General features: G+C 40.6%; 1 protein-coding gene and 1 long non-coding RNA gene across 2 annotated transcripts; both read right to left on the bottom strand.

The window, feature by feature from the left end:
* Nucleotides 1–31,105: 31,105 nt before the first annotated feature.
* Nucleotides 31,106–32,772, bottom strand: LOC125897436 (uncharacterized). Its single transcript, XR_007450427.1, has 4 exons — nucleotides 32,390–32,772; nucleotides 32,171–32,283; nucleotides 31,645–31,757; nucleotides 31,106–31,561 (listed from the first exon to the last, which is right to left on the bottom strand). It is a non-coding gene; the product is annotated as an uncharacterized LOC125897436 (long non-coding RNA).
* A 1,180-nt stretch (nucleotides 32,773–33,952) lies between these two features.
* LOC125897400 (prostaglandin E2 receptor EP2 subtype-like) lies at nucleotides 33,953–59,765 on the bottom strand. The gene is made up of 2 exons (XM_049590720.1): nucleotides 58,564–59,765; nucleotides 33,953–38,764 (listed from the first exon to the last, which is right to left on the bottom strand). Exons 1-2 carry the CDS (start codon nucleotides 59,344–59,346, stop codon nucleotides 38,507–38,509), a joined length of 1,041 nt encoding a protein of 346 aa, XP_049446677.1. The 5' UTR covers nucleotides 59,347–59,765; the 3' UTR covers nucleotides 33,953–38,506.
* Between the last annotated feature and the right edge of the window lie 12,324 nt (nucleotides 59,766–72,089).

The following is a 72,089-nucleotide window of genomic DNA, read 5'->3' as shown; positions in this document are numbered from 1 at the left end:
GATATACAGTAATGTGAATATAATTTGGCTTCAGGTCGCTCAGTGTCCAGATTGCCAGGGAAAGCAGGCTAGAGTCAGTATAACCCAACAGAGGTAATAAAAATAATAATACATTTTATTTATAATCAGGGTCCTGCCGCCCATAGGGCAGGTTAGGCAAATGCTGTAGGGCCAGCATGCCAGATAGCTCCAGGGAGTGAGGTGGGTTTTTGTTTTTGTTTTTGTTTTTTCTTCCCCATTCTATTCGAAAAATTAGACAAGAATACACTACAAAACAACAACAGTACATGTAGCCATACGTCTTTAAATAATAATGAAATAATATTTCTAATTTAAATTTCTGCCTGCTTGGCATCCTTCTGCCTTTCTGGCAGGCAGCATCAATTTCGCCACGGTCCCTAACCGCGCCCCCCCTCCCTCCTCCCCCCGCTACCTGCCGTCTTCTGTAATGTGATGCTCCTGAGTGACAAACTGACAGTCGGGTGCCATCGTCATGAAGAGGCAAAAGCCCTCTGGGGCGCAGTACAAAAAAAAGAAAAGAAGAGGAGGAGAGACGTGAACGAGACCGAGGTAATGATGTGATGTGATGAAACACAACGTAAGTTACTTAAGCACTTGCAAGCTAACGTCAGCTCATTAGCCGCTAATGATTAGCGGTTAGGCTACTACTCCGTAACGTCAATGTTACTGCGACATCATTAGCCACTTGTTTTAGAAATACTTTAAGCATTCAGCTAGAGTTAATGTTGCTCCCATCTTAGAGAAAGTTGGAAAGAAAGACAAAGTGTTTGGGGGAATGAATAAGCAACATAATTGAATATACTGGCCTATCTTTTATTTAAATGTTTAGTGTGCTGCTGCACAAACCACTCACTGTTTGCCAACCAGGCATATATTCATATACTGTATATTTATGTTTTCCAATTTTCAGATTTGTGCAATTTGTGATGTTACAGTTGCATTTTTTATATTTTTGGCTGTTTGCTGTGTTTAAAATGTCATTAGATCAAGGCAGGCTGTAATGTTAGGTGCTATTATGGTTATGCCATGATGGTTTCACAATCAACAGCTATTTGATTAATATATTGTAAAAGCCCAGTTTGTCACGTATACGTATCTCCTCTTTTTAGATGCACTTCTGAAGTATTTGTCCCCCACCTCTGCAAATCCTGGGCCTACTAATGTAACTGCAGCCACCTCATCCACCTCAGCACCAAGTGATGCAACTTCAAGTGCATCTCCCTCCCACACATAAACTGCCAGTGGAGAAATAAGATCACATTTTCTGATCCCCTATGTAGACTGTTAAGAGATTAACAAGCTTTTTTATTTATTGTGAACTGTAAGTTAATATAACTTAAGTAATGTTCATGTTAATTGCAATGCAACATTTGTTTAATAATTAATAAAATCCAGACATTTTTTCAAGAAGTTTTTGAAGTGTTTTTCAGTAGTTTTTGAAAACCAAGGTTTGAACCGAACTGTGAGTCTGGGGGGCGCCAGCAAATAACTTGCCTAGGGTGCCAAATTTTTAAAACAGTCAGTGGATTGTGGTGCCCTCAAGTTGTCAGGGAGGGCATTTCACAGACGTGGGGCAGCAGCACAGAAGGCCCTATCTCCCATGGTCCAGAGTCTGTTTTTTTGTGCAATGAAATGTTCCATGCTAAGCCAAATGTGCTTACATACCAGCTCTTTCCTATACAGATGTCTAATTGTTATTTAACCCTTTCAGGTAACATAGCCATTTAAGCTGGTCGGCATGGACCTTATCAAACTCACTGTAACAGAGGGTGGTAATCAATACATTTGTGCAATGGTAGATTATTTCACAAAGTGGGCAGAGGCCTACCCTCTGAAGAGTAAGTCTGCAGAGGAGGTCACCAGTTGTATTCTTGATTTTGTATACAATCAGAGACTGCTTACAGACCAGGGGACAGAGTTCAAAAATTAGGAAGAAGATTCATGAGAAATATTTATTTCTTAGCAAGCCATACTGTGAATGCTGATTTGTGATTTGTTTTCTGCAAAATAAATTTAAGGTGAATGCCATATGTGAGGCCCTGGGTATTCAGAGGTGTTTTAATTCTCCTCATCACCTACAAACAAATGACTTAGTTGAGAAACTTAATGGCACCATCTAGAGGTAAGTCACATGAGTTACCAGGTATCATACACTGACTCAGCATGACTGGTATAGACTAAAATAATGGCATACAAATGTCTGCTGTTATGTTAAGTAATGTGCATATTTTCAGGTCTCTCAACAAACTTGCATGAAAGAACCCCCAAAAATGGGATAAATACCTTCAGGCAATGTTTGGCATATAAACCAAACAGCAGCTCACAATTCAGCACAGTCTATATTACCTGCTGTTTGGCAGGGAGGCCAGACACCCATCTGAAGTGCCTAAGGAATATGAGGTAAGTGGCTATGTTTGTCTTGGACTTGAGGGGTTGGGGTCATATAGCTCACAATATAACACTTGGCATTTTTGTACTTAGGTGACAAGAAAGTGAGGAGCACCTCATGATGAGGGAGGAAGTATTTGAAGGACTCAAAAATCAAACAGCCGTCTACCAAAGGGTCAGACAAAATGTCCTTCAATGTCATGAGAAGATCACGAAAAAGAAAGCTCCACAGAGGATGGGAGGACAACTTTAAAGTTGGTGAGGTTGTCCTTAAAAAAAACAACAACAAGGGAACAGCAACGCAGAGGAGGTAAAATGGAAAGCAACATTCTGGGTCCATTCACCATCACAGACATTAAAGGGAAAATTGTCTACCTTGCAAGCCCCACAACCAAAACAGTGGCCAATATAGACCAGCTTATACATTTCAAAGAGCCAGAGGAGAGGATCCCTGCAAAGATACAAAAAGTTAGCATCTCTCCTCTGGCTAGCCCCACACCTCAGCTCCTCCACCCGTCATCATACCATCAGCTCCCCTGGACCCTTACAAGCCACATTACCAGGAGCAAGTCAACCCATCCATAGTAATGGTATGTCATATTTCAATGTAATCTCATGTTTAATAATGCTGTATAGGCCTATTATTTTAAATGACTGAGATGTTCTGAATTTCCTGTTGCCCAAGACATATGGACAACGAAAAAAGGCGAGGTCCTTTGGTTGAAAGGACCTACTCACAGCAGAGGACACACCCTTGACCTGGTCATAACCTATGGTCTGTCCACTGGTGTATCCTCTGTTGTTGACCTGGCTGTGTCTGACCACTGCTGTGTGTATTTTAACATCACCAGTTTTAGCCATCAGGAGGCCCCGGTGAGAACGGTGAGGAATTGCTACCTAACTTGTGAAGTGGCTGCAAATTTTATCGTGATTTTACAGAGCACTCCTGCTGAAATTTTACCTGCACACTGTGATTTTATTGTGGACAATTTTAACAGTAAATTGAAGTCAACACTTGACTCAGTGGCTCCACTTTTAACAAAAAAACATAAAAACAAAACCTACACCCCTGTGGGGAAATGACAATATCAAAAAGTTAAAAAGAAAATGCAGGAGTGCAGAGAGGAGATGGAGAAAAACCAAATTGACAGTTCACTTTGAAATATTACATGATCAACTCAAATCCTACAATAAAACAGTCAAACAGGCAAGAATATCCCACTTTTCAAAACTCATTACAGATCATAAAAACAACCCTGAATTCCTTTTCTCCACCTTCGATCTTTTTTTAATAAATCATCCAAGACATCAACAGACACCCTCTGCGAGGACTTTGCAGACCACATCAGAAGTAAAATCAATGATATCAGAGCCAGTCTTTTATCCCAGCAGACTGTAATTTTTAACACACCTCAGCAGTTGCTTTTACCTGAGGAAACACTGGAGAGTTTTGCCCTGGTTGATGCAAGGACACTTGGTCGAGTTTTCTCCCAGGTAAAGAGATCCAATTCCCACATAACTTTTAAAAACATTTTATGGATTCTTTGAGGAACAGATTTTAAATATAGTAAATTACTCTCTTCAGATGGGTGTCTTCCTCGCTGCCTTCAAAACGGCAGTAGTGAAGCCCCTTCTGAAGAAGAGTAATTTAGATCCCAACATTTTTAATAATTACCAACCTGTATCCAACTTAACATTTTTATGTAAATTTTTAGAAAAACTGGTTTTTAACCAAGTAACTGACTTTTTAAATAGAAACAATATTTTAGACAAGTATCACAGTACCAAGACAGCCCTTTTAAAGATTTTAAATTATATCAGGTTTAATGCAGATTCACAAAAACTTGTCTTGGTACTACTGGATCTAAGCGATAGATACAGTAGATCACCACATTTTATTAAATAGACTCAGAAACCTGGTGGGCCTCTCTGGTACTGTTTTTAACTGGTTCAGCTCTTATCTCACAGATTGTTGTTTCTTTGTAAGTATGGATACATGTTCCTCCAGGACACATGAAATTAGGTGTGGGGTGCCCCAAGGGTCAATTTTAGGTCCAGTTCTTTTTTAATCTATCCATGCTTCCCATTGGGGACCTCATCAGGAGGCATGGCATCATCTTCCACAGTTATGCAGATGATACAAAGCTGTACATCGCCGTGTCTCCTGATGACACAGGGCCAATTTATACCCTTTTTAACTGCATTTTAAATATCAAGTCATGGATGGCAGTGAATTTCCTACAGCTCAACCAGGACAAAACAGAGGTTTTAATTATTGGTCCTGAAGGCAAGAGAGAGAAACTTTTACCAAAAACTACAAATTTTTAAATTTTCACAATGTGTAAAGAACCTGGATGTCATTTTTGACTCTGAGCTTAGTTTTATTCCACACATTTAAATCTAACAAAGATAGGTTTTTATCATCTTAAAGGGGTAGTGCACCCAAAAATGAAAATTCAACCATTATCTACTCACCCACATGCCGATGGAGGCCCTGGTGAAGTTTTAGAGTCCTCACATCCCTTGCGGAGATCGGCGGGGGGAGCGGCCAGCACACCTAATGGCAGACAGCGCCCCAGACTAACGTCCAAGAACACAAAATCGAATCCACAAAGTATCTCCATACTGCTCATCCATAGTGATCCAAGTGTGCTGAAGCCCCGACATAAAAAGTTGTTTCGAAAAACGTCATATGAACTCTGTTTTTAGCCTCACTGTAGACTGTAGCTCTGACTGCTTCTCTGTGCTGAGACCAGCGAAAGCATGAGCTTTGCTCACCCATGTTTACATCACGTGACACGTGCACTGCAGGGAGAGACAACGGTAACCACAGAGCTAAAAGATAATTTCTACTACGGTCTTTTAGCAAAGGACAGCCCAACATGTCTGAAGACTTTGAAATTGAGGAGGAACAGCATTTCTTTGTTGAGCCGTATTTGTTTGAGCCCAAGTATACGGATGCAACAACGTTGTTGACACACGCCAGTGACGTTGGCTCATGAGCTGCGGCAGCTGCTTCATCCAGTAGCCTGAGTTCCGTCCGTATACTTGGGCTCAAACAAATATGGCTCAACAAAGAAATGCTGTTCCTCCTCAATTTCAAAGTCTTCAGACATGTTTTATTCCACACATAAAAATATAACAAAGTGACGTTGGGAGAATCTCACGCGAATTCGCCTCAAAAGTTCAATATTTTCAACTCAAGTGATGAGGCGTTGGACGCGAATTTGGCATCTATCGCGCCGCGCTAGATGCCTCTATCGCATCCATTGCGTCCATCACATCTTTGCATTGACTTTGTATGTAATCTTGATGCGCAGATTTGCGAATTCGCGTTTGGTGTGAATGCAGCTTCAGGCTAACACGGAGGTGCTGATGCATGCTTTTATCTCTTGACATTTAGATTATTTTAATGCCCTGCTCTCTGGTCTCCAATCTACAATTACTTCAAAACTCAGCCGCACGACTGCTGACGAAGACTAGAGGGCTGGGGCACATTACACCAGTTTTGAAATCGCTGCATTGGCTCCCCATGTGTTTCAGGATCGATTTTAAGGTTCTTTTATTAGTTTTTAAATATCTTAACGGTCTTGGGCCATCTTACTTATCTGACCTGCTTTTATCGTATCAACCCTCGCAGATCCTGAGGTCCTCCGGCACAGGCCTTAATACAAGTACAAGTCATTGATTCATTTTAAATGACAGGAATTTGGAATAGTATGTCAAGGGGAATGAGAAAGGTATGGATAATAATAGGTTACTATTATAGGCTGCCATCTATAAAAGCTAAAATGATTACTTTCAGCTCAATGTCATATGGGACACATTGATCGGGACTGTCTGCAAGGACAGACATTGTACTCTTGTAATAAGTACACTTTAATCAATGCCATCCATTCAACAATATTTACAACTTTAAAATCTTTTACAATAAAGTATGCTGTCTGTAACAGGCCTGTACCCAAAGGACAGACAGGCTCTATTTGTAGATCCTTTCGGAGCCACACCCAATTAGCTAAAACATTGTAGGGATGCGAGGTAAGGTAACTACAGGATTTTTTCTTGTGCGTTTCATTTCTTAAATAGTAGAAATGGTTGCTGATGTGCTAGTTACAAACTAAACTAAATATTTTGAATGATATTCTTTCCTTTACGGCTTTTAATGTGGAAAAAGAAAACATGAGCCTAAACTTATCAAGATGGTCCTGTGAAACAATCCCACATCCCCGTCAGCAGGATTCCACATCCTGTGGAGTGCTGGTCTGCAAAGTAAGATTGTGTACCCCAGTAAGCATTTGATCATTTTTGCAAAAACCACAATAACACTGCCCTGTATTTTAAGGTTGCAGAGCTGGTGCTTGAAGGCAGCAGCATACAATTTGCTGTACATGAGGACCAGAGCATTTGAGCGGAGCGGAGCTGGAGCGGAGCGGAGCGGAGCGGGGAGCGGATGGATTTTGTGTTGAGCGAGGAGCGGCTATTTTTTTTAAAGGCGGAGCAGAGCCTTATCTCTCGCTCTAATTTTGCTCCAGTCGCTCATGCCCCACCCAGAATGCATCTTTGCACCTGTGCACACCCACACTATTTTCTTTCAAAACTATGGAGTTTACTGTGTACTTCAGAAAAGAAACTGAGAAGAGAAGCAGCGGTACCTTGGAGAACGGTCCCTAACTGCAGGGAGAGGCGAGAGGGCTTCCCCGGAGGCCGGCCGCTTAACCTGGTCCGTCTCCTCTACACTTTGACTTATTTCCACCCTGCCGACAGTGGTACCGTGTAGAATGGTCCCTAACTGCGGGGACGAGTTATTTAATTTGATGATAGTGAGAGAGTATGTTAAATTGGGAATGCAGGAATGCGCAAAATATTTATCTAAGGAATACCAGATGAAGATTAAGATAACTAAATCTCCTATTCGACATCAGCTCCACTGCCCAGCGGGTAATAGTCTAGTAGGAAGGGGGGATCCCCATGGTCACGGTGGATTTCTAAATGAAACCTATATTTTTGGAATCGTGAAGGTCTGTAGATAATGAATTTTGATGTTCCTATCGCGAAAAAGGGTAGTCCTCGGAATTCCGGCAGAATTTCGAATTCCCTCAATTGGAATATATGGAAAAAATTAATAATCAAATTTATCCACAACTTTTGAACCATATATTGTACAGAGACAAATAAACCATCTTTTTTGCATAGATTAAGCATGAGGAATCAATTAAAATGGTTATTTTAATGATTTAAAATGTATGTCTATGCATAATTGGCTTTTCTTTGCAAAATTTAGCAGAAAAAATATGAAAAAAGCTATGACCTATAGGAAATCTTCCCAATTTGTCGGTATTTGGTGAGAAACATCAGGTTTTTAATAGCTATAGAAAACTGCCCAGCACTCTAAGCTTTCATTTGACTGGTTACATGTTGCGGTAACTAAAAAAATAAAGTCTGGTAGACTGTTAGAGCTATGTATACTCCCACATTTGTGATAGACAGGTCAAAATGAGGGATAACCATAACTCTTGAATCATACATCATACATATATAAATGAACCAATTTTTTAATGTAATTTTTTATTTTACAAATTGATTATGGTGTTCTCTTGATGACTGAAGTAGTTTTTATGTATTTAGTCCAAATAGCATTTCTATGGGCTGAAATATGTGCCACCAGAAACTGAATTTGAATCATTTATATTTGAATTTGAATTTCTAAACTTGAATAATTGCATTGAAAAACTGAGTCTGAATCACATAATTTGAAATTGAATCATTTATATTTGAATTTGAATTTCTAAACTTGAATAATTGCATTGAAAAACTGAATTTGAATCACATAATTTGAAATTGTATTGTTAATTTGAATCATTGCATTGAAAAACTGAATCTGAATAGTATCATTTGAAATTGAATTTATATCTTAACATTCAGTTCTCACAATTCAATTTTTGTCTCATCCCTTCTCAGTTCGACCACTGGCCGGGGAGCATAGGTAGCGTCAGACCTGTTAAAACGTGAACGGGCAACCTTCAAGTGCAAAGTTAGTCCACTAAACAAGCTTTTTTCCCACAAAGACTGCCTCATATCGTTAGGATAAATGTCAGAGAACATATAGAAAACGACATGTAAACGTGTTGTCTTACCTTACCGGTGTGGTGCCATGTTTGTTTACCATTTGTGGTGCCATGTTTGTTTACCATGTTAGGCTAACTGCTAACATGCTAACTATTATTTTTATGTCACTAGTCACTTGAAACAAATTTAGGACGATAGGAGACAGGTTGAAATAAACCGAAATTTCCCTTTAATGAAAGCTGTTGTCTTGTATTTTTTTTCCTCTGAAAATATGAACCTTGTAGTCAAAAATAGTTTATTCAGCCTGTGTAGTTGAGGGGACAGGTCAAACTGATATGATGCTGATTTACAGGAGAATTCATATCAAATGGAGGATAAACCATGAACATAAACTACAGATCACCTGTAAAGCATTTTAATAAATGAATCTATCATAATTAAAACAACTGGAGACTGAAAGCAAACTGATAGCCTATATGGGTCTGATCACCTTTTTAATGAATTGACATCATTCCAGACAGGATGAAAGTGTGTCTGTGACTTCCTGTACAGGCTGAAGGCTGCTGGAAACTGTCGGGAAACTGTCCGACTTCACCGCAGCTTTTTGTCACCGCCCCCCGCTGCGGCCGCCTGCTCTCGTCTACTTTTCAGGCGAGGCGCAGTTCATCTCGAACAAGCCTATTGTCTATGGTCTATGGATCAAGGCAAGCACTTCTTCCTACGTGCTCAAAAACGTAGGTGCTGATTGTGTATCTGCGCTCGATTGCTCTTCCTTCATCCTTAACACAGTGTCACAGTAAACTGAAATTGAATTGTGAGAACTGAATGTTAAGATATATAGAAATAAATTCAATTTCAAATGATACTATTCAGATTCAGTTTTTCAATGCAATGATTCAAATTAACAATACAATTTCAAATTATGTGATTCAAATTCAGTTTTTCAATGCAATTATTCAAGTTTAGAAATTCAAATTCAAATATAAATGATTCAAATTCAGTTTCTGGGGGCACATATTTCAGCCCATAGAAATGCTATTTTAATTGATTCCTCATGCTTAATCTATGCAAAAAAGATGATTTATTTGTCTCTGTACAATATATGGTTCAAAAGTTGTGGATAAATTTGATTATTAATTTTTTCCATATATTCCAATTGACGGAATTCGAAATTCTGCCGGAATTCCGAGGACTAACCTTTTTCGCGATGGGAACATCAAAATTCATTATCTACAGACCTTCACGATTCCAAAAATATAGGTTTCATTTAGAAATCCACCGTGACCATGGGGACCCCCCCTTCCTACTAGACTATAACCTGTGAGGGGAGTTCGTTGCCTCCCTTCTTAGCAGCAAATTATGCAGACGTTTCTCCTGGGGCCCCGAACTGTCACTTTGCAACTCCCGGACTTGGGCGGATCTGATAAGGCGGTCTTCTTAGTTGTAAAACAGACTGATTACTTTATTTCAAAAGAAACTTAATGCTTCTTATTATACCAGATCATATACTTTGATATATACTTTGACATGTTACGCGCAATAGGTACTCTTCTCCTTATGGTCAAAATCGGTTCTTAATATCCAATTAAAATGAATACAATTAAAAACAACTTATAGTTGCAACATATAATGAAAAACAAATGAGGAAGCACATATTCATGCAAACAACTCCAAACACGTACTATTGATAAAATGTATAATTTCACTTCCAACAGACATTTCAATTCTGTCACACAGAAACATTTGGTAAGAGAGTCGAGGGCGTGATTTCCTGGGGTGACAGCAAGGGACAGGATGTGGTGGAAAAAAGAAGCATTGTCTCACGACAACTAGTGGGTCGTTCATTACCGTGTTTTGACCCAAGGCTGGATACTTTAAGATGGCATCTGAAACTTGAGGGATCCCAAGTGACTTTTTACCTCCTTTTGGCCTAAGGATGGCTGAAAGAAGTTTTTGTCCAGTCTGGGGTAATACAGGGGTGAGTCCTCAACAACTGACCCCCGGTGGTCTGGTGGGTCTTGTTCATTGATAATACTGGTTCAAGGGAAGTCCAGAGAGGCTGTTCCTCTACAACAGCATTAACTCCATACGGATGGAAATGGCAAGGAGACTGATGGATGATTCTGGTAAGCTACAATAAATAGTATATCATCCTCGGCAAAACATTTTCACATACTTAAACCCACTGTGAAATGGGAATATCTGTAAATAGACAACCTCACAGAATTGTGCAGAATCTGTGGGGAAGAATCTGTGGAGGTACCTGTAGATCAATTGGTAGGAAGCCTTTAAAGTTCTTTCAACTTTCAACTTTCAACTTTCAACTTTATTGTCCCCAAAGGGAAATTTGCTTTGCAGGTAGGTAAAAACAAACACATAAAAACATAGAGAGCACATTCACACAAGTTTTGACACGACACTGAAGGGTAAGTACACAAATACCCTGGGGGGGCGACTGAGAGTAGAGTGTAGAGTGCATCATAACTGTTCATTTGTACATGGAGAGCTCACTAAAACAAAAAACAAAGATCTTATTTATCTTCTTTCTTTCAGATTAAGTGCACGGTGTGCTCTCTGTGGTTCTACCTGAGGTGTGGTGGTGATCTTGGTATAGTGGGCTGCAGCATGGGCATAGCTCAATGTTGTATGTAACACATAAATTCAAACAGACTAAGAAAGATTAAAAATTGTATTGCGAAACTTGACTGATGGAAATTCATAGGAAAAGCAACTTGCTTCCCTCCTGTTGTCAACAAATTCCATCACAACAAATGAGGTACAAAACGTGAGTGGCTAATCATACATGATGCGTTTTCTTTAACAAAACTTCACAGATGACTCGGGTGTGTTTGGTTTTGACACTGTAGGAAACATTGAACAAAGAGGCAGTTACGAGGACAGCTACGTATTATCTTCCTGAAAACAGCTGTTGTTACTATGACAACCACAAACACGGCTGAAAGTCACCAGTTAACAGAGTAAGTAAATCAGAAACACTGGCTCCTAGGCCATGACAAACTCGGGAAGAGACACAATTAAGGGTGTTAAATCAAAAGATATTTATGATTAAAAAGTAAATAACTAATAAAATACTGCATATGGAGTGTGGCTAATCAGTAAGTCAGTGATGTAGATGTGAGTGAGTGGAAAATGTGTAAGGTGTTGTAAAGCGAAATAAAAGAAAACCAAACAAAGACCAAAATGTGCTGACGCTTAAGGGGATGAGTTCAAATGAAGAGAGAGAGCAACACTGAAGCTGGGCTTTAGTTCTCAAGCAGCACTCAGCCCAGGTGCTCCATATTAGCACTACACTCCCGTGTTCGCCTTCAAGGAAAAAAAGGAAAACAGTTAGTGGTGATCCACAACCAACTTAGCAGCTCAGGGGTCGTCACAATGCTCTTCTTTCTTTTTCCCACAGTCACAGTCATAAATCACAAAAGCAGGCAAATGATCACAGATATCATCTACCATCAATCCACTCAATACGCTGTTTTTCATATAATCAGTAAATATATTATCAATTAGAGTGGCACAGCGATTCTTTGTTATTCTGCTAGGTTTGGTGATCAGCAGATATAAAGTCATACTCATACAGATGGTTTCATTTGTTTACATAAATTTTATGAAATAACACAGTAATGAGCATAGCTGCACAAGAAAAATATGAGACATGACCTATATATGTCCTATACCTTAAATAAAATCTGTTCCTGATATTCTGTTTACCTGCCTTTTGTTACATGAAAACCAACTTGTCCTACCTGTGCCCCATTTCCATCAGCTGAATCACTGAACTGTCTGTACCTTCCCTCAGCCCAGTGATGCTGACCTCAGACTGTTCAAAGACATTGAATATCATCTCTGCCACTGATGCTTAGCGGGTAGTCCACCCCCTGTAAATAATCCAGAATATGAGTATACATATTTCTGTTTCTAACATAAATTTGCCAGGAGTAATAAGTAGTAAAGCAGATGAGTGAAGACTCCCATTTGTGTGCTGTAATCTCCACTCTTCCTTTCGACCACAACACATACCACCTCATTTCACACTCCTCACTGAAGTGTACAGCCAGAAGGAACACAGCATTTATCTGCTGCGCTATATTCTCACATGACTGCTTCTCTGCTTGTATCGTGACACTGGGGCCGCATTTCCCTCTTAAAATAGTTTTGCACTCGTCAACTAATTGAGCCAAAAGTTGACATTACTCCTCTGTCTAGTTAGGTTTTGAGGTTTGTTTGTTTGCTTCCATTGTCATTTGTTCTCTGGTTTATGGTAGGCTAGCAATCACAGATGTTGGTATTGATTGAGTCAGGCATGGTGTGCTGTTGTGTTAAGAAGAAATTTTGAAAAGAAACTGGGTGTGAAAGCCCTATGGAGTGGACAACATTCCACCACTGGCCCGAATCAACCACAAAATTTACTATTACTACAATCGCATCTATGGTATTTTTTATCATAAGACATGCAACACAGGGAACACATACTAACCTTACTAAGTGGCACAAACAGATTGACAGAGATCTTTCTACATTCATAGTCACAAGCAGTCTTCACTGAACAAAAATTTATACACAACACTTTTAGCTTTGTTGAAGTTACAGATCTAACTTTTTTTTTGCACTCAGTAGATATATTTTTCTGAAAATTTGGTGGCAAAATTTGTTTAAACGCAACGTTAGTGAGCACTTCTCCTTTTCCAAGATGATCCATCCAGACAGGTGTGACATATCAAGATGTTGATTAAGCAGCATCATTATTCCACTCACATGACATGCAGGACAATTAATGATGGGCAAATGTGTTTGTGTGTGTGTGTGTGTGTGTGTGTGCGTGCGTGGTGTTATATCAACACGTGTGGTTCTGGACATGAGCAGCTGCACATTTAACAGCCACACATCACCGACAGTCCGCTGAACAACGCAACGGGTTGTGAATGAAATAAACTTAATTACAACACGACAGTCTTGCACAAAATATCATTAACGTTACTCTTTGTAGTCACGTAGGCATGTGAATTACAGCGTTTCATTGCAAAGAATGCATGTAAGGGGTACACTTGCGCTGTTTCTCCACCATCTTGTTCAAATGAGCCAGACGTAGGGGGTGGGTATTTATACGTCAGGGCCTCAACCTGAAAAAGACGTCCTGTTAGGAACTTCTCGTTAGTGTTGCTTTCATCAATGAAAAGTATGACTAAATATCATCATCAACGAACCTTTATCACGTGATGAAAACGAGATGAGACGCAACGTAAATGGTGGTCATGTGACGATAACTATAATTAAATATATAATGCAATATTGTTGACGAATAAAAACGAGACTAAATGTGGTTTACAAAATAAAACCTCTGCTAAAATGTCTCTTCATTTTCATTGACCAAAACGAGACGAGACGAAATAACGTTATAATGTTTAGTCGCGTTATTATTATTTTGCAGTATTTCTGTTTCCTAGGCTGTGCATCGCACTGCGCAGACGGATTTCAGCCGTGACGATATACAGTACAACATCACTCGCTCTCGTGTGATATTGCTTTTATACAACAGTTCAACAACAGCTTAAACAACAATGCTGAGTAAGGAAATGTTAACAAAAGGTAAAAAACCAGTTCCCCCAGTCTGTTGCCAGGCAACATGGCACACACACCAGAACTCACAAGCTGCTTTGTATTTACATTGATCTGCAACTGTGTAACTTCGTCCAGTTCGGCTAATGAAACGTTGGCAAACCTGGATGTTGGCACGGCCGGATTCAGCTTCCACTCTCCCTCATCCTCATCAGTACCTCATCAGATGATCATTGATAATTCCTGACCATGTTCGCTTCATTTTTGCTCCTCTCCAGTTTGTCGAGCTCAGCTGATGTTACACAAACACACCTGGAGGTCTGTACAGAAGAGTCCTGGCTTTCCTTTTCCTCGTCCTCTCCTGACGACCACTCATAATTTAATTCAAATGTAATTTTGGGGAAACTATCCATCTTCTTGGTGTAACTTTATAGTGTCAGTTTGTGTCAATGTAGCGAGTGCGACAGCTGGTTAATTAACGGCTGTATTTATATTTATAACACCTGTGAGCGGAGTGATTTTACTGTTACATGTCCCAGTGATGTTATACTCTATATCAGCACTCATGGAATGCCTCTCGTCCAATCAAATTACTGGGTCGGAACTAACTGTTGTATAAATAAATATATATTTAGTTGTAACTGGAAGCTAATTTAGAAGAGAAAATTTTGGTTTGATTATACTATACTAGGTACTTATACTATATTGACTGGATATAATAGAATTGCATTACTAAAAAGAGACTAAAATACAGTTTTCATTGACTAAAACTAGACTAAAATGTCATCAGTTTTCGTCGACTAAAACGAGACGAAAATAGTCATGGATTATTCTGACTAAAATAAGACTAAAATGCTCAGACTTTTAGTTGACTGAAACCTGACTAGACAAAAAAGAGTATGAATGTGACTAAAACTAATAAAAACTAAAATGACAGTTTAACACAAAGACCAGACTAAAACTAAAATTAAAACAGGCCACCAAAAACAACACTACCTCTCGTGTTACCTCATCGCACCTAACAGATCCCTCCTAACTCCTAACGCTAACTCATTACTGGCGGGAATAAGAGATATGAGACGGCCTTAAAGATGGCGGTTCAAGTAAGGAGTTCATTCATTCATTCATTCATCTTCTAACCGCTTCATCCTCTTGAGGGTCGCGGGGGGGCTGGAGCCTATCCCAGCTGACATCGGGCGAGAGGCAGGGTTCACCCTGGACAGGTCGCCAGACTATCGCAGGGCTGACACATAGAGACAGACAACCATTCACGCTCACATTCACACCTATGGACAATTTAGAGTTATCAATTAACCTAGTCCCCAATCTGCATGTCTTTGGACTGTGGAGGAAGCCGGAGTGCCCGGAGAGAACCCACGCTGACACGGGGAGAACATGCAAACTCCGCACAGAAGGGCTCCCACGCCCGGGATCGAACCGGCAACCCTCTTGCTGTGAGGCGAGAGTGCTAACCACCACACCACCGTGCCGCCCCGAGTTAGGAGTTAGCAGTATAAAATTAAGAGACTTGAGATGGACCCTATGACAACAAGAATTATCAACCTTACTGTGAGAAGCCTTGTGTAAAAATGACAAGCCATCTGAAGCAGAAGCATTCTGATGAGATAATTTAACAGAGAGCTCGCTGATTATAGAAACCATTTGCATTTCAATTTGAGATGCAAGCAACACAGGATCATTCCAAACAGCTTATGCCTGTGGACCGATGTGGTCTATTTAAAATTTCTACTCATCCTTGACCTGGGGGAGGTTCTAATGAGAACTGTGAGCTTCACAGTTTGACCTTTACCCTCACAAACGGGGGAAACTTCTAAGGGGACTATGGACCTCAAGAATTCTACAACAGATCTTAAATGAGATTTGCTGGAAGTGAGGGCAGATTCAATCACCGGCAATTGGAGCACAATGCATGCCGGTTAGTTTTGTGTCCAACTTCATCCCGACTTGCTCTGATGTATTACAAAAGTGGACGGCGATAAAATCGCGGCTGCAGTTTTCAGAGCCAGGCGCTGCAGTTCCTCTCCACCGACTGCAAGACTCAGGGCATGACAGGAAACGCCTGGCTCTCACCTGATCTAACAGCTGATTGGTTTAGATGTTGTCTCAACAATATGACGTGTCATATAAACTCTCTATTTTTGTTGAATGGGAGAGTTTAATTTTATTTGTCAGATTTGAAGGTTTAGTCTGTTAACAGAAAACGTGTGGCTGATAGTGATGTTTAATTGAGATTTATATCACAGATCATAAACTGCACATAGTCTTTTGTATATTAACACTGAATTGTTTTAATTATTTAAGTATTTAGCAGCACAAAGACTTCTGGTAAGTGGGATGTGAGGATTTTTAGTGGAGGACACACCAGGTGAATAGGGTTAAAATTATAACTAACAGATACCACCATGATTGGCTGTTAATTGAGACAACAAACACCACCTTTAAATCAAAATATTCAGTGTAATTACAATATTTAACACTGCAGGCTATTAGTCTCATGCTGTGCAATAAAGGTTTAATCTGTTAACAAACATTATTATTATTATAGGTCTATCAAACAAGCAATTACATAGTGTTTTACAAGGCGCACATAAAAAGAACAAAAGATAAAATTCGATTCCAAATGCACTTCATGTAGGCCTATGTATAATTACAAACAAATATAAATAAATCAATAAATGAAGACCATAAAGGAAACCTAATTGCAACATGATGACAATGTTTGTCAGCCAGAGAGGTGTAATATGTTTAGTCCAAGAATCCCATAGTTTGTAAAGCAAAAGGAAGCCCATTAAAAGAATAATACAATTGTAGTCACAATTGTTACTTTTCCTCCCTGTGTGTAGCCAATTCATGTGGACTGTTGATTAAGTAGTTGATTTTCTTACATTTAAAGTCATATGACAATATGACTTTCAAGGCCTACAGTCTGCTCAATTTTTCTCTTATTCTCTCCTTTAGTTATGATAAACAAACTTGTGACCACTGTGTTAAGTACTTATGTTGTTTTAGAAAACCTACTTTGTATGACTTCAAAACGTTGAACTTCAAAAGTACCACCAGTTAATTGCTACAAAGTTTGTTTTTCAGTGTGTTAAATTTGTTAGAATAAATATTAAATATCACAAACAACATCTCATACACCCATTAAGATGATTAACACAATGGAATTTATGTGCAATGTAGTCATTATTCTCTGGCTACATAACATGCAACAGTAACTGCTAGGTATAATTATTATTCACACTGAGTCAGAGTTCAGTTCAGATACATTTATTGGTTATTGCTTGAACAATTGCTGTAAAGCAGAAGGAACTTATTCTTGAATTACATCATCAGCAAAATAATCAAAACACAGAGCAATCATTGCGGTGGGGCACAATCTGTTCAATTGTCATGGGTTCCCACACAAGAAATCTGCTTCATTTTACACAGGTGTGTGATAGTTTATTGCTATATTGGGTTAGATTGGGTATATAAGACACCTGCAGAATCTGGTTTTGACCAGCAACCATGGATAGAGTCATAGTTACCCTCAAAGACAACAAAGGTACTGTCAAACTATGCATAAGCAGAGAAACTGCTGACAAACTGGCAACTGGTAAGTAAAAAGAAATATATGGGGGCATCAGTAGCATGGTGGATAGTGCCTTTTTTTTTTTTAAATAACCAATACGCCTCTGACATCCTGGAACATATAAGAGCTGCAGGAGACTTTCAAGGTAAATTCTCTTTTGATTGCGCTAAACATGAATATTTAAATGCATGTGAATAATTCTTTGCAATTTTCTGGCTTTCTTTCTCTACAGTAAACCCACAATCTATCAGTCCTGTCACCCAACTGCCTGCCCCCCCCCCCCCCCCCCCCTCCCCCACTCCTAAATCTCCAACATACACTCAGAGTCACACTCCCCAGCCCAGAGTTTCCACCACCCCCGGTCTCATTCAAACCCAGCCAGAAGCTACATTCACCCGATGCCCCACTACTGAAACAGACATTTTACCACAGTCATCCTCTTCAGGCCGGCTTGCTCCCATTTCCATCCTCAATGCCACGAATCCCAGACAGGTACAGTGACTTTTGGTTTGTAATCTAAATATTGGAATAAAGTGTGTCATTTTTTTAACCACTTGTGCTTCTCTTAATTTAACTGAATTTTTTTCCTTTTTACAGCAAATGGATGAAATATTTAGTGGCTCCGGGGTGGAGAGTGAAACCACCAGGCACCATCATTTCCATACCACTCTTTCCAAGTCAAACTCCATCTGAACTCATCAACTCCTGAACAGCGTGACACAGACAACCAACAGACAACACATCCTTCTGCCAAAAAAAAAAAAGCCAAAACTAAATCATCATTTCAGGACACTGACAAGTCCCATGCTGAACGGAGGACAGCTGCTTTGGAGTCACTTGTGAGGCCAGAATTGGCAAGGTGGAGGAGACTGAAGGAGAGAAGAAGAGAATATGCGGACATGTATGGGACAAGTACTTACCCAATTAAAAGATATTGGAAAGCAGCAGGAACAAATAATTGACTTAAAAGAAAGCAATGCCAAATAAAAATGTTGAATGAGATTTATGTGTCTGTTTTTTTGATATGTTGGGAAGATCTGAAAAAATGTTTGTAAACTAAAACACTCCAAAAAAAGAAGAAGAGGTTGGCTCATTCAAATTCACAACCATGAAATGACTGCTTCTGGGGACCAAAAATACTCTGCTGCTGATTTCACCTGGGTTCTTAGCACCCAGCCATGAGCTGCTACTTGGAAGCACAGCAGAAGTCTTGATGATGTAGAGGCACTTCAGTCAAAGGGTTACTAACTTAATGCCTTAGAACATTGTGACATTTGTAGTATTTGATCTCGATGATAAACTTGGCATTTGATCTGAAGTGCCTCACATCGCCCTATGGCATACTGCTCACCAGCTCACAAAAACTTGTAAAAAGAAGACTGAAGAAAAGGGGATGAATGTATAGGTGTATCCTATTTTTAAATGAGTGCACAAATCCTGTCTCTGTAATGAGATGCATTTTGGTTGTTGGGCTGTGGTGGGTGTACATCATCAATGTCCTCTCCGACTTGAAGAAGACTTTGCTTTGCTTTTTTTTTTGCCTGCGGCCTCGTGCCTATGACCGAATCACAGCCATGACGATATACAGTACAACATCACTCCCTCTCGTGTGATATTGCTTGATTATACCACTACTACTGCAGGTAAAACAAAACAACAATACAGTACCAGTACTTTGTGCCAGCTACTCAGCTACAGGATGTAATTGTTGTGATGTGCAGCTTCTTGGGTACATCTCTAGAGGGAGCTCAGCTCTCATATATCTTTAAAGCCCACAGAGCAGCACACTGACTTTACAATCATCTCAGCTAGAAACAGATTGTGTGATAATGCATATAGAATCCAGTTATGTAAGTTAAGTACTGCCTCAGCTGATTCATCATTCCAATCACAATAAAATATACAGCAGCGCTGAAGTGAGAGGCTCATCTGCAGTATGTTAAAAATCAGTGTGTGTGTGTGTGTGTGTGTGTGTGTGTGTGTGTGTAATATAAAGTGTATAATATATAATCAGTCGACCCACAGACGCAACAACCAGGATTCTTCTCAACACTACATGCCTTAAAGTCTGTAAGATGAAGCTCACAGCTAATGTTATAAGACCTTAGCATTAGCTTGCTGCTAACATTGGCATCTGATTTAAGATGTTTCCAAGTATTAATGTGATGTAGGTGACATGGTTTGACAAAATTTACCAGTATTTTAAGAATTACAATTTTTAAATTTTTACTGTCAATTTGAAAGACAATGGGACAGTCCAGACACCATCTCCCACAACCACCAGCTCCATCCCACCAGCATCACCTCCACCACCTCAGCAGGGGCCTGCCACCCACCTCAACTGCCCACACCTATGGCCCCCTCCTCCCCACTACTCTCACTATCCAGAAGAGGGATGTCAACAGGCTCTTTAAGAGGCGGAACCCCCGCAAAGTAGCTGGACCAGGCTCTCGCTGCGGTCGGAAAGTCCCTCCTATCGTCTATTCCTAATCACTATTCCTTGACCTCGGTTGGAAACGTCATGAGGTCAAGGAAAGATGAGTAGGAGAATTCATAAGGACTTAGGAAAAGAAAACCGCAGAGCTGAGAAAATCCAACCGCACTTACGATGGGCTACGTCATCATGCGACGGCGGATGTCAGTGACGTAGGTTGACTGTGGTGAAACTACAGTTTAGATTAGATGGACTACAAAAAGCGTATCTCAGATACTCTGCCCCGTGCCTACTTACCATGTTGCTTCATGCAGGCTATATAAACGTGGACAGCACAGTGAAAAATATGACTTAATTACCAACGTCTGAATTGAATTAAAAAAGATAGATAGGCGGTCACAAAACTGAAACGCTGAAAATGGCTGCTCACACTCACCCTCCTGAATCATTGTGATTATATATGAGAAATGTTCAAGTGTATGCAAGAGAGGCAAATATGTTAGGCTTACAAATCTACTACTGTACATTCTTAAGTTGCAAACATGTTGAATTAAAAACATCATCTAAATAAAAACATTTCATATCCCTTTTTCTTGAAAAACAAACTTCTGTGTTAATATGCCAATCAATCATCATCATCTGTCATTTGCTTACAATAGTTTAAAAACGACCACAAAACTCAGTAAACACCTTGAAATGCTGAAATGATTATTTTTTATACAGGGTAGAGATGTGGGAGGCTTTATTCTAAAGTGTTTGGGTGAAATTCATTTGCGTAATAGTCTAAAAGGGGCTGCCTCCCGCTGAAGAGGTGCTCCAGCCGCACACGTGCCCGTATGAGTGCAGAGATGTCAGCATCTGTGACTGAAGACAATTAATGATATTGCTTAAAGCTGGCGATTCAACAACACTCAAATAGTGACATGATTAATGCACACTGAGTAAATCTTACACCACAATATTAACTTGAATTGGGTAATGTTACAACAGTAGTGTGACGTTTATAGTTCGCATGGGTTTAACATATTGTTGAGAGTTTGGAACATATAACGATACGTATATTATCAAGTTATGGCATGAGATGGGCAAAGCTTCATGTAATGGTGACATACATGGTGATCTCCGTGACTTTTCAGTCATGTTGAGAGCCAGTTGTTCTTTTTCTTTACCTTTCGTCACTTCTTTCGTTCTTCCTCTTCTCCTGCTTCTTCGGGTTTATTCGTTTGTCTCCGTGAACGGTCGGTCGCTTTAAATATTGCTCCCGCAAAGCATTGTGGGATTAAATTATCTCCTTTCCTATCGCTTAGGAAGGTCCGATGTATCCTATGCTAAAGGAGATCTGAAAGGAAGCACTGAACCTCCTTTCCTTAGTGTTTAGAGAATTCGAACAGCTCTTATCATGGCGGCCACTAAAATACTTCCAGGTCATTTCACTCAGCTAGGAACCTTCCTAAGCAAAAAAGACTTTCCAACCACAGCCTCTGTCTCTCCGTCCACCTTGAAGCACTGCGCCGACCTGCTGTCTCTGGTGTTCACCCACATCTTCAACACCTCATCATTCCCGTCCCCAAAAAGCCAAGGACCACAGGACTCAATGACTACAGACCCATCGCCCTGACCTCTGTGGTAATGAAGTCCTTTGAGCGTCTTGTGCTGTCACACCTCAAGGCCATCACTGACCCTCTCCTGGACCTCCTGCAGTTCGCCTACAAAGCCAACAGGTCTGTAGATGACGCTGTCAACATGGCCCTCCACTTCACCCTCCAGCATCTGGACTCCCCAGGAACCTACGCCAGGATCCTGTTTGTGGACTTCAGTTCTGCCTTCAATACAATCATCCTGGCTCTGCTACAGGACAAGCTCTCCCAGCTGAGTGTGCCTGACTCCACCTGCAGGTGGATCACTGACTTCCTGTCTGACAGGAGGCAGCACGTGAAGCTGGGGAGACATGTCTCTGACACCTGGACTATCAACATTGGATCCCCCCAAAGCTGTGTTCTTTCTCCTCTGCTCTTCTACCTGTACACCAACAGCTGCACCTCCAGTCATCAGTCCGTCAAGCTCCTGAAGTTCATGGACGACACCACCCTCATTGGTCTCACCTCTCACGGGGATGAGTCCGCCTACAGGTGGGAGATTGACCAGCTGGTGACCTGGTGCAGGCTGAACAACCTGGAGCCCAACGCTCTTAAGACCGTGTGGAGTCATTCTGCTTCATGGGGACCACCATCACCCAGGACCTCAAGTGGGAGCTGAACATCAGGTTCTGCGACAACTCGCAGCATTCACAGACAAACACTTGTCTTTATCTGGATACATTTTCCCCACAAATACAACATGCTAACGTTATTAGCACAAGCCTATGGCATTTTACATTGTCTAAATTAGGGACAATGACAACATTTAACGGCACACAGTTTGGCTCCATAACAACTCACAAGGTTCACCGACAAAACAACTGTCCTGTACTAAACACGTTTTTTTTAAACAAATACAACATGCTAACGTTATTAGCACAAGCCTATGGCATTTTACATTATATACATTAGCCTAGCGGCCGGCGATTTTTCCCTCTTCTCAGATGAAACCTGGATAAATCCCTAAGTATAAATACCTGAAGGATAAATCAAACACAAGACTTAAAATGTTATTCTAGTGGAGGCTTTACTGTCTTCACAATTAATTGTTTCTTATCTGTGAAATTAAAGTAGCCTAAATAAAAACTTTGTTTCCACTGAGGTAATTGGTGTCAGAATACAGCAACAGACCGGAGGTCTACGTCACCACGACGCGTAGTTACAATTCTGGGGAGGTGCACGTCAGGCTACGTCGTGGGTTACGGTGTAGACTCCAAATCGACATGGAGCCTATGCCGTAACCTACGCGTCAATTCAACGCAGAACCATATTACGTGTAAGGCTTCATATCAGGGCAGCACAGGCGCAAACCACGGTGAGATGAGCGAAAGGGGTCACTATATTTCATTTTAAGCAATTACATATTTTCTGCCATTAAATCTAATGGTACAAACTGTATATGTGCGTCATTTTAAATATTAAATAACTCATCCTTATCATCATAACTGATGAGGACCGAAACGGGATGTTTTGGTGACCCCTCTGGTTCTGGTGCCATACACCATGATGAGTGTAATGGTGGCGCTGTTGGAGAGTGAAACAGAGATAGAGAGTCAAGAACGCAGGCTGAATCTATGGAGGACAAAGGTCCAGATCCAACACATCTGGAATAAGGTGAGAGAGCGAGAGAGAGCGAGAGAGCAAGAGAGAGAGAGAGAGAGAGAGAGCATGGAGGAGGACAAATGTAAGGGAGAAAAAGATGGAATCAACAGCCACAGTGTGCCAATGCGTCTTTGCTGCCTACTTACTTCTCATTTCAGTGTTGTCAATGCAAGTATAAAACAAATGTGTGTTTTAACCAGCACTAGTGCTCCCAAACAATACCTCCTGTTTCCTTGGCACAAAAATGTATTCAGCTCATATATGGATCATGTCCATACTGACATGGAGGAAGAAATAATGCATCAGCCTGAAGTGCAGAGGTGAATCTGGAAGATTGATGCATTTCTCATTAGATAACTCATGCCCTAAAATAAGCTCAGTGTCAGGAGCTGCAGAAGTTTATATTTCTACCCACGTAGCCTCTGTCAGAGTGCATGATAATGGCCTGTATGTGTACAACAGCAGCTTGGATCACTGCCTCTGCTCTTCTTGCTTCAAGTAGTGTGTAAACCGAAGCTGTCCAGCAGCCTTGAGTCAAAGTGATGCGTAAATACTGGTCTGGGATCTGGGAGCAAACGTGGTCATCTCAAGCCAAGTTCTCATCACATCCTGTTAAGGAGCCTGGGAAAATATGGCAAGGACAGTGCTGTGGTCAGCATCACTAATTAGTCTGCTTGCAAGGCACCAGACCCTTAACTAGTAGCATCCTTTGTGGCAGCCGTTGGTCTGACCTCTCTATGTACATTAATGCATATGTATAGGTCCTGTTTTCGCATGTGTGTAGTTCAGGCCTGTGCGCTTGTAAATTAACAACAGAGTAAGAAAAAAAATAAATAAAAAATAATCCCCCTAGAGAGTGAAGTATGCCTGCTCATAACATCACAGACGCAATTGCAAACAGCTTGTGTAAAAGGAGCTTGAATGTCAAAAATGTAAACAATATTGCTATATTAGGGCATTTGTGACATTGACCTCATTACTGGAGGAAGGTCTGCTGCTCCTGACAAGCAGAAGAGTGGTGGAACTGAGAAGCTCCTGCTCCTGTAGGATCATGAAACAAGTTTACATGCATAAAAAAGTTCCCGTTTTTGCCATTATTCTGAAAAAGATAATATTCCTCCTGAGCTATTTACATAGCTAATGACGATGAATATTCCACCAATGTTCACATTTACCAGCCATGCATATTTTGGTTTGTGTTCACACCAGACCTATTTTTTTTTTCCACTAGCGACGCGTTTACATACAAAGTCAATGCAAACGGGCGATTGAGAGTATATTCGCCCGGGAGAAAAATCGCTCAGGTTCCAAGCGACAACGACAGAGCAATTTTTCGCTCGTCACTTGAGATGAGAAATCTCATCTGGAGCAGTATTTCGCTGGGTCCTGTCGCTTGCAGCTCAATGCAAACAGAGTTATTTGCATTATAAAAACCGTTGTGGCGGCTCTAGGACAAGTACACATTGATCACTTCCATAAAATAAAACGAGAAATTGGAGAAGATTGAAAAAAATGTTAAAATTAAATTAGGGAACTGATCACAGATGTATTGTCTTGTGTGTTTTTACATCTATTGTTGCTTTTAATTTGCAGCTATACTTTTAATGAAGCTGACATGTCATGACAGTCAAGCACCCCCCCCCCCGAAATTCCCTGATCGCTTCAATGACGTCAAAGCGAAAAAGCGAGTCTGTTGATTTCTGCCACATTGACAAGTGACTGCAACTGAGCGATATCAAAGGGGTGAACCAAGCGACAGCGAAAAAAAAAAAAAAACCGCACACACACGTCCGGTGTGAACACACCTTTATCGTGTCAACTTATGGAAAAGTGGAATGGCTGTCACTTGTGCTATTTCTTTTAGGTCTTACACCAGTGGCAGACTTGCTTGACCATGCAAATAGTCTCCCTCTTGAAAAAGGTCATCATTGTGTTATTTGTGCATATCCAAAAACCTGTTATGTCCTAGTCTTTCACAATTTTTTAAAAGTTGGTGTGTTTGTCCTTCTGACCAGAAATGGGCTTCTCTTTTGGGCATACATCACTGCCCCAGTACTGTGAACTGGTCTGTTTGTTTATGTAGTGTATCCATGGCAACACACAAAGCTGACCATAAAACAGACAGGAGGCCAAGTGGTGCAAACTGTAGTTGAAATTATATGCATATAAACACACACATACTCAGTAACATACTCAGAATATAATAAAATAAAATATGCCACCCAAAACCACATGTTGCCACTGCAGTTGGTGCACATTAGAGATCTTTGTCTCAAAGTGTTGCCTGAAATGGGTGTGTTTAAGACCCAGTTGCAGCACAGCAGACACACAGGTACAGATGGTAATGACTTTAATGTAGTTTGCACAGGCACAGGGAAATGCAGAGGAAATGTCCAGCAGGTGAAAATCCACGCAGCATACACACTGAAACCAGTGTGGCAAAACAACAAGAATCTCTGTTCAACAGGGAGTCACAGGTTGGATCAAAGAAACTCGCACTGTTGCGACAAGGCAGGAAATCTCCACATAGCCACAGGAACAGACAGACAGAAATGAGGAGGGCAAAAGCAGTCGGGGACAAAAGGCTGAGGAAATTACCAGGATTCAGGCAAGGTTGGCAACAGGAAGTAGTGCTGGAGAGTCTTGCATGCAAAGAAGCGAAGAACAATCTGGCAGTGAGTGTGTGGAGAGCAGGAGTCTTTGTACTGAGTCAGTCTGACTGAAAGCAGGTGAGTGGAGCTGCCTTGATGAGATGGGTGTGGCTGGCAGTCAGAGTGGAGCAGAGGTGGGGTGAATGGAAAAGTACTGCATGAGGTGAGCAGAGGAGCAGAACTGTGACAGTTGCCACTACTGTAAATGTCAACAATAAAACTGATGAGTACAATATTAAAACTGATAGAAATGATGGCCTGGGGAGCCCAGTAGCTTAGTAGGTAGGACAGGCACCCTGTGCACAAAGGCATGCCATGGCTTGAATTCCAGCTGTCATCCTCTCTCCCTCCTCCCTTCACACTTCAAAACTATCCTGACATTAAAGGCAAAAATGCACCAAAAAGTAATCTTTAAAAAAAAAAAAAATGATGGCCCACACTTTGAAACTTGGATTCAGGCAGATCGCCTACATATTTGCTTGTGTTATTTTGTTAGCCACAATGTAGCCTAATTGTAGTTAACTGAATCCATTGCTAATTGTATGCTTACTTTGTGTGTCAAAGTAGATCTTTCTCATAGTGTCTGTGTGTGTGTGTCTGCTAAATCGGCCTAAATGTAATATAGCCTAATTGTTTTTGCCTTGCAGAGGGGAGGAAACACGACTCTGGGATGCTTGCTGATTCCAACCTGTTAAGTGTCCTGGAGGAGCATGCCGTTTCTCCAGGTGGTCAGCGCATGTGTGTGTATGGGGACCCTGCATACCCACTGCGTGTGCACCTTCAGGCTCCATTCCGCCATGGCCAGCTCACGCCACAAATGCAGGCTTTCAACAAGGCTATGAATGAAGTCAGGGTGTCCATGGAATGCTTATTTGGGGACATAGCCAACTTTTTCAAATTCATGGATTTCAAAAAGAACTTGAAGATCAAGTTGAGCAGTGTGGGTAAATGTTATGTAGTATCTCCTCTCTCTCTACTCTTCTAAGGAATGCATTAACATGTTTGTATGGAAATCAAACCTCACAATTTTTTGGCCTTGACCCTCCACACATTCAGGAGTACTTTTCATAAAATAGGTGGTGGGAGGTGATTCATTTTTCATTTTCTTCTTTTGATTTGTAATGTTATACACAAGGCTATTCCAGAGAGAATAGTCTTCACATTGGTAATGGGCATAATAAACATTATTATTTGTATTCTGGATGTGTATGCTTGCTATGTGTGTTCATTGTTTACAAGAACTGAATAGAAAAAATGTCTTATAAGTCCCGATATGAATCATACTTTTTTATTCACACATATTCAGTTTACAAAAATCCACAGCTGGTATTCATTTAAGGAAAATAATATTGACAGCTGGTATTCACTTAAAAAATTATATGCACAGCTGGTATTTGGGTCAAAAAAATGTTTCAAAATAAATAATATTCACAGAGGTAGTTTATTCAGTTTACAAACGAATGCTTCAAAATAATATTCACAGCTGGTAAAAAATGATGTAACAAATAATATTTCAAGAAATCTAGAATTAGTCCTTTTTTGAGGCTCTCTATGAGGGCAAGCATAATTTGCCCTTGTTGCTGCTGCTACTGCAACATCATGGCCTGTTGTTGCTGGAGAAGTGATATCATTTCGTTATGTTGTTTGTTGGCGTCCTTGGGCTCTTCTCTCTTGGCCTTCCAGTTCCAGTCTCTTGAGTTCTATTTCCTTCTCTCTCTGTGTTCTCTCTGCCTCCCCTTTCTCTCTTAAATGTGCAATTGTATCATTCCCACTTCTCCTTTTCCTTTAACCCTCACACTCTTCTTCTCCATCTTCACTTACCCTTCTTTTTGTTTGTCCCATCCTCTCCATTGCCTTCTTCCTCACTTCCTCTGCTTTGGCCCGGTCTGCCTCTATCTTTTTCATGCTGTCCTCACCCCCTCTGTTCTCCTCTGCTGCTTGTTCTTTCTCAGTTATTTCTTCGATGAGCAGTTCCAATTCTGTTACATCTTTTGAGGTCCCACTGCTCATCTCATCTTTTTGGTTATCAGATTTGAATTTTCCTTATAGGGCAGCGAACTTCTCCCTCACTGCCATCTGGGAAACCTTAAAGTGGAGCTCCTGGCAGCTGTTAAGGGACTCTGCCACCCTGTTCCACATCTTGCCTCTCTCTACACTGCCTTTCTTATGTTTGAATGGCTCTGTCACTAATATTTCCTGGCACAAGAAGATGTTGTGGGCCTCCGTCCACTCCACTGGGGGTCTGCAGAATAACAACATGAACATCAAAGTTGTTAGCAAAGTAGTTAGTTCAGTGTGAACTGTAATTGTAACTGTGACCTACTGTGTGCATTTATTTGTCCCACTCCCACTGGCCAAAGATGCAGATGACATAGCTTCAAGGGAAATGGGAAACTGTTAACATTAGATTAGATTATTCAAATGTATTGTCATTACGCCAAGTACAGGTACAGAGCATAACGAAAAGAAATGTGCAGAAATGTTTATAAACTTAATTTGAACAATTCAATTAAAAAAAGATCTAAAATTTGACAACTTAAGCACACGTTTAATCAGAGTGTGAAGTAATGGAATTAAGACTAATGTACATAGTATTTATAGGGTATACTGAGAAATTATATACCATTTGCAATGCAAGGATGAGAGGAGAATATAGCCTATAACAGAAAATATTTCACTATGGTTTTTATACAGTGAAATATACATAATATCCTGCGTCTGTGGGAAAGGATCGCTGAAACATGTAATATATAGTGTGTCACTATCAATTGTAGAACACGTTTCATTTCAGAAATATAATGAAAACCATTTAATTCACTCACCTGAACCACGCGTTGTAGCGACTACTTGAGAGGCTTCGTTTTCTCGTAGTGAGTCAGCGGGCTACGGCAGGCAACACCGGCACTATGGCTTAAGTCTCGATCATTGGAGTGCAGATCTATTTCCGGGAGCCGTAGCTGTGGCAAAATCCGCCACTGCTTAGAGTCCTATTGTCTGTGTCTTCCTACATTAGATACTACATCAGGAAGTTCCCCTCTGTATCACCTCTGACAGCTACTCTTATTTTTGCACCATTGTTTGCGTTATTAGGGGGAAAGGTTGGCTGACAAGCTGAGAATTTCCCCGACAGTGTTAGATGCTCATGTCGCATGAAATGAAGGAAGCACAATAAGCTGTTGATTTGTTGCAGAGCATGTGGATGCAAATAGCAGTCCTACTCCAGTTCCTCATTACCTAACCTGTGACCTTTTATTGTTTATATGCTCCTGGTGAGAAAGTTAACCATCTGCTTTTTCCTGTTTTGGCTATATGGCCAAGTTTGGGTTTTACAGGCTTATAAAAGCAGCACTGCGCTGTGGGAAACCAGGGAGAGGCCAGTGCCGATGTTAAAGCTCCGATCTGCTTTAGTGTATATTTCCAAATTTCATCCAAGTCAAATATAACTTTGGATTATAGCTTCCTTGCATATGACATCATATATTGGTGTTCTTTTCTGATGGAGGGCAGTCAACTGGAGCAGATTCTAAGGCAACGACTACCAACAGAGCACAGACGCTAAAATTTGTGCTCTTTACGCTGTTCCAATCAATCAAATTGAGATAAAACAAGTGTTAGTTTTGAATATGGAAAATAGTAAGTAAAGGAGAAAAGTAAAAAAAAAAAAAAAAAACAAAGCTTATCCATCTTAAGTCTGGAGGAGCAGAGTCAAAATAACAGTGTTGAGTTAAACATGTTTTGAAATGGTATTGCCATACAATGTGCCATGAAAACTTCTCCATGTTTTTTAGCCATGACCCCAACCTGATCTTACTCCCAACTTGTCAGATATCGACATTTGGTCAGTGGCCCTCAGCTTAAGACACTGACGCACCAAGGCATCCTTTAGAAGCAGTATAACACACACAAGGCAGAGTCATTTTTTACATCAAAAGGTTTTTTTAACCAACAAACGTGGGTGTTTTGCTTTTTAAGCAAGAAAAGCAATTGTGTGTTTTGTTTTTTTTTGTTACCAATCAACGTATCCTCATTGTCATGAATCTGGGGTCCGTTTCAGAAAGGAGGTTCAACAAACTCTGAGCCTAACCCTGAACTCTGAGTTGAATAACTCTGAGATGGGAAACTCTGGGTTACGTGTTTCAGAACGGCTGATTTCAATCAGTTCAATCAACACAGAGTATGTTCACTCTGAGTTAAGCGCATGCACCACGACTTTCAAAAGCCATCATCAATGGAGACCCGATACTATGATTCACCATGGCAACAGGTGACAAAAAAAGGTCGCCATATTTTACGCTGGTAGAGTTGGAAATTTTAATGCGCTCATACAGCGAATTTGAAGAAATCTTTAGAAAAAGGAGTAACACGGCTGCAGCTACAAAGGAGAGGGAGTCGGCATGGGAGAAAATTGCTGCTCGAGTCAATGCGTAAGTTTAAATGTATTTTATTCATGTGTGTAATCACATAATCCTATTAGGTGAAAACTGGTGGGATGGTATTAAAGCTAAAATTTATTTCACTTAGATGCAATCCCACGGGTGAAAAAAGAACGTGGAAGCAGCTCAAAATGAAATATAAAAACATCGTTCAAACAGATGAGACTTCAGCATAGTAGTCTCATGGGGTTACCTGATTTGAATCATGTTTACCAGTAAATATCATTCAGTGGCTGTTTCAGTGTGCATTATCCCCAACATAATGCTGTTTTCACACACATAAATGTCCTCTCACCTGTATCCTGTTAAATTAGGCCTATTTAAAGTAACATCTGACTTCTACTCAGCCAACAGAAAGGCTGAGGCCCGTAAAACTGGTGGAGGACCACCACCATCACCTCTGACAGAGGCAGAGGAGCTGGCCCTGAGCCAAAACACTGAGAGGCCAGTGGCAGAGGGAATTCCTGAAGGGAGCTCATCTTCTGAGCCAGTCACCCCCCAGGAGCCACCAGCCTTCATAAGATGCAATAGGCCTAGGCCTATGTCTTCTTTTGGGCCCATATAGTTCATGGAAATATTAATTTCCCTTTAATGGGTTTTTCTTTTGTCCCAAAAGATTCTGATGGCGTTCTCTCTCTTATGGATCCTTATGTCACTGCAACTGTAAGTAGCCAATACTCCATAGATTATGCCATACAGTAGTTTAAAGTATACTGAAACACAACACTCATCTTCACAGGATGATGGGGATGATGATGTCACATTGTCTGCTGCCACAGAGAGGGAGCCTGAGGGGCCAACATCTTGATGTTGTTACTGATAGTTTCCTCCCCATTCACATTCCTTAACATTCTTTTGTGGATTATAGAGTGACATTTACCGTACACTTAAGTATTAACAGATATTCTTATCCTTTTTAATAGAGCATGGCTGGGCAGCAGGAGGAGGGTCCATTAACCTCCACAGCACAGATTCACACAGTAAGATGTTCAGTAAATGCCAAAGGTTAATTCTGTAGAATTCATGTGCAACTGTATAATTTAATGTCATCCTGCAATGGGCCAGGTTGAAGTTCTGTTGGGGGCCTGGGTCAGGGTAAGGGGTCAGTAACGTAGGCTGGCATAGGTAACCCCTGTCACCCAGCAGAAAGCCATCAAACTCTCCTGTAATGCATAGTGGATACATTTGAGTGCATTAAAGGAGGGAGACAAGTGAATTATATTGTGCAAGACTTTAGGCTGCTTACCATGTTCCATTATGTTGCTCAGATTAGACTCACGATATATCTGTGAGTCATGCACAGACCCAGGCCACTTGGCCTCCACATTGGTTATGATGTGGGCTGCATCACATATGATCCTGACAGTGCAGAGAATGACATATGGTAGTTATCAGTCAAAATGTCTAATTTCTAGTCAAAACAAATCTCTTTACACTTAAAATAAGACACATTCCCTAAAAAGTAACTTGTTCTTAGACAATTTTCACTTGTTTCAAGCACATTTTCAATTGCAATTGCAATAAGTAGAAATAACACTTGCTCCACTGACAGATTTTTCTACTTATTTCAAGTGAAAATTTTCTTGAAACAAGCGAAAATTGTCTAAGAACAAATTACTTTTTAGGGGATGTGTCTTATTTTAAGTGTACAGTAATGAGATTTGTTTTGACTAGAAATGAGACATTATGACTAGAAAAAAGACAAATGTTCTTGGTACGAGTTTTTACAGTGTGGTGCAGTCTTTGACATTTTGAGACAGTAGTGAATTTACCTGCACATTAATGCTGTGAATGGACTTCCTATTCACATAATCCCCTTCATTTTGTGAGGGAGCAGTGATAGGAATGTGTGATCCATCTATGCAGCCAATCACACCAGGAAATCCTAAAAGAAATTCAAATTAGTAATCCCAGTCTGAGGTTGCAGCACCATATCATTAACAGAATATGAGTTGTAATCATAAATTTTAACTGATTTCTACATCATTCACCTGCAATCCTGTGGAGCTCCTCCTTGATGACGCTCACAGGTTTGTGCCCAGGGAACACAACAAAAAAGTTTAGCAGACATTTCAGCGCAAGTCTCATTTTTCTCACAGCTCTGCATACAGTGGCCTTACTGATATGTTCTGCATCACCGATGTTAAAAAGAAAACTGCCAGAAGACCAGAAGACTCTGAGGCCGTTTACACGTTGCCGGCTATTTTCATAAACGGACATTTCACCGTCTCCGTTTTCAAAAAGATCTTCGTTTACACTTACCCGTGTATATATACACAAGAGCATGCCAAACCTGTAGGTGGCAGTGTAACGACAAGCTCAAGCCTTCCATGTATCCATTGTCACCATAGCAACATAGGTCGCACTTTTGACACAGGCGCAAGTTCCGGCGCATACTGTGACGTCGGCTTCCTATAACTCTGTTTATCTCAGTTTACATGCAAACGCACAACCGGAGTTTTCCAAAAGACTCGTTTCCAGAGGAGAAATCTCCGTTTGCGTGTAAATGAAGGGCACAAACGAAGGAAGATGTCTCTGTTTATCAAAATCACCGTGTACGTGTAAACAGCCTCTCTGGGTACAGGGAAGGACTAACGAGACAGGTGTGACAGAAAACAGGCGGGAAAACACACAACGACAGGAAGTAAAACCAAATACAACACGAGGAGAGGATCTACAAAATAAAACAGGAAGCAGATTAAACATGAATGAAAAACATGAAGCGAGGAACACAAACAGAAAAGTCTAAAACAAAGTCCATAGGACAGACTATAAACAAACCCAGAATTATGACACTCATACAACTGTTGATATCCTACAAAAATGAACACAAAACACTTTGTATGATATTCTATGAATTTGTGCTCTACGAATGACATTATGTCCTTGACATAAAGTTACATAATTAACGTAAAATTACAGAGGTTAGGTTTAGACAGGTGAAGTTACTGTGGTTAGGTTTAGGAAAAGAAACATGGTGATGACGTACCTTAAAGTTCCCACGGCTCTGATTGTCAGTCACTTGGGGAAAATCCCTGGGGAAAGTCCTGTGTTTTGTGACCCATCCACCACCTCAGCCTGCCTCCTCACCAGACTGCTCCACGCTGCTTCCTTCTTTACTCCCATCAGTGCATTGATCATGTGATTACAAAACTCTAAAATAAGTGGGTTATGCACAAATTGTTGGCTCATCATTGAGAGAGGTTGATACGTACAAATTGTATTGCATTACTTTTTGTAGGAAAATGCACAAATAGTGCATAAGAACAACCTGGGGACATTACTGTATTTTCTGCTGGGATTGTGCCACCCAACATGCATATTTGAAGCCAAAACATTATCAAAACCAAGTGGTTTTTATGCATAAACCTAACAAAAGATTAACAACATCGCTGTTGAAACTTAAAGTGCAAATGTATCTGTTACATAATAACTTGCATGTAACTTATCTAGTACAATGCAAAACATTTTTCTGGCAATTGTGTTATTTATAAGGCTGATAGATGAACAACATATAAGAGAAGAAATACAATGACAGGTATGCAGCTCAGACTTTATTTCATAAACTGACATGTCAGCAACAGCAGATTTTCTTCAAGGCTTCAAAGAAGAGCATTATCAGTGGATGCACAACATAATCCATATAGAATTAACATACAGCTTTAACAGCTTAAAACAGCTCTCTGCTAAACATAAATATAGAAATACGTGACTAGAAGTAGAAAAATAGAAAGTAGAGATCAGTTGCCTATACCAGGACAGTCATAGGATTGATATAAATGATTTAAAAATAAATAAGCACAGCACATGTAAGGATTCATTTTAGATCACAAAAGCAGTGAAAAGTTAGAAGTACAATAATAAATACATTTATATGTAAGTCATTTATATGTAAGTAGACTGCTATTCCTTCAATATACAATTAGACAATAAAAATATATTATGTGGTTAACGGTCACAACCTAAAAATAAAAATTCAGGACAGATATAATTGGATCTCGATACTGGACCATAACATGGCACCTATTCAGTCCAGTGAGAAATACTTGCCAGGAATATAAGCTGAAAACTTCCCGCCTTCAGGGTTTACTTCAAGGGTGTGCAGCCCACTGAATATACATTGTAGTGTCTCTCCTTCTGGCCCTGCTGAGAGTTCTCGCTTGGCCAACCTGTTCTCATTCCTAGGTTAACTAGCAACTTGTGACGGCCTCATGAAGTGTCATTGGAGCATTTTCTTTATTTTCCGGCCCAACCCAGCTTGGGCCTGCTGGCCGGGTCGGGCCAGGCTCGGGCTCGGGCAGAGAATCTAAGCTCTACCTCCTGCACCCGTGTTTCCTCTCAACCATTGAGGTCTGCTGACAGATCGCTCCTGGCTGTCCGGAAAACACGGCTAAAGCAGAGGGGTGACAGAGCCTTTGCCGTTGTCGCCCCCAAACTTTAGAACGAGCTGCCCCTCCAGATTAGACTTCCCCTACCCTGCCTGTTTTTAAGTCTCGTTTAAAAGCCCATTTGTTTTCTCTGGCCTTCTCAGTCTCTGTGTGATAGCGGGATGCTTTGTGGTCTGAATTTTGTGTTCTTAATTCGTGTTAACAAACTTTTCGTGTTTTGTATTTTTGTCATGCTTATTTTTTGTACAGCACTTTGGTCAACGCTGTTGTTTTTAAATATGCTATATTAATAAATTTGTATTGTATTGTATTATCTGAAAACAACACTGACTTTTGATTTGACATGGGATGGAGGTACATAAGTTATGTAACATCACCTTAAACAATGTCAGCTTTTGGTTTTACATGGGACACGAACTGTGTTGTCCTGGCTGAATGTCTTGTTTTGTTTGGTCCACCTCCCCTCCCTTCCACCCTATGCAGACTTTCTTGCTCTTTATACCACATCAGCTGCTCTCAGCATCAAATATTGCCTCATATGGGATTACATTAGAGTCATTTTAAAGCCTATGTGTCTCATGGGCAGCTGTGACTCAGAGGTAGAGCGGGTCATCCACCAATCGAAAGATAGGCAGTTTGATCCCGGGCTCCTCCAGGCTGCATGTTGAAGTATCCTTGAGCAAGATACTGAACCCCAAACTGGATGGCAGTTCCATCGGTGTATGAGTGTAGCAGGTGGCACCTTGTATGGTAGCCTCGGCCACCAGTGTATGAATGTGTGTGTGAATGGGTGAATGTGTAAAAAGCACTTTGAGTGGTCACTGGATAACTAGAAAGGCGCTATACAAATGCAGGTCCATAAAGACACTAAAGGCTGCCTTTGGCTTGATTTCACATGCCAAGGTGCGTGAGCATCGGTATTTGATGACCTGGGAATGGGAAAGACTTTACATTGTGGTGACATCACAGATATTTAAGTCACTTTTCCTGGCTTGATAAAAGTATTACAAAAACAAAACCTCCATGGATCAAGTTTCATGGTATTGTAATTTTTTTTAACAATACCCAAACCTACTTAAATTTATTCTCCAGTGAATGTCCAAAAAAACATTTAATGATGATAAACTCTACCAGTTGTAAGTCAGCAGATTAATTTAAGTCACTGAATATTTTGAGTGAATGCGTGCAATTACACAGGAAGTGGTCCATTTTTCTGTGAAAGACTATGTCATGGGTACTAATTGGTCATATCCTGTTTGTGTCATTGTGAGAACAAGGGTGATATATTTGGAGATAAGTATCTGAGGATCATAACTAAAGGTCACATTCAGTACTGTGATCTTAATTTTTATCTATCACCACTTTGTGCATTCTAAATATCGGCTAATACTAAACTGCTTTTTGAAAAAACTATTTAATTGTATGCATTCCCTCCACTTTCCTAGCAGATTTGATTTTGTCAGATGTTCTGTAATTCACACAAAACAAACACAAAAACCAGAGAAAAATGTGTGTCAATATTGACATGCTGAGTGTGATTGGATATTGAGCCAACTGCTCAACAATCAAGTAGTCTTAACCAACACGTTCTCATCCCAAGTCGTCACATATTGCCGCTTTGTCAGTAGACTTTGACGTCTACATATTACACGCTAGGTATCCTCCTGTGTCTGCTGTTGACCCACTGGGTTGCCCTAAACAATGCCAGTGACAAAAGCGAACGGTTAAGCTTAGGAAAAAACACCATGGTTTGGCTCTGCATTCATATACATGCATACACCAGGCTCCCAGGTGTTTGGGGTTTGTTAGATCCATCCACCACCTCTCCCATCCCCCATATATGGACTTTCCAGCTCCTTGTATTACACCGTTACTGGCAGCATTTAAATCTTAGGCTATTAAGGTCATTGTGTACTGACATCCCAAAATGTGGCTTTTGGCATCAGGTGTCTGACAACAAAACCACTAACAAAGCGGTGATATTTGATAGCTTTGGAACGAGAACAAGCTGTCTTAACTGAGTACACCTTTACTATTACAAAGATAAAATGTTGTCAAAGGTTATTGAAAAATCAGAACTATGAAATGTTTTTGGGTTTACTTTAAATGGAGTATTAACAGGAAGCTTTACACTTTTCTTTACTCGCAGTTCATCAAATTTAACTTAATCTGTTTATCTTTCACACCTTCATTGTTCAACTCAGAAACAGAATAATTTATTAACCCTCTTTAATTTCGTCCATCTTTCTCATAGTGTGTGTGTGTGTGTGCGTGTGTGTGTGTGTGTGTGTTTTAACAATGTACAATGTCATTATGACCCAAACAACAACATTATATATATTAGATATATTTTAATATTTTAAGGTTTATCACACAGTTGTTTGTTTTCTACGACCTTCCTTTCAATGATTTTAATGTGTATAATTAAACATAGTTAACAATAACAGTTAATGAATTTGTGCAATCATAAAATATGTTTCTACACAGTTGCATTTTTGCTTTGTAGAAGTTATAATTGTTGATAAATACATTAGTAAACACTTAAAATGTAGTATCTCCTTGTGACACCATGAACATTAGAGTGTAAGAAACAGTGTATGAAGTGGTTTTATACTGCTTATAAATGCTAAATAGGGAAGTTAATTACTAACGGGTCAATAGAGTAATAAGCAGGCCCATATGGCGCCCTCAGATTTTCCACAGATTTTAGGAATATAAATGCTGTTAGTAAAACTCAGAATGTTGTCACTGTTTCCTCTGCCTCCTTGTGCATGTGTGTGTTGTATTCACTTAGCATTAAAATCAAAGCTTGTGGCACGGTGAAGAAATATCAAAAATAAGATTACTGTTAATAGATTGGCTAATTAATTTTTGTTCTCTCTGCTTCTTACTGAACCTTTCTTTTGGGCTATGTGTCCCAAATGTTGTTGATTGACTATTCCATCAGGGTATACCTTGAAAATGGTATATCGCTGTAACGATATATAATATAACGTAAGTATATGAGCAGAACGGAAGGCTGAATGGCATATAGAGTGGATTTTTCTAAATGTTGAGGCATCGTCATAACCCCCGAGATTACTCTCCAACACTGCTCACACCACAACTTTCAAGCATGTCCAACCCAGAATGGACTTGTGTGTTGCGAAGACACTATTTTCTGTCAAAAATGAATAGTAAAGCAATTTGAGCGGTGTGACTTTGAGGGGGGAAGTGGAGGGAACGTAGCTCTGTGAGTGAGGAGCGGAAACTCTCATGGCTCACATGCTGTGAGCAGGTTCATCATGCTTCACTCTTCTTACATCTGCCAAGTTAATTTCCTGACACTGTGTTGTATTTCATATAGATTGATTTCCTGAAACAGATGATCTTAATGTAAGATAAATGACTTAGTTTCACAATGAAACCTCTGTGAAATTATCCACTGACTGCTGCATCTCACCTACATCTCAGTGAACACACATTGTTCAGATAACAGCTGAACAGCTAGGCCCACTCTCATAATTCAAGTCACATGTTTCACCACAAGCCTACTTCCTGGAAAGCAACCATCAGTTTCACGTGACTCACCACTCCAGTGCACGTCCTGTTATTAAAATCATGCCATTTGAGATGTGATAAGATCAGCTCTGTTTAGTTTGCAGCCTTTCTTCAGTCCACACACAGACAGAGACCACCGTGAGTCTGAGTGGGCCTGTGTATCTGTATTCCTGTCCCCAGTCATCCTCCTTTCCCTGCCTCCGGAGCTGCACAGCAGGACGTTCCCTCAGTCAGCTTGGACTGAGAACTCTTCCCCCAGATGCATGCTGACTTGTGCGGTTTGCGCAACTTCCTCCAGATGACTCTCAGAATGGTGGGGCGGAGAAAGATGAAGACCCAGGGATTGAGGATGGTGTGGCAAGACAGTAAACGGAGAGCCCTAAGGTCAGCTCTAAACTGCTTGTCACCTTTGCCTGAGAGGTTTATGTATACTCGGAGCTGGAATGGGGGGGGTAAAGAGAATAAGAGAAATACATGTTATGATTACTAAATATAGTCAGCTGAGGCCTCCCAGAAGCATCAAACATGCATAGTGGCACCAACATGGAGGCCCAGTGGAGAATGACAATGGGCCTCATGCAAGAAACAATATATGAACAAATTTTCTCTTATTTCTGTTTGCATCCATTATTTGTTCTTATTTTGTTAGTGCCCAATGATATCTGGAATTTGCCCATGTTTTCTTGTTGTGCTCTTCTTTTAGGTGGTCAAGAGCACTCTTACCAAGATAAGAGAAAAACATTGCATTTTCACTGTCCACAAATGTGAGGAAACATGAGTTTTAAATTTCATGAACATTGTTTAAAAAATGCATAAATTCCATATGATAAAAGTTAGATAATACTTTAGAGTCATTATCATTATTGGATTTTTAAATTTCAGGGCAAAAGAAATACTACTTTGGAGCATCCCTCTGCTGACCAGTGGTGGAATATAAGTACATTTATAGAAGTATTGTAAGTAAGTACAAATCTGAGGTACTTTTACTTAACTTGAATATTTTAATCTCAGGCGACTTTCTACTTCTAATCCACAACACTTCAGAGAAAAATACTGTGCTTTTATTCACATACTACTAATATTTGCTAACTTTTGTTCCTTTACAGTTAGTTAATTTACAAATTAAGATTAACATTAAGAATTTTGCACATCAGGTCACGTGATATCACCGAGCAAGATGGTCACCTAGTTGGGAGCGTCCCAATGAACTCACCACATTACCCCAAATTCGTTATTTAAAGAAAGTTTTGGGGAAGTGATAATCTGATAGCTGTCTAGCTGCTGCAGTTTTACTGAGTTGAGAGATCTGGCGATTCATGCATTATGTCAACAAGAGTGGCCACCACCAAACAAAACGCTAGCGGAGGAGCTAACACCATGCCAGCAAAGGCGAGTACTGACGGAGGTGTTCTGGCTGCTATGCAACAGTCCCTGGAAAAGGCGACAGAAGAGATGGGACAAGTTGGAAGACTACTGACGGTTTTGCAAGCAGATATGACAGAAATTAAGGAGGCAAATGCCGGATTAAGAACAGACGTCGACGGAGTAATACGCCGGCTAGACGAAGCAGAAAGCTGCATCTCCCAGCTGGAGGATGATAACCACCTGCTACGCCAAACAGTAGACAAAAGTGCCAAAAAGTGTGAGGAATTACACCAAGCCATTGAAGATGCTGCTAACAGACAGGCACCAGAATCTGTGACTTATTGGTCTAAAGGAGAAGCTGGAAGGCAGCAGACCGCTTGAATGTGTGAGGAAGATTATTTCTGAAACTTTGGGGACATTTTTTTTCTTCTCTTTTTCTTCTTACTTGTGCACTCGGACAAACTATTTCTTCTTCCATGAAGCAGTGACATGAAGCCCAGCAACTTGACTTTTGAAGCAGTTGGGTTGAGATGACGAAGAATGTGCGAATTCGCTACTTTTTCTCTTTTGTTTTGTTTATATAGTGTCCAAATATGACTTTGATGTTGCCAGTAGAACACCGATAATTAATACTTAACACTGGCTAGTTTAAGCATATGTTTTTGTGAGAAAAAGTTACTAACGAGTAATTATATGAGGGGTGGTGATGAAGGGCACCTGAAGGTGACCACTTCAGTGTGACTCATGGACCGTATTTGTGGTGGATCTCTCAAGAGTGAGAGGAGGGGAGGGTCAGGGCGTAGGATTCTGTATATGAGGGTTTTAGATGATGTTTGCTTTTTTAAAGAGGTTTTGCACTGGTTTTCTGTTTTTTGTCGTTTTGTATGGGTTGGGGTATTTTGGTTTTATAGGCAGCTGGGCGGCATTCATTTTCCCCCTTTTTTTGTTTCTATTTATAAGATGACATCTTCTGAAAAATGTGAAACCCATCAGATAAAATATGGCTAACTGTGTAAGAATAGTGTCCTGGAGTGTCAACAGGCTGCAAAACCCCATTAAAAGAAAGAAGTGTTTATCATATCTTAAATCACAACAAACCCATGAAGCCTTTATACAAGAGACTCGCTTGATCGATTCAGAGGCTGTTAAATTAAAAAGGGATTGGGTAGGCCAGATCTATCATAGTTCATATTCAAGTAAAAAACATGGAGTGGCTATTTTGGTGCATAAGAAATTGAATTTTCTAATTATTAAGGAACAAAAGGATGAGGAAGGAAGAATGATATGTTTGGAAGCAAAAATTAATGGAATAAAAGTTAACTTATGTAATATATATGCTCCAAACGTGGAAGATCCGGGTTCCTTTAATAAAATAAATAAATTAGTTGGAGGGAAAGATGGGCATACAGTTATTGCCAGGGATTATAATCAGGTTTTAGATGGGGCTCTAGATAAAACCACTTTCTCGAATAATGTACCTAAAGATAGAATGGCAATTAAACTATTGATGAAGGATAATGGATTGATTGATATATGGAGGCTTGTCAATCCCAGAGAGAGAGAATATACATTCTATTCTCATAATCACAAATCTCATTCCAGGGTTGATTATTTTCTGATTAGTAAAGATTTGGTTGAGACTGTCTCAGATTGTTTGATAGGACCCATAGCACTTACTGATCATGCTGCAGTGCAACTAGGTTTAATATTGGAGTCAGATAGGGTAAATAAAAATAGATGGAGGATGAACATATCTCTGTTTCAAGATCCCCAATTCAGTAATTTGATAAAAGAGGAACTTGACCAATTTTTTCAGCTGAACACTGGTTCAACCGATAGGGTTGGAACGGTTTGGGAGGCCTCTAAGGCTTATATAAGGGGAAAAATTATAGCTTATTCCAGTAGAAAAAAAAGAGAACAAACACAAAGAATAAATAATCTTGAGTCTTGGCTCAAAGAACTAGAGAAAACAATATCTGGAAAATATAATGACACAGTAATTAAACAAATATGTGACCTGAAACTTCAAATAAATGAAATATACAACAAAAAAGCTGAGTACGCCCTATTTAGACTAAAAAGTAATTTTTATGAGAGTGGCGAAAAATCTGGGAAATTACTGGCTAGACAGCTGCGTCAAAAGGAGTCTAGTCATGCTATAGCCGCTGTTAAAAATAATAAAGGGGAACTGTTGACAAACACTGAGGAGATTAATAAGACATTTGCAAATTTTTATAACCAGCTTTACAAATCAGAAATTAATCCAAAGGTGAGTGATTATGAAGCATTCTTCTCAAAGAATTGATTTGCCAGAAATATCAATTGATCATTAAGATTATCTTGATAGCCCTATAACAGCAGAGGAGGTAAAAAGTGCTATTTTATTGATGAAGGCCGGAAAGTCGCCTGGTTTAGACGGCTTTCCCTCAGAGTACTATAAGAGGTATGTCGACAAACTAGCCCCTATCCTTGTGACAGTGTTTAAAGAATCATTCCTATTTGGTAAGCTATCAGAAACATTTAATGAAGCTTTAATTTATTTAATTGCTAAAAGAGATAAAGACCTAACAGACCCAGGAAGTTTCAGGCCCATCAGTCTAATTAATGTGGACTGCAAAATTCTTACAAAGGTCCTCGCTAAGAGGGTAGAAAATATTTTACCATCCGTAATACATGCAGATCAAGTAGGATTTATTAAAGGAAGGTCATCCACAGATAATATAAGACATCTGTTACATCTCATACAGCTCAATCAGGAAGAAAATATACCAGTAGCTGCCTTTTCGCTAGATGCGCAAAAGGCGTTTGACAGGGTGGAGTGGGGCTTTTTGCGACATACTCTTAGGGTATTCGGATGTGGGGAGGGTTTCATTAATTGGATGAATGTGATTTATGCAGATCCCAGAGCTGCAGTAATAACAAATGGAATAATATCACCCTTTTTTAAGTTAACTCGTGGTACTAAACAAGGAGATCCTTTCAGTCCTTTACTTTTTATATTATTTTTGGAACCTCTAGCTGCTGCTATTAGGGCAGAAATGGATATTAAAGGGGTTGTGCAGGGCGAAGAGGAGCACAAAATGTTTCTGTACGCAGATGATATTTTATTACTGATCAAGGACCCTATAATGTCAGTTCCCAATGTTTTATCTGTAGTTGAATCCTTCTCCAAAATATCAGGCTGTGTAATAGACTGGCAAAAATCTGAAGGTATGCCAATATCAAAAGGTTGTAACCAATCACTTATTAAGGCATTGGGCAAATCATGGGTCTAACCCAGGGTGGGTAAAAATAGAGGAGGTGTTAGCAGCTCCATTTGGGGTTGTAGGAATGTTATCTCAGAAGAAGATAGTAACACAGACAAAAGAGAGGAGCCTAATTTTACAGCACTCTCAATGGGCGTGGGCAATTTCACAATATAAGCAAAGTTATTCCTCTATATGGAATAATTCTTCGATCTGTATAGGAAAAAAGCGTTTTTTTGGGATACATGGATAACAAAGGGGATACATGTTGTCAGCGATCTTTATAAAGACTATATATTTATATCATTTGAGGACCTTAAAGAGCAATTTAATTTAACTAATAAAGGGGATTTTTGGAAGTATTTGCAGCTCAGGAGTAGTATGAAATCCACTTTTAAGCTGGAAAGAGTAGAGGAAGAGGAGATTGAGGTCCAAAAATTTCTTAATTTACCTCAAACTTTACATTCTGCATCAGGATTTTATAAGAAAATGTCAAATACACAAAAAAGAATGTGTGAAAGTCTGAGATTGATATGGCAAAAGGACCTTAATAAAGAGATTAATGAGGAAACATGGCAAGATGTGATTTCAAATGTGGGATGGGCTAGGAGGGATGTGAGATGTCTATCCACCATAAAATTGTACATAGATATTATTTCACACCCCTGAACCTGTTTAAAATGGGATTATCCCAGGACAAAAAGTGATGGAAATGTAATAAAGAAGAGGGTACATTTCTTCATGCTATATGGGACTGTCCAAGGGTACTTCCTTTCTGGAAAATGATACTGAAAAAATTCGAAGAGTGGCTTAAATTACCTCTACTAGAATCACCACAGCTATGTCTGTTAGGAGACAAGTCTCTCATACCATCAAGCCTAACTAAGGCAGAGCTTGGACTGATATTAACAGGCTGTATGGTAGCAGCCAGAATCATTTTACGGAACTGGAAGAGCCCAACTAAGCCAGAATTTGCAGAGTGGCTTAAGCTTATGACAGAGACAGCTGCTTTTGAGAATATGATTGTGTTCAAAAGATAATCAAACTCCCCCATAGAAATGGTACGTTCCGGGGGATGGGCCACTTCAGTGCACCTAATCAAGCCACCTGTTATCCCCCTATATATCTGATCTTCTCCCACACAGCCAGTCTTTGTCCCTCAGTATGGTGTGCGTACATGCTCAAGTAAGTACTGTCATGACTTTGTGTTCGTTGAGGTGATGTTACTTTAGGTTTGTACACATTGTGGGAGATGCTGTTGGGTTGTTGATCACATATGTTAGGAGGCTGGTCCACTAGGCACTCTATTTAATGCTAATTATGGTTGACTGTCACTTATGATGCACTTATGGTGGTGCTAAAGAGCCCTCTGCTTAAATCAAATATAATTTACCATTATGATTTTCCTTTGCACAGTCACCAGCCTGAGTTTGTAACTAATTATTTGTTTCATTTCTTTATAGGAAACCACACCGCATTAACTGTTCATTCTACAATAAAACAGTTGAACAGAATCTGAACTCCTGAACTCTGATTCTAACATTTATGGTGGCTCAATCTCCCTGCACTGGCAACAGTATCTCAGAATAGCGGAAGTCAGCCAATCCTTTTTACAGATTGCCAGGGTAAACAACATCCCAAGCAAAATTAGCCAAATGTGGCAGGCTTTTCTGGCTTGTATTAGGGATGGTGTAGGGTCCTAGTTGACAGGATAGGTATGTGTATATGTGTTGGGATGCATGATTTGTCGGTAACTAGGTCGGTATCGGCTGATACTAGTCAAAATATATTTATTTGTTTTCCTCAACATGTCTGTGAGATCGACATCTTATTGTCATTCGGATGTACAAGTGGCCTATTGCTGGCTGCTTGTGATCTTCAGGGTGGCTGCGACTTGTTGAGAGAAAACAATATAGTAATCCAATGATTTGTGGATTTTTTGAAATTTTTTTTGGAGGTGAAAAAGGATATTATTTTTTAAAATTTAGGCTATAGTGTTTTAGCACAAAATTTGATTTTAGTATAGGCATGTTTTTGTAGAGATCGGTATTGGTGTTGATTTTAGAGATTGGCCGAAGTTCCCAGGTCGATGCATCCATATCTATCTAGAGATAGAGAGATAGAGAGAGAGAGAGATAGAGAGAGCTCTGTGATATTCATGAGATGTAAAACTGATACATTATTGCTGCCTTTTCTTTTTTTCTTTCTTTCCTTTTTTTTAAATTGGGGGTTTGTTGTGTTTTTATTTTTTTTGGTCATTTTCTTTTACTGACTCATGGTTACTGTGTATCTTGTTTGCATCACTTGGAACAATGTGTCAGTTTTGTTTCTGTTTTTTGTCTGTTTGAAAATTAATAAAAACTTCAGGGGAAAAAAAAAATTGCACACAAACCATATAAAAATAAACAAGTGTGACTGACACAATTAGTCCATTGACTGAACAGCACTAAACCCCTGTGCTTGCCTGAAAAGGGCTCAGTGCACATTACCGCTTATTAAATATCCCATAGAGAGAGGCTCTTACTCTAGCCTGTTCTATTTTGTTCTGAAAATGTCAGCGTGGAACTCCGTTCTGTTGACAAGGTCTGTGTCACCAGTGATGAGGAAATACAGTGAGTGCTGGACAGAGTAGTGAGTGACAACAACCCCACCTACATTTAAGAGTACTGCTTGTGGTGGAAATGCCAAATAGACTAGGGTGTAGGTTCCAGTGTTGGGCAGTAATGTATTACTAGTAATGCATTACTGTAATAATATGGTGTAATATTACTTTTTCTAGTAATGAGTAGTGTAGCTAATTACTAATAAAATTTCTGTAATAATACAGTTACCCCAAAAACAAATAACTAGTTACAATGTTACTTTTGTTATAAGGTCACTCCTGACTTTAAATACAACATCACATCAACAGATTCATTTTCATAGTTGTCACACTGCACAGGCACGTCACAAAACAGCCAGCTAATAAAGATGGAAACGTCTACATTAGCAGCTAGATATATTCCTATTTCATTTTTTTTCCAGAGGATAGATGAAAAGGTAGTAGCAGGTAGCTGTACTAAAACACTTTCCACTGGGAAAAACATGTCCTCAATCCTCTGATCTGAAACATCTACTACAACTGACAGCACAACGCTCCAGGAAATACACCCCACCAAATGTGAGCTCTCCTCGACCATGGACATCGGCTGTGGTGCTACACTGGCTAAGCAACCAAAACTGGATTTAATTGTAGCTGCAGGCTACAAAGAAGTAATGAAGCTTGTGGCTGAATATGTTGTGGATAAATGGACATTGGCTGTAGCGCTACATTGGCTAAACAACCAAAACTGAATTTTATTGTGGGCAGCTGCAGGCTACAAAGAAGTAATGAAGCTTGTGGTGGAATATGTTGTGGATAAATGTTGCTCCACAAATAAGTCTCTGTCTTTCAGGCAGAGCCTTGAGAAAATATCAGTCTGAGGCAACTGAAAACCTCCAGGTAAATTTGGATGCTATGTAGCCTTAGCTACACTTACCGGAAACTGCCCTGACATTCATAGAGAGGCACACATCAGAGTTTTGAGGAGATACGCAACTACCACTTTTATGGGGTGTAACGGAAAAGTAATCTAACAAGTAGTGTAGTGAAGTACTGTTGGCAGGGAGTAATAAGTAATGTAATATTATTACCTTAAAAACATTAAAACAGTAATGAATCATGAGTAATACATTGCATTTTTAGAGTAACTAGCCCAACACTGCTAGGTACCACGTCTAAAGAGTTTCTAAAGGTTCCAAAGGAAAGCGTTTGGATGGAAATGGGGCTTTATAGAGGACCTCTGTGTTCCAGCCTACTCTTGACTCTAGTTGTCCAGGTGCACTCTGAGATATTTATAGAAGTGAACCACCTTGACATCTTCCCCCCCAACAGATACAAGGGGCAGAGGAGGCTCAGTCCTGTCCAAGTCCAAAAGCAGCACCATCATCTAGCTAATGATCAGCTGCTGGTGGTTCGGTCTGCATTATCCGACAAAGCCTTTCACCAGGTCACTTTTTATTCCTCCTGCTGTTGTCCACTGATACAGCCCACAAAGACATGCAGAGTCATCAAAGAACCTCTGTAGATGGCATGTATCCGTGTTAGGTGTTTAAGGCAAACGGGATGGGGAAGGACGGTCCCCTGTGGGCCGATGTTGCTTTTTACTCACATACAGTTACTCATTCTTACAAACTGTGGCCTGCTGATCAAATTATCTGTAATCCTGAAAACATGTGGAGCATTTAAGTGCACGGCCCTGAGCTTGTCTCCCAACAGCATGGTGGCATACTGTGGACCACTATGCTACCAGTACATATTGATGAACATTAAATGTAAATATGTAGGATTGTAGCCAATGTAGCTAATTTCCATCCTCAGTCCCTTGGCAGGTTGATGTTTAACTAATCAAAAACAAAAACAAAAACAAAACAACGACAAATAAACAATTGCTCAAGTTTATGAAGTGCTAGTTTATATTGCACAATGCCCTATAGCACATGTGTGTGCAGGTATTATTGCACTTAAATCAGAATACATAGAAGTATTTATGTACGCACAATTACACTGAGTTACATACAAGTTGTACAAGGACAGGCTTGGCTTGTCACCGGCACATCCCCGGTATACAAGCCAGACCACGTCCTGAGATGGTTCCACAAACAGACAGCGCTTTGTGCTGTTATTAATTGCATATTGCCCATAGTGATTGCACAGTTGCCCATGATATTAATTGCACATTGTTCACTTTAACATGATTAAACATGATGGTCACATATCTGTCTGAACTCTGATTGACTTGTCCTGAGATGGGAAACTCTGAGTATCCGGTTCCAGAACAGCTGATTTGAATTAGTTCAATCAACTCTGAGTAGGTACACCTTGAGTTAAGCAGGTGCACAACCACAATAAAAAGCCATTATCAGTGGAGCCCCGATACCTCGTTTCACCATGGCAACTGGAGAGAAAAAGCGATCAACTTATTTTACACCTGTGGAATTGGAGGCGCTCATGAATGCCTACAGCAAATATGAGCATATATTTCATTAAAAACATTAACACCGCTAAAGCTGCCGAGGGAAGAGAGGCGGCATATGAAATTTAGCAAGCAGAATCATCTTTGATGGGATGTTGGTGGCTCAGTGGATAGAGCAGGCATCCCATATATTGCTTTTTCCGCAGCGGCACAGATTCGACTCCGGCCTGTGGCACCCAGCTGCATGTCACTCCCTCTGTCTCTCTCCCCTTTTATGTTTAACTGTCCTGTCAATTTCAGGCAAAATGCCCCCTCAAAAAATATCAAAAAAGAATCCTTGCTAATTTCAGCAGCTATTTTAAGCACATATAGATGGTTGATGACTTATTTGAAATTTGAATCCTTTAAAAACTATCATACCCTGGAATATCCCCCAGGTCAATGTTACGCCTATTACATGCATTGTGTCTTTTCAAAATACATTCAGCTTTCACAGGAAATGTACAGTTTATGCTTGTTAGATGAATACAGTCTTTTTCAAAATAAATTTAAAAAGTTGTAGGTTTAGGCAACAAAAACACATGGTTAGAGCTAGAAGAACATTACGGTTTACATTACGGCAAACAGCAGCCTGTTGTTGGACCCATCCACCACCCTCCTACCTACCCTATATGGACTTTGCAAGTCATTAAATCAAACTGATTCTGTCCAATGGTGTATCATATGGCAGCAAAATGATGCCTGTTCTTCATTGGTGTCTGATGCAGAAATCAATGACTAAGCAGCGGTATATGACAGCTTTAGAATGAGAGCAGGTTAAATTTAAGGGGGATATATCGGCAGATAATTACTTTGTTATCATTTATTTAGAATCACCTAAAACTAAGAATCGTTTCGTTTTTGTTACCTTAGAATGAGTTGTATGTTGTTTCTACCAGTGGCCCAGAATGGACAAATCAAACACTAGCTGTAGATCGGGCCATTCATGTTTCCTTGTCAGCCAATTGTTTGTACTTGTAGTTCTCCTACATGCTTGGCAGATTGGAGAGGTTTCAGTTCTGCAACCTTATCACTATGCCACTAAATCTTAAACACTAAACCTTTAAATCTTTGACATATTTGTTGATCATATATTTTGTATGCAAAAATCCTAATCACTAAAGTATCCAGTAACTGTAGCAGTCAAATAAATGTATCAGGGTAAAAAGTACAACATTTCGCTCTTAAATGTAGTGAATGTATGATAGACATACTTCAAAATTGTACAGAGGTAGAGAACTTGAGTATGATGGTACTCTCCCCCACTGTATGTTACTGACTGCTGATTGGCTGAATTGGGAGGGTTAAACTGTGGCCTACTGGTTACTCAACACAGGCAAGAATTTACTATAACATATAAACCAGATGCTTTGTTGGAAGGATGTGAAAAGAAGTTACAGAGGCTACATTCCACACAGATTAACAACATTAACATGAATTTCTAATGTACTGCATGAGTAGAGTATGGTGTGAATTGACTGGACCAGAAAATACTGCATAACTTAGTGAGATAAAGCTTTTAAGAGGCCAACAATACCATGTCAGAAGAGATAGAAGCTGACATACAGACCATACTCCATGATGGTTTATAAAATGTAGGTTCTGGCAGTGTCTTAATGATTCTCCATTGAAATATTTTCATATTTTAAACACAAAAGATTAACTTACAAATTGTGAACTGGATTCTACAGTGGAAACACTGGCTGCACAAAAGAATGACACATATGAGACATATGTAATTAACTGAGAAAAATGACAGGTTCAAAGTCATAGAATACCACTGCTTGGTCAGTGATTATGGCATCAGACATCAATGAAAAAAGGCATCCTTTTGCAGCGGTATGATATGCCGCCAGGTGACACCAATGTGTAACACTGCAGGTAGAGCCCAACTGATATTGGATTTTTGCCAATTCCAATATCAGCGAGTAAAAATTTAATCAAGTGTCCTTGATATTAAAACAGCAAATGCTGTATTTTTCTGTTTTATAATTTCCCCTCATTAATAATAATAAAAACATGATAGTTTGGCTATACTAGATATTTGATATATTCAGTAGATTTACCTTTTTACGACCCTATTTGACAACTCTACAACTGGAAGAACTACCATCCCAAATATACCATTTCTAAAGTACTAGATAAAATATCTGAAATTAACCAGCAGCTTTACTTTTTCTTAACATAATCCCTCATAATACATTTATTTTATTTTATGGCCTTGACATTAACCTGTCATATTGTTGAGTTATCAAGGACACTTTCGTGTTGTTTTTTTTTTCTCCTCCGAGAACCGTCGCCTTATCGTGGTGGAGGAGTTTGAGTGCCCTAATGACCCTAGGAGCTATGCTGTCGGGGGCATTTTGCCCCTGGTAGCGTTTCCCATGGCAGATTGGTTCTGGGCAAAGGGTCAGACGAAGAACGGTTCAAAAGACCCTTCATGATGGATACAAACAAGGACACGTGTACCTGGCCTGGAGGGTTACCGGGGCCCCACCCTGGAGCCAGGCCTGGGGTTGGGGCCCGTAGGCGAGCGCCTGGTGTTCGGGCCTTCGCCCTTGGGGTCCGGCCAGGCCCAGTCCGAACCGGCTACGTGGGCTCGTCCCCCTGCAGGCCCACCACCCGCAGAGGGATCCAGAAGGGTTCGGTGCAATGTGGATTGGGCAGCAGACCAAGGCAGGGGCCTTGGCGGTCTGATCCTCTGTTACATTAGTTGGCTCTTGGGACATGGAATGTCACCTCTCTGACGGGGAAGGAGCCAGAGCTTGTGAAAGAGGTTGAGCGCTACCGGCTAGATATAGCCGGCCTCACCTCGACACATAGTTCCAGCTCTGGAACCCTAGTCCTTGAGAGGGGTTGGACTCTCTCCTTCGCTGGAGTTGCTCTGGCTGAGAGGCGGAGGGCCGGGGTGGGCTTTCTGATAGCCCCCAGACTCTCTGCCTGTATGTTGGGGTTTACCCCGGTAGACGAAAGGGTTGCTTCTCTGCGCCTTCGGGTCAGGGAACGGGTCCTGACTGTTGTCTGTGCTTGTGCGCCGAACAACAGTTCAGAGTACCCGCCCTTTTTGGAGTCCCTGGGACAGGTGCTGGACAGTGCCCCGACCAGGGACTCCATTGTTCTGCTGGGGGACTTCAACGCTCACATGGGCAATGACAGCGGGACCTGGAGGGGCGTGACTGGGAGGAACGACCTGCCCGATCTGAACCCGAGTGGTGTTCAGTTATTGGACTTCTGTGCGGGTCGCAGTTTGGCCATAACTAACACCATGTTCAAACATAAGGATGCCCATCGGTGCACGTGGCACCAGGACAGCCTAGGTCGCGGGTCAATGATTGACTTTGTAGTCGTATCATTTGACCTGCGGCCATATGTTCTGGACACTCGGGTGAAGAGAGGAGCAGAGGTGAGGTGAGCAGGTGGTGAGTTGGATCAGATGGTGGGGGAAGACGCCGCGCAGACCTGGCAGGCCCAAACGAACAGTGAGGGTCTGCTGGGAACACCTGGTGGAAGAACCTGTCCAGATGATCTTCAACTCCCACCTCCGGGAGAGCTTCGACCGCGTCCCGAGGGCAGAGGGGGACATTGAGTCCGAATAGGCCTTGTTCCACTCTGCCATTGTCGAGGCGGCAGTTGCAAGCTGTGGCTGCAAGGCCGCTGGGGCCAGTCGCAGCGGTAATTGCCGTCAGGCTGAAGAAGGAGGCCTACAGGGCATGGTTGGTCTGTGGGTCTCCGGAAGCAGCTGACGGGTACCGGCGGGCCAAGCGGAGCGCAGCGGCGGCAGTCATGGAGGCAAAAACTCGGGCGTGGGAGGAGTTTGGTGAGGCCATGGAGGAAGACTATCGATCGGCTCCAAAGAGGTTCTGGCAAATCATCCGGCGCCTCAGGGGGGGAAGGCGGCAACTTGCTCACACTGTTTACAGTGGGGGCAGGGAGCTGCTGACGTCAACTGGGGACATTGTCGGGCGGTGGAAGGAATACTTTGAGGAGCTCCTCAATCCCAACAACATGTACTCCAGTGAGGAAACAGAGACGGGGGTCTCGGGGGCAGGTCGTCCAATTTCTGGGGCAGAAGTTGCTGAGGTAATGAAACAACTCCGAGGCAGCGGAGCCCCAGGGGTGGATGAGATTCGTCCTGGATATCTCAAGGCTCTGGATGTTGTAGGGCTGTCCTGGCTGACACGCCTCTGCAACATTGCGTGGACATCGGGGGCAGTGCCTCTGGAGTGGCAGACCGGGGTGGTGGTCCCCATTTTCAAGAAAGGGGACCAGAGGGTGTGTTCCAACTACAGGGGGATCACACTCCTCAGCCTACCCGGTAAGGTTTACTCCAGGGTGCTGGAGAAGAGGGTCCGGTCGATAGTTGAACGTCAGATTGAGGAGGAGCAATGTGGTTTTCGTCCCGGACGCGGAACCGTGGACCAGCTCTTTACCCTCGCCAGGGTGCTGGAGGGGGCATGGGAGTTTGCCCAACCAATCCACATGTGTTTTGTGGATTTGGAAAAGGCCCCAGGGGCATCCTGTGGGGGGTGCTCCGGGAGTATGGGGTTGGTGGCCCCTTGCTAAGGGCCATCCAGTCCCTGTACCGAAGGAGCATGAGTCTGGTTCGCGTGGCTGGCAGTATGTCGGACCTGTTCCCGGTGAGGGTTGGACTCCGCCAGGGCTGTCCTTTGTCACAGGTTCTGTTCATAACTTTTATGGACAGAATTTCTAGGCACAGCCGAGTGGTGGAGGGTGTCACGTTCGGTGATGGGAGGATCTCGTCCCTGCTTTTTGCGGATGACGTGGTCCTCCTAGCTCCATCCAACAGTGACCTCCAGCTCTTGCTGGGGCGGTTCGCAGCCGAGTGGGAAGCGGCTGGGATGAGAATCAGCACCTCCACGTTTGAGGCCATGGTCCTCAGCCGGAAAAGGGTGGATTGCCCACTCCAGGTCGGGGGGGAGGTCCTTCCTCAGGTGGAGGAGTTTAAGTATCTCGGTATCTTGTTCACGAGTGAGGGTAGGATGGAGCGGGAGATTGACAGGCAGACTGGGGCGGCGTCAGCAGTGATGCAGGCGCTTAACCGGTCCGTTGTGGTGAAAAGGGAGCTTAGCCAGAAAGCGAAGCTCTCGATTTACCGGTTGATCTACGTTCCAACCCTCACCTATGGTCACGAGCTTTGGGTAGTGACCGAAAGAATGAGTACAAGCAGCCAAAATGAGTTTCCTCTGCAGGGTGACTGGGCTAAGCCTTAAGGATAGGGTGAGGAGCTCAGACATCCGGGAGGGACTCGGAATAGAGCCGCTGCTCCTCCACATCGAGAGGAGCCAGTTGAGGTGGTTCGGGCATCTGGTAAGGATGCCTTCCGAACGCCTCCCTTGGGAGGTGTTTCGGTTGTGTCCAACCGGGAGGAGACCTCAGGGCCGCCCCAGAACATGTTGGAGGGACTACATCACCCAGCTGGCCTGGAAACGCCTCGGGGTTCCCGCGGAAGAGCTGACGGAAGTGGCTGGGGAGAGGATTGTCTGGGCTTCTTTGCTGAGGCTGCTGCCCCCGTGACCCGGACCCGGATAAGCAGAGTATGATGAGTATGAGTACGACGACTACTTTCGTGTTTTTGTGTGTGTACAGAATTGTTAAAGACATCATGAGGAAAACGACGTTGACATGGCGTTGAACCAGGGAATTTGTGTGTCCACCACAACATAGGATCCTAATTGACTTTACATTGGCATTGTTTCCGTGGTACTGTAACCCATTACATGCCGCCACCACGGAATGTGGTGTTAAGAGGTCATGGTCATTTAAAGTATTTCTGTAAGATCAGGTTGCCTGGTTTGACCGCAGCTCATTCTGCTAAGTTACTGACTATACTGCAATGTATTCTCAGAGAATACATTGCAGTATAGTCAGTAACTGCAACGTATTCTCAGAGAACGGTTCCTATGATATCATACCAATTTGACTCTATGTCTTTAATGTACAGTTAAGTTATTAACCTAAAGTTGCAGATTTCCACGTAGCACTGTGAGCGCAGCGCAGTGTCCGCTCGCAATGATGGAGAGCCATACAGTCTTGCAATGATGGCGTCTGGATCAGCAGGCCCACCCTCTGGAGTTAGTACACAGGTAAGAAATGTTCAAAACCAGAGGTCGTTTTGTGACAACATACAATGTTTCTGACGTCTTTAAGTGGTGAATTGGCAAAGCTGGAAGTTAAGCATAGGGCTAACGTTAGCATCGAGTAGCTTAACATTATTTAGCATTTAGACAGTAGTACGTAGCTACTGCATGAAAAACACAGATAATAAACTAGAAAAGCACCCCGGGAAGTGCAGACCTCCGCCAAGTAGATGATATTCCCTCTCCCTCTGCATCAGATTTTGCAGCCTGCATCACAATTAGGTTATTTGCATCACTATCATTATTAGGTTATATATGTCTTCACCATGGAGACACTGTGGTGTATTTATTTAGTTTTTATTTTGTACCAACACAGAATATAATATGTTTTTTTGTGTTTTTCACTTTCTTTTTTTCCAACACAGAACATTAATTTCAACTACATGAATTACAACAATATTTAGCAAGTAGAACAAGAAGTGCTTTCCGGCCACCAGATGGCACTATTTTCACCGTCTATAGAAATTGGAATTGCTGCTGAGGCTGTCAGATGATAGACTTTATTTATTATTTTATTGACTTTGCTTCAACCGATCATGACCAAAATTTTATCATCTGTTCCTCGTCCCATTATCCACCTTTCCTGAAAATTTAATCAAAATCCGTTTATAACTTTTTGAGTTATTTTGCAGACAAACAAACAAGCAGACAAACAAAAAGACAAACAGACCAATGCCAGCGAAAACATAACCTCCTTGGCGAAGGTAATAAATGGAATAAGGGCCGTGCTGTTTTGGCTGCGGGAATACATGGGGTGCTGAAAAAACCTGCAGCAGCCTGCGGTGGAAAATGTCGATCCATACTACAGTATGACTTTGGCCTGATGCTATCAGCTAGTGTTTGTGAATTGTACTCCTTACAGCAGTGGTTCCCAACCTTGGGTCAGGACCTCAAATGGGGTTGCCAGATGCTTCAATTACAATTAAATTCATCTTTATAATGTTAAATACACAAACTCAGCCGCCCAATTAAATATGGCGGGTTAAGAGAGAGCGTTATAATACATGTTTTAAACAGATATAGTCCATATTTGTAGCTACATAGCTTTTTTTCATTATTCATTGTTCAATTTGACTCATTGTTTATTCAACATTAGTTTGAAGCCTTGATCGAAAAAACATATTAAAACATACGTTTTTCCTTATCCGCTGTGAGGGTCTTAAGGACAGAGGGATGTCGTATGCTGTAAAGCCCTGTGAGGCAAATTGTGATTTGTGATATTGGGCTTTATAAATAAAATTGATTGATTGATTGATTGACAAAAAAAAGTGTCTGTGGTCGTCTGGGGTCACCAGAGTTTTTCAAAGTGGGGTCATGAGCCAAAGAAGGCTGGGAACTACTGGCTTAGAGTTTTGCCATTAATGTATATTATATTTGTTAAATTCTGTGCTTGCCAGAATGTCAACAATAATCCAACAGTTGCTGCTTCTGCGCAGAGACTTATAAATGTGCCCACAGAGAACCTCTCTCGGGGACAGCAAGAGCAAGGAGGAAAGCAGGAACAGGAATCCTCATCTGTAGATCAAAAGATGGCCAGGTTATAGATGTCATGGAATTTTATTTTCGTTTTTTATTTATGTTAATTTGAAGGTAATATCACTAGTTGGTATTATATATGTATTATGATCATGTTTTAAACATAACGAATGTAAAAAAACAAACAAAAAAAAACAAAAAACTACTCAAACAATAAATCAAAACAGGGGAAACGGGATGTATGTACAAGTGTGTGGGTGTAGGCTGTGAGTGACAGTATGGGTGTAAAGAAGAAAGCTAGCGACATGCTAATAAACAAGAACACTAACAACGGTTGCTATGGTAACAGTAAACAAACCCACAGCTGGTATGGCTCTGGCTAGTTGTTGACCACTTTCGCGAGTCCTAGTGAGTTCATATCGCAAATAGATGCATGGTGTGAGTGCGAGTGCATTAGCCCTATGCTTCAATTTTCAATTTTCAATTTTATTTATAAAGCCCAATATCACAAATCACAATTTGCCTCACAGGGCTTTACAGCATACAACATCCCTCTGTCCTTAGGACCCTTGCAGCAGATAAGGAAAACTCCCCAAAAAACCTTTAACAGGGAAAAAATGGTAGGCTAGAAACCTCAAGAACAGCAACTGAGGAGGGATCCCTCTGCCAGGACGGACAGACGTGCAATAGATGTCGTACAGAACAGATCAACATGATAAATTAACAGTAATCTGTATGACACAATGAGACAGAAAGAGAGTCAGAGAGAGAGAGACAGAGAGAGATGCAGGACAGACAGTAATGATAAAAGCTTACAACAACATTAATGAAAGTAATAATATTATAATTATAATTCTGGCTATTGTGGTACAATATGTTGAAAGTATATATTAATATCAGATAGTATACATATGTGACAGTAATCATATGTGTATAATAACAGCAGAAGTATGACTAATGATAACAGCAGTAGCAGGAGGCATCAGGCAGGACCACAGCAGCAGCACAACCACACACGTCACACTATCCAGGCACCGCTGTGATATAAGTTGACTTATGCTTAACTTCCAGCTTTGCCAGTTCACCACTTAAAGATGTCAGAAACATCTTTGTATGTTGTCACAAAACGATCTCTCATTTTGAACATTTCTCTCCTGTGTGCTGGCTCCAGCAGGTGGGCCTGCTGAACCGGACACCATCATCACAACACTGTATGGCTCTCCATCATTGCACTGCATTCACAGTGCTACGTTGTAATCCGAAAATGTCAGAGTAAAATTTAAAAAAGGCAATATTTCGGGGTGTCAGTGGCTTAGTGGTAGAGCAGGCGCCCCATGTACAAGGCTGTTGCCGCAGCGGCCCGGTTTGACTCCAGCTTGTGGCCCTTTGCTGCATGTCATCCCCTCTCTCTCTCTCCCCCTTTCACGCTTGACTGTCCTATCAATTAAAGGCTAAAAATGCCCTCAAAAATATCTTTAAAAAAAAGGCGATATTTAGATAAACTTACCATGTATTGAAGAATATTAAAACTTAATAAAGTGACATATTAACAGCCTTAGCTTTACACTGGAAATTAAAACAAATTTAGACTTGCAGAATATTTGTGTGTGCCGTGCAAATGGAAGTATGTCACTGACATCAGTTTTTTCACTGCCAGTCACATGGTGTTGCCTATATAAAGTGTTGAGCTGAATTATTTTAGTTCCTACGTTCCCTGAAGACAACGTGATAGGGGAAGGTCCCTAGGCTTTTTGTTAAGCTGTCTGTCATGATTCCACACCCCTCTCAGTTGATGCCACGCCCCCACGCTAGATCAGGGGCAAAAGTCTGAAACTGAAAAGAAAGGATCTGAAAGTGAAAAAAGATTTGAAACTGTAAAAAATAAGATCTGAATTTGAAAAGATAAAACGTGCAACTGAAAGAAATAGGATCTCAACTATCTATATATATGAAAGTGAGTAATGAACCAGAGTGAATCATAATTATATTTAACCTGAAAAAACTTTTTGTACACTTATTTTTATCTTGAATACACTGATGTATTTTTTTTCAAAATTCAAGATCAAAACTTGAATTTTTAGTTTATTTTTTCAAGTACAAAACATTTGGCCCCAATATAGCACCATGGTGTCTCCTGTTTGTCTTTGTGTGAATGTAGCTGCCGTATAAAGTAATTTCCTGTAAGGATCAATATATATATATATATCTATCTCCGTGTAGGTAAAACTGAGTCAAAGTCATGTAGACATCTCAAAGTGTTGTTGTCTGACAAATACCCCCCTCCCCCTCCCCAAATTATAATAAAAAATAATAAAAAATAAAGCCAACAGGCCTACTGACACTAATTTAAGACAAACTAAAACGATATCCTTTTAAATAAAAAAAGCTAAACTGAAATGAGCAAACCCACTCTGTATTTTTGTATTTTTTTTATGGGGTCAAAAGCAACTTTTTGCCCCAGGACCCTGTGGCAATTTAATGTGGCCCTGCTTATCTACAAATCATTGACATGTTGCTGGGCTAAGTGAAAGCTCCCACCACTGATATAGAGAAAACATATAAGGTATATTAGGAGATTAGATTTATTTTCAATAGTAACTGAAAATAAAGACTAATGGTTTTTGTCCTTTGAGGATTAAAAATTCCGACTCGCTGGAAAAGTGAAAAGAGGGAGTTTCCTTCCTGTTATGTGAAAATGCATTGTGATTAATTCTCTTGGGAAAGCGGTCTGTTGTTTATGTAACCTTGAATTAATTATGAAATCATGTATATAACTTTTTTACCCGTAGAGTCAGGATTGAATAGAAGGACAAAAACAAAAGCAGGCTGGGGCTAGTAGGCTAATTTTTCCAACTGAGAACATGATTGAGTTATCCAGACACACCAACATGATGGAAGAGTGCTGCACATCCACGAACATAAATACATACATTTTTAACCTCTCGAGGCAGAGCTCTTACCACTAATGGAAAGGTGCAGCAAATGTAGACCACAGTGATGATCGCCAGCGGCAGGAGATGCTCCACTTCCTCCGCCATGGACAGAGACCTTTGGTACCTGGTGTGCGCCGACACTGCACGACTGCGTCCTTTGCGCTTCCTGTGCATCCTCACCAAGTGGATAATGACTGATACGTTGCACGCCACCGTACTGGACATCATGATGAGAATGAAAGATGCGTACAATACGATGTAAACTATAGCCTCCCCTTCATCGTCGCTCATCTTCAGAAAGCACCATGTCCCCGGGCAGTACTGCACGTACTTACCGAAACCGAAAAAAGGAACGACGCAGAACAGGATGCTGCTCAGGTAAATAAGAGGAATAGTGATGTAACCAAAGCGTTTGCTCAGATGCCTCTCGTAAAAGTAAGGGTGGCCTATGGAGATGTAGCGCTCGAGCGCAAGTGCGCACAGGATCGCCAGCGTGGAGAGGCTCAGGAAGGTCATGCTGAAGCCAAAATAGGAGCACAGCACCCTGTCTGAATTCATTCCGACTAGAGATGTATTCCGAGCATAAGAGGTCAGCACAATAGGACTCACAGAGATGGAACCAAACAGGTCTGTCATGAGGAGCGCAGTTACCAGACTCCGGTACAGGGACGGACTGGTCCGCTTGCGCCGCAACTCCAGCAGGACCAGCGCCACGATATTGCCCAGGACACCGGACGAGAACATCACACCAGATGTGATGGGTTGTCCATACTGTACGTAGTCAGTGTCATAGCAAGAATGATTTGCCATAGACGTTCAAATGACAATCAAAGCCAGTAAACTTCAGAGCTGTTCTCCTCAAACTCAGCCGTTTGAACTGCGAACTTTACAACCACAGAGCTGGGGTTTGCGCCCCGCCCGTCATCCGATCAACGCGGTTTCTAGGGAAAAAACGCAACAGAATGACAAACACACTTCGTAAGAGCGCATGAGTCACCCAGTCAGATGTCGCGCAGCAGTACAATAGCAGTGTTGCTGGATCTTATTTCATCACTGCAGTTTACAGTAACATCAGGCGACGTAACAAGAGACAACATATACATATTCACATGAATCATATATATTATACATACACATCAAGTTCTACATGTAATTGTGATATGACATCACATCACTTCTGCATCAGTTCAAATGAAATGATTTTTCCTATAGCAGGAAATAAAAGAAAAGCCAAGTAATAGTAACCTTCATATGAATGAATGAATGAGCATTATTTATAGCACCTTCCATGCAGAAAGTGCTTTACAGTTCAGCAGCAGATACAAACGCAGCGAAGAGATAAAATCATGCAATTATACAACACTCATTCAATGAGAAATTGGGGGGGGGCATTAAATAGCCTATGAAAACAGACAAGTGCTAGAACTTGCAACTACTACATCAGCAGAGCAAAAAGCATCATTAAAGCCTGCTCTCACCCTGGTCACCAACTCTTTAAACTGTTGCCATCTGGCAGGTGCTACAGAGCTGCCAAAACACAAACGACCAGGCTCAGAGACAGTTTCTCTCCCACAGCCACCAGCACACTAAATAAGACAAAAATCAAATAAGGTTTACCACAGCCAATAGACAATAAATGCTTTCTAGCTTCCAGCTTTCAAGAGCTGTTGTTTAAAACTGTCCACTGAGCCAGAAAGTCTAATATTTAAAGACAGGGTGTTCCATATGTTTGGGGCGTGGTAGCTAAAACAAGCATGCCCAGATGTTATTGTAGTGACATTAGAAACAGTATAAAGAGCAGGATGCATCCATTTACCATTGTTCTTTTTGGTACTAAAAAAACTTACTTTGGAAGATAACCACATGATTTTATAACTCAAGACTGTTGAAGCCTCGTGTTATTGTCGTGTGAACAGTAGAATGTTGTGGATTTTATCCTCTGTGTGGGACATGCCTTTAATTCCTTTCCACAAAACTGTTGCTCAACAAAGCTGGGAAATACAATCACACTGTTTATTTAAACCAGTATGAATATTTTGTGGTAATTGAAATGACTTCCTTTAGATCCTGTCCCCTCATTTTGCAAGTGTACATTCTGATTTTATGTATTTTATTTGATCTCATATTGTTTTTTCTGTGTATGCGCAATCTGATCATAAAGCTGTCATCCAGGGATCCATTGAGAAGACCACCGAAGGAATACATGTCATCAAAGACAAGGATGGTGGTGTATACACCAGAGGACATTGGAACTGTCCACAAGAGCAAGATGATGTTGCAAGATATGAATAACTGTATTGGTGGCTGTCATTTTATTTGAACCTAAACTACCCTCCTGAACTCAGGTCCACCTTTAAAGCACTAGGTGGTTGTCATGGAGCTGGAAAGCAGGGCAGTTTCAAGGATGTCAGTGTGCTGTTGCTAATGTGTAATGGCGAGGTGGACAGGATGCAGGTTTTTTCATGTTTGATTATGGACAGCATTGCTCCTCCCCCTGCACTCATGGTGGACTTTGTATGTTATGCATTCTAAAGGCTTTCACTTTGGTACATCTCACTTGGACTTGGACTGTTTCTTGCATGTTACCTCACTCCTGTTTTTTAAGTTTTATTTTGTTTTGTTTTTTATTTTAGAACTAACTTTAGTGGAGGTACATTTTGCTCCCCTGATATTGTCTTGCTTTACTGACTGCTTTTGGTACATAATATACTGTGTCCCCTCTTGAAACCAAACTGCTGCCTTTAAAATTGTAGTATTTTGAAGGCCCTCACAAAGAGAGACATTTAACAGTCTATTGACAAATGATAGGAAGTACGTCAGAACTTGTCTTAGCACTAAATTAATCTCTTTAATCTGTTACTTTGTTTATGTCATCATTGATGGAGGGCAAAAATCCTCAAACTAATTTGAACTGCTCTCTCATTGCAGTGTATTGAATTCAGACTCTGGATGAATCTGAAGTCCATTGTTAATGTTGTACTGTATTTTTTCACCAAATAAAAGTTATTTTTGTGAAATAGAATGTGTTTGTGTGTTTATGCTTATAACATAATGAAATGCTGAAATGTACCCTGCATGATTACAATTACTAAACGTTACACAATGAATTGGTATTACAGTAACCAACAAATGATATGTACAGCCAACATGATTCTTTTACACAGTCTGATGTGAATGACATATTTTTCTTTGACAAGCAATAACTCATGAAGAAAAAGAGGGATATTATGTCAGTTGTCCACATTTGGGTCATGGAGCTAGATGTACACGATAAAATCAATTAATCCAAAGCACTTTCTTTGGGGACTCTATGAAATAACTAGGGGTGAGGGTCTTAGGTGCATAATAGAATGATTTTAAATTCAATTTAAATGGGTGCCAGTGTAGGTTACATAAAACAGGGGTTATATGGTCTCTCCTTTTAGTTTTTGTTAAAATCCTGGCAGCAGCAGCATTTTGAACGATCTATAGGTAAGCCAGTGTATAGAGCGTGACAATAATCAAGACAATTGGGAACAAAAGCATGAACAGGCTACTCAGCATTTGGCCGGCTCAGTAGAGGTCGTGTCTTTGCTATATTGCACAAATGATACAATGAAATATAGAGCAATCATAACTCTGATTCCCTAAGTTTTTGGTATTGTAAAGATTTTCCATGTCTCATACTTGAGCTCTGCCTTTCATAATTGTATTTTCCTGCAAATGATGATGTTTGAGAAATAAAATGATGGAATTCAGAGACAGATTTTTTCAAGAACTTTATTGTCATTACACAAGCAGAACCAAATTGCAAATGTGTCCTTAAATGGTGCATACGTTAAAAAAAACATATTTACACATAGAATAGTAATGTAAATGTAAGAGATAATAAATATTTGTCAATCTAACCAACATAAGTACAAAATATAAGTAATATTAAGATCATGGTGAAAACCCCAAATGATATTAAAAGGGAGATGAATGTAAAAGGATTGCTTGTTTGAAAACCAATCTGCCACCTGCTGCCAAAACAATTCAACATCTGTAAAATACTTAAATAAAGACAGAATGTCATTTTCCTCATCAGCACAAAGTATTATCCTTGGTAATTCTCCATAGTTTTTTTTCTGGTTCTTATATTATGAAAAAAAATAGCTGCAAAAAGCCCAAAAATAAGTGAAAGAAGATGAGCAGTTAATAGACCTGAAACATTTTAATTAAGGAATAGGAGTATCAAACACATTTTAATTATGCATACATGACATAGATGAGAGGTTATGTTTAAAGAGGACATAAAAAATGATGTGCATGTCAGAGTTGATTTTACAATTTGCTATTTATTATTTCTAATGGTGACAAACATCTAAATTATCCTGAGATTTTTTTTTTTATCAGAGTTCTCCACAATAAAGGATTGTAGACAGACAACATCTGATAGCAGTGCCTTGTATAATTCCTATATTTTGAAGTGACTTATTGACTTCAAGTCATTAAGTAAGAAAATCTCCACTGACATCCAACACATCATTTACAAAATAAATTTGATGATCTAAAAGTATCAGCCAGAGGCCACATTAACTGAACAGTTTCCATCATTTACTGATGTATATTTAACAGTGAATGAAAAACCTAAAGTCATAGTCATTTGTACAGATTAGAACACTGAAGACAATCTACCATAACTTTAAATAATTCACACCCCAGTCCACTTGGTGCATGTGCATATTTCTTGTCTGGTCTTGTCTTTGATGTCATGTACATGACCATGACCTCTAGCTGGCTTTAGCCAAGGAGGTTATCTCTTTGCCTTAGCCATTGCATCAGTAGGCTATCACAAAATGTCATGGCAGCTGAGTGTCAGAATTGTTTTTTAAAGTGCTGATAAACTAGGTGAAACTAGAATTATACTTTGGGTTGTATGCCTCTGAGAGTCAGTCATAGTGAAGTTACATCTACATCCATGTCTGTCCAGACCAGTAGCCCTGACCGTTGACAATACCTTAAGTTTGGATATTGCTGCAAAGGAGCTACAAATTCTAAAACATGGATGATTCACACACCCCCAGGTGCTTTTTATAAATAAAAAATACTAATATACCACTGTACTAATATATCTTACAAGACATGTTTAATTTCTTTAAATTGGGTGTTTATATGTTTGTCATTTGTATTTGAAGTTGATATTAGATCAATATTAAATTCAACATTAGGCAGAGTTGGATATCCAAACTCTGGCTCAAGCACAAAGAAAACATAAAGCAAAAAACATACTTTAAAGGTAGCTTTTTATAAAATAGAAATAACTAGTCCATACCCATTGGTAGCTTTGTCACCTTCTACCTATGCCATTCCTCAATGCCTATGTGCAGTTTCACATAGATTGACCACATCAGTGAGTAGAAAAACGTGGGACAGACAGAATGACTGACTGACAGAATGACACACTGACAGTTTCCATGATTATGTACAGCATACCATACCATGACATAGTCATACCAGAAGTTAGAAAAAACAAACAACATTCGGCCACAGGGGGAGCCACAGCGATCGGTTGCATTTTAGCCATTTTTAAGCATTTTTCTGTTGTTATAGCGCCACCCAGTTGCCAATTACAGTTAAATTTCTCCAGTCACCTTAAGGCGTCCTGTTCTACATATCTACCAAGTTTAGTAAAAATTGATATGGCAGTTAGGTCTAGATAAGAAATTAGCTCTCTAGCACCCCCATTTTGTTTGATGGGCTCAATAATGGAGGGGTCCCCTCAGATTATGTGTGGTCATATGCCTACAAAGTTGCGTGGTGATCGGTGAAACCCTTGAGAAGTTATACACCTTTATGTGATGAGCCACGCCCTCTGCAATATTCATTGCCTTATAGAAGCTCAGTTTCAGTAAGTTTTCCAACTTTTGCCAAGAGGGAACTTTAGATATTGGTCCCTAGATTATGTTCACAGAGTTTCATGCAGATCGGTCAAACAAGTCAATGAGGAGAAAAACATGGAACAGACACACACACACAGACAAACACACAGATTTTGTCATTACATAGTAAGATGACTGATCTATCTTTTTTATTTCTGACAGAATTATGATGGTTAAAGAATCACCTAACTACGCCATGTTAAGTTTCTACATGACTACACTACTACATGACTACACATGACGTTCTTACATCCCATGCGTAGCAAACTGTTAGTTATTAACCGAAACCATGATCTTTCTCTAAACCTAACCAAGTTGTTTTGAATACTAAACCCAACTTGTCTGCCACCATGTAATTTCAACACGCTATGTGCCACAACCATGTACTGCGGTGTTCTGAGGTTGTGGTCATTTCAGGTATTTCTGTGAGATTGCATTACTACCATCACTTAACATTACACCCTTGACTTAGAGCCTCTTTCTCATCTGTCCGTTACCTTGGAGATAAAACAAAATGTTGGTCACCAAGCTTGCCAGAGATGGAGGTCAATGAGGAGAGCACTGCTGTTGTTGCAACTTTGCGATGGAATGTATATCATTTTAACTTTTATGTTAAACTGTATATGTGGTAGAATCTAACATATTATATTCACCACAGTAAAATTACATATGCATGTCTCTTTCATTGTTATTCTCATAGTTATGTCCTTTGGTAATTGGTTATCTTTATTATTATTTTGTTCATTTAAATAGTTAAAATATTCCTATCATTGCTATTGCCAGTTTTTTATCACTTACTTAAATGCCGTCATTGTGGCTTCCGTCAGCCGTCAATCAACTGTCAACAAGCTGTCATATCATCCGCTGTACAGAGGATTGTGGGTTAGAATAACCACAAAAGCATGCTGGCTTGCATACTGCAAAATCAGACTGCATGTAGTGGAACATACTGGTATTTTTAGCATCCTGCATTTGACATACTATGTACTGGGGCATACTAAATCTTTTTCGGGCATGCCATATAGTGTGGTAGTATGGGGAATGGAATGCACAGCAAGTCAAGTCCTGCATTGATGTTCTATCTAATATTTTGGTCCTGTGTCGTAGGGTGGCCCGTGACTTAAAGGCCACCTTAAAGATCTAATTATTTTACCTTGTCAGGGACATCCCATATAAAATTGTGTTAATCAAATTTACTCAAACTGATTGACACACAGATAACCAGCTGACATCAGGTCTAAAATTGGCTGATGTTGTGTCTCTTGTTGTAGTGGCATTATGCTGATTTAGAGTGGTGTCCCATTCAGACTGGACTATGGCAACTCAGTTAATAACACAGGAGAAGCACACTTTTTTTTCCTTAAGGTGCACCCACAAGGACCATTACAGCCTTAATGCTTAAAAAAACACAGCTGCATGCTTAGGAATCTGTGCAATTAAAGCAATGTTTTACCAGAGATGTTGGTTTACTCAGGGTTTTGTAGTGCACACACAATCCATACAGGCTGTGAATCAAGCATTACCTGCATAAAGTTCCCCCCAGACATAAATACTTTGCTTTGAATAATAAAGTGTCTTAAAGGTTCCTGGTTTGAACCCGGGCTGGGGGGTTCAGACCTGGGGTGGGGAGTTAGCATGTTCTCCCCGTGTCAGTGTTGGTTTTCTCCAGGTAGTCCGGCTTCCTCTCACAGTCCAGAGACATGCAGGTTAATTGGTGACTCTAAAATGCCTGTAAGTGTGAATGTGAGTGTGAATGGTTGTCTGTCTCTAAGTGTCAGCCATGTGATAGTATGGTGACCTGTCCAGGGTGTACCCTGCCTCTTGCCCACTGTCACCTTGGATAGGCTCCAGCCCCCCCACAACCCCTAACAGGATAAGCAGTTACAGATAATGATTGAATGAATAGCTGGAAAGTTTAACAGCTGAACATCTGATGGCTCATACTCCATCAAAAAGTCCTCTCTCAGTATACGTATGTGACCTGGGCGTTCAGGTTTCATGTTGGATCACAACTGGCTCCCAATTTTGTGGTATCACCAAATCCTGCAGGTACGTCTAGGTTATGAAACTATAGCTATATCAAACGAATAGTTGAGATGACATCCTTGGTCCCATTATGCGCCCTGACCGTCACACCAAGGTAAATGTCCATCTCAAGGACTAACCATTTCAGTCTCCATTCTTCCTGGATTTACCAAGTAGAGCCCTTTGTCCCCCTTGATTTGAGCTAAATTAACACTGCGGCCTATTTTGTGAGCCAGCAGAGCCTCCAGTGCCAGACTGAGTGAACCATGCCTTTCCAGGAAACATGACTGTGTCCCACTGGTCCTGTGCGTGCCAGTAATAGAAAGTGACCTTTGCTGTCAGTCCATCATGAGATGCAGAAATGAAGGCTGTAACTCAAAGAAAAAGATGATGATTTGCATTCCAAAATCTCCCTAAATCCCAGAATGTCAGCACTGAGTGTGTGTACCATTCTGTTGGCTAGGAGCGCTTCTCTTTCTTAGAGGACAAATAAACCACAACTATAGACTTGCCTGAATCAGCGCTTCATCAGGCTCATCATGCTATGGTCAAAGAGCTCAGAAAAAAACTGGAGCATTTTGTAAGCCCTGTGCTCAGGTCAGACTGACAGCAGTCATGGGCACATTATGAGGAAATGGGCCCCTGGGCACAGATATGCAAAAGGATCCCACCACCTCTCCTACAGAGACACAAGACACACACATTTTTTTTGCTCTATTTTATTTTTTTTATTTATTTATTTATTTAATTTTTTGTTGTTGTTTTAGTGTCTTTGTAGTCGTTATGTGTGTGTTTTGGTTTTTTTTTAAATCTCTGCTAATTTTGTGTGTAACCCTTTCACCACCGGCTCGTGGTAACAGAAACACTTTCCACACTGATCTATGAAGTTTTAAACCCTTTAAACATGTGGTTAAAAAAATGAAAGAGACATCTCATTATAATTTATTTAACCAGTTTCATAACTACAGTGTATGATGAATAACACCACAAACACAGTATCCCAGTTTTGGCTTCAACAATTTCAATGAATCCATATGGAACACAACATGAAAAATAATAAAAGGAAAAAAAACAGAGGCTTTAATTTAGGCTTTTGTCTGTTGTTAAGAAAAACCTAAATTAACCTAAAGAGATAAGATAAGATAAAACTTTATTAATCCCACACTTGGGAAATACACATGTCACAGCAGCTCAGAGCACAGACAGAAAAAGGTGGGTGGCAATATATTATTATATCTCAACAACTTTGTCAAACAGGTGGGACTCAACATCACCAGCTCCAAAACAAAAGTGATGTGTGTAAACATCACCCCCACAGCACCCATTCTTGTGAATGGGGAAACACTTGAGTCTGTGGAAGACTTCACCTACCTGGGCAGCCTCATCAGTAAGGACAGTGAGACCAAAAAGACATCAAAGCAAGGCTGGAAAAGGCTCAGGTTGCCTTCTCCCACCTCCAGTCCATCTGGAGATCCAAGCAATACAGCCGTAAAACGAAAATGCTCTTGTATAACAGCAATGTCAAATCTGTCCTGCTGTACATTTTAGAGAGTCGGCTAGTGGTCAAAACAGACATAATGAGAGTGGAATCCTTTCACAATGGATGCCTTAGACAAATGTGGCAAATCTTCTGGCCAAACAAAATCTTCAACATTCAACTGTACAAGAAAACAGTAGTGGGATCATCACGCAGGAAATCACACACAAATGGCTAGGCCGTGTGGTAAGAATGGAACAGGGCTGGATTACGAGTCTCATCAAGATGGACACCACCAGGCAAAAGAAAATCTGGAAGGCCCAAAACCACCTGGGGCAGAACTGTGACACTAGAGCTGGAAAAGATGAACCTGTCATGGGGAGAGGTGCAACATGCTGCCTAGGATCAAATGCAATGAAAAGACCTCATTGAAGCCTTATGTCCTATAGGGGCTGAAGAGGAGTAAGTTTGTCTGTTGTTTATGCTTTAAGTGTACTTCCTCTGTTTTAGTTAGTTCTTTCGGCAGCTTTGCATTAAGGTTTCGTAGGCATGCTTAAAGTTGGAGCTCATGAAGAAAACTAACCATTGTTACTTCTATTTTGAAGACGAAACAGCAATGTCTGAGAAAATGGGACACAGCTCCTCCCTGTGTAGGAAAGAAGATGGCAGCAGCTCCGTGTGGGTGAAGAAAACAGGACCGCAGCTCATCTCCCCAGACGTCTCTCAGTCTGCAGCAGCACAGCAGCAATTAACAGCAGCACATTTTTCTTTTGATTACTGAAACGTTTAACCACTAATCCTTAGCCGTATTCTAAGTGTAACCCTTCACCATAACATACCACTAGTGTTTTTATCAGTAAAAATAGAATGTCTCACACATAAAAAGCACAAAGATGTTGAAATCTAGGCATATTCTGCCATCATAACTTGGCTCTCAGAATTCACCAGATTGATGCAAAAAAGAGTTGGAGGAGCAGGAGCGTGATGAAAAGATGGCATAGAGCAGACAGCAACACCTGTGAGTAGTGATGACCAAACGAAGCCTCATGAAGCATTTTCTTTATTTTCTGAGACCACTAGATGGCGCTTTTTGTTAAACAAAAGGTTGAAAGCACACTGAGGGCCAAATTTACAAAAGGATTGCGTGGCTTTTGCGGCCGCTAAACCGGTAAAAATGGAGCAAACAGATACCGTCTAATTCACAAAGCACGTGCAGAGGGTGAAATGCTCCACTAACTGCGCTGCCAAGCAGATTGTGTCTCGGTGCTCCGGTGTTATTTGCACGTATTTAAATGAGGTAATATGCATATATTTGGTGCAAAAATTGCCCCTTTCTATGCAAATGAGCCTCATTGATAAACAACGTCTAATTCACTAACACCAGCGCTAACAGCCACACACAGTTTGAGTGAAGTAAATAACGTCTTTAGAAAGCTGGTGCAAACTGGGCGCTCCTCTGTGGAAGCCTCTCGCCCAGACTTTCCACTGATCGTGGCAGCAGTGATCGTCTGTTAAATCAGTCTGTAAATAATATTTTGATATTATTATTATAATCACTATTACTTTAATGGCATCCGAAGATACTGATGTGTTGAACAGGTAAACAGTCTGCGGTCGTTCTCAAAACGCACTTCAAAAGCAACTTTCAATAATTTATTTTACGAAACGGGGGAAACAAACGTGAACAAAAACGGTTCCATAATTCATATTAAATTCAAAAGATAACGAAAAAACAGCTACAAGTGAGAGGGAATAGTGATAAAGTGGTCAAATCCACAGCCTCAACCCATCCAACACTGTTAGACTGACTCACCAGCAGACATCACTACATGAGGGTATACAGTATTCAGTACTTTGCCAAACAAAGTCTAATTAACTAATACCAGCGCTAATAGCCACACGCAGTTAAGTGAAAAAAAATAACGTCTTCAGAAAGCTGGTGCTAACAGAAGGTATTTAAGGGTGTTTTGAGGAATGGGTTCGCACCTCCTTAAGGAGGACCTCAAGCTCGCGTTCTGAAAATTTCATCTGTCTCTTTCTAGCTGCCATTGTTCTGCCACCGTGTTCTTGGCGCAAAGCCAGCATTTATACATTGCCATCAGGGGCAAACTGCACTCAGCTGCCAAACTTTGCGGGCGTGTTTGCGCTGGTATATCATTAGCGCAATATCCTTTGTGAATAGGACATTAAGACGGAGCAAACTGTGGGTGCAAGTGAAGTGCAATTCAAGGTGCTATCAGCGGCCGCAGTTCATTCTTTCTGAATTCGGCTCTGAATTGCTATTCTTTGAGCCTCTCTCTTTAAACCAAGAGCGCCATCTAGTGGGCACAGAAAATAAAGAAAATGCTTCATGAGGTTTCATAGTGCCATTGGTTCAGACCATGCCGCGGTTATTGTGTATGTCCGTACATACTGAACAGAGAATTGTTCGCCAGTCTAGGTGCGTGAGTTTGAAACTGTTTGATGCCGTCGAGGTGTGATTTTTTTTTTTTTTTTTTCGTCTTATCTTATTAGAAACTACCATTAGGCTATATTATTTGGCGCTATGGACGCTTCATATCCAGGCCTATAGAACAGGTCTATACTTTGTCTTTTATTACACAAACTAATGCCTTATGTTATTTATCTTATTTACATGATGGCATGTCATTTCTGTCACATGGTCGCAATTCTCAATTAATTCTCAATTAATTCTCTTACGTGAACATGGATTATTATTTATCTTTTTACATATTTTAACTGAAAAAATATGTATTATAGAGAGTTTGTATGTTCTCCCCGTGTCAGCGTGGGTTCTCTCCGGGCACTCCGGCTTCCTCCCACAGTCCAAAGACATGCAGATTGGGGACTAGGTTAATTGGTAACTCTAAATTGTCCGTAGGTGTGAATGTGAGCGTGAATGGTTGTCTGTCTCTATGTGTCAGCCCTGCGATAGTCTGGCGACCTGTCCAGGGTGTACCCTGCCTCTCGCCCGATGTCAGCTGGGATAGGCTCCAGCTCCCCCGCGACCCTCAAGAGGATGAAGCGGTTAGAAGATGAATGAATGAAATATGTATTATAACCATTACAAAGTATTTATATTTTTAACCTCTTTAATACACCTTAATTTTTTATTTATTTATTTATTTATTTTTGGAGGGGGGGGGGTCTCTTTGTGGTTGTTTTGCATGTCTTTGAGGTGTGTGGTTCTTGTGTCTTCTTGTGGCCATTTTGAGTCTCTTCCTGGTTGGTACATGTTAATTTGAGTGACATTTGGGCCAGCGGGGCCCTCTGACACTTTGGGCCCCTGTGCCTGTGCCTGAAAGGCCCATTCTGTAATCCATGTATGATAGCAGTGGTTTGAAGCCCCAGAGATTAACCCACAACTCAGTATGTTCATCTCACCTGGAAAGTTCCAGTCTGTGTTGAGGTATTCAAGGCATGTGCATACACTGGGGGAGATCTCAGGAAAGAAAGGACACTGGAAGGACTACATCTATCCTGAAAACTCCTTAATGGATAGTTGGAGGAAGACATATAATCCTGTGGGGGATGGGCCACTAGGTTGCATGACACTAAAATAAAATAAAATCATTCATTCAAAAGTCATTCATATAGGACATCTTGAACAATAACAGTCTGGTTTTTATGATATGGCTGGTAAAGTTTTATGGTAGCCTACTATCTGGAACAAATGCTTGGAATTTGTCATAAGCCTCATAAAAAGCATGTTTAAATGAATATTTGTGAATTGGTGTGCCCACCTCTAAGAAATCATTTGAATTTTTAATTAAAAAAAAAAACAACAACAACACAAAACTCCTCGAACTAAACATTCCCAAAAATAATAAATAATTTATATAAATGAATTATTCAATTTATTAAAAAAAAAAAAACTCTAAATAGAAAATATTATTAAGAGAATAGTAATGCTGTTAATGTTGTTGTATGGGTGTTTGATTTGAATTTCAGAGGGAAATGGTCAGTGTTTGTTGAAGGTAACATGTGTCCTGCAGATGGCAGCATGGACCAAGAGTTTACACGAAACTCTCCACAGCACTAAATGTGTTAGGATGTTTCACGGACAGAAAAACACAACAGCCCGTTATCTGCCAGAAACTTTAACTAAATCATACATGTGTGAATCATATCCCTCTATACTACCATGGCTG

Source organism: Epinephelus fuscoguttatus, linkage group LG11 (assembly GCF_011397635.1).
Source record: "Epinephelus fuscoguttatus linkage group LG11, E.fuscoguttatus.final_Chr_v1".
Classification (NCBI taxonomy): domain Eukaryota; kingdom Metazoa; phylum Chordata; class Actinopteri; order Perciformes; family Serranidae; genus Epinephelus; species Epinephelus fuscoguttatus.
Note: the sequence above shows the minus strand (reverse complement) of the source record. Positions and strands in the feature narration are given on the sequence as shown.

Coding starts and splice junctions, on each gene's coding strand:
- LOC125897400 (XM_049590720.1), bottom strand. CDS start 59,346: ATGGCAAATCATTCTTGCTATGACACTGACTACGTACAGTATGGACAA. Junction 38,765..58,563: donor GCTGCACCTTTCCATTAGTG/GTAAGAGCTCTG, acceptor CCCCCATTCCAG/CTCCGAGTATACATAAACCT.